We start from the raw sequence: 72,089 nt of genomic DNA, 5'->3' as shown, positions 1-72,089 counted from the left end.
AGTACTCACAGGTGAAATGAGGTGCCCAGAGTTTGTCTTGATTCCCAACAGACATGCCGAAATATGATTTGTACACCTCACACATCTTAAGAGATGCTTGGATTGTTTGCTCTTATCTTGAAAAATTGGCCCACACACAGTAAAATGCATCTGTAGAATGCTTGCAGCCTCTTGATGCCATCTCTGCAGTAACTGTATGTATCCACTGTATGCGTATTCTGAAGTAGTTTATAGAACAAGAAAGTTTTAAAAGTGACATCCAGTAATTTACTGTCTGCTCCCATTGGCTAGCTGACAGTGACAAATGATTCTGAGGGACGGGCAGATACAACAGGGATGCGGCTGTATGCTATGTCCCAGTGGTGGCTGTGATATATACCAGGCTGATTTCTGGTGAGTTTACCATTCCTGCAGACTCCCAGCAATATAAAGCAGCATTTGGAGGTACAGTCCTAGAAAATAAGAACATTTCAAATTTCCCCATCCAGGTCACAAAAGCATAGTTTGTAGGGATTATTTGTCATTTTCCATACTCTTGGAGCATAAACAATTTGGAAATAATACTTCAAATACAAGGACAAACAAAAAATGTCATTTGTTACATAGTGATATAATCACTCATATGTGACCTGTTATCCAATACCATCTTCTTTAACTTGCATCCACTTATCATTGATATAACTTTCTGATGAGCAGTATATATACAAACAGAATCTTTCCACTTCTATCTGCTAAACACAGTTCTTGTATCTGCAAAAAGAAAATTTGCACTTATGTACCCGGCACGTTTGCGTATCTTTACTGCAGACAATTACTATGACTTGAACAACCTAGAAGATGGGTTAAAGGGATAATATATAAGGGTGACAGAGCAACTTCCATGTCCCGTAATGTTTTATGCCCTTTCTTTAAACACTGCAATTATTGTTTATTTGTTTATTTTTATTATCTTTTTCTATGTGGAAGCGACATGCATTGCTGCATATTGGTTTATTGTTAGACATATGGTTCATGCCCATGAGATGTTTGATTTCTGTTTCTATGCTGTTGTCTTGTCTCCCCTTCCCTATTGTTTTATCCTTTTGTGTAGTTCCTTTCCCCGCAAGATCCTCTATGTCAGAGGTTCTCAAACTCGGTCCTCGGGGGCCCACACAGTGCATGTTTTGCAGGTCTCCTCACAGAATCGCAAGTGAAATAATTAGCTCCACCTGTGGACCTTTTAAAATGTGTCAGTGAGTAATTAATACACCTGTGCACCTGCTGGGTTACCTGCAAAACATGCACTGTGTGGGCTCCCGAGGACCGAGTTTGAGAACCTCTGCTCTATGTCTTAATTAAAGAAGTGTGTGTACCTGATGATGCCGCCTTTCCGCAATCTCATGTGACGACTGTAATGGTCGGTTCTATTAATGTAGGGGGTTTCAACTCTCCAGCCAAGCGACGCAAGGTATTAATATATTTGCATAGACAAAAACTAGACATTGTTTTCATCCAGGAATCCCATCTCACTGCTCTGGAAACTGTCAAACTACAGATGTTTAACTGGTGTGTACTTGCATCCTCACTCTTTAACTCAAAATCTAGAGGAGTTGTCATCCTAGTCTCAAAATATTTACCATTATAGGAAAGTGATCCAGAGGGCAGATATATTTTAGCCACTGTCAAATTATACTCTACCATTTATACACCATGCAATCTTTATGCCCCTAATTCCTACTCCAAACAATTCTTTCAAAATACAGGGTGATTCAAAAGTCACAGTACACCCTTTTGTTTCAAAAACTGTGCAGGAAATGAGAAAACTGAATACTCCAGTAAGGTATCGGTGAGGTGGGCTATCTTTTACGGTATGTACCAAACATGGTCGCCATCTTGAAATCAGCCAGCTTGAATCTGTCAGTTTTTTTCAAATGGAAAGGGGATTGTGTAACATGTCAAACAACATCCAAATTTGCTGAAAAGTTTATTGCTGCAAACAGATTTGAAATAGCAGTTATGGTTCAAAAGTTGCAACACTTTTGTTGCAGGCAACTGAAGATGGCTTTGACAAAAGAGCAGAGAATTGAGGTCATTTTGATGTCTGGAGAATGAATGTGTGCTGTGTTGTGGGCTCTTCACGAAGGATACCAAAACCATTGTTGAGGTTGTCTCGTCAGTAACACTTTTTGGATGACCACTCCGTGACTTGTCAGCCACAGTCCCAGTTTCTCAGAATTTGGAAATTAGGCACCTGACAGTGTTATGTGAAATTGGAGGTCTTTCTGGATGCTGGTTGTTAAAATCTAGAGCTATGACATGGAAACTTAATTCTCCAGACATCAAAATGACCTCAATTCTTTCCTTTTTTGTCAAAGCCATCTTCCATTTGAAAAAACTGACTTAGATTCAAGATGGCTGATATCAAGATGGCTGATATCAAGATGGCGCTCATGTTCATTAACTATCCTAAAAGATAGCTCACCTCACCCATACCTTACTGGAGTATTTAGTTTTCCCATTTCCTGCACAGTTTTTGAAACAAAATGGTGTACTGCTATTTTTTAATCATCCTGTATATTGCAAAAACTACTTCCCTGCACCTCTTCCAATTTAATCTGAGGCAGTGACTTCAACTTGATCTCTCACCCTCATCTAGATAGATCCCACCCCAGGAAAAATACCCCATCTATACCTAAATAAGGTATATCATCTATTTTGTCAATGCTTCAACTAGTTGATGTGTGGAGAACTTTTAATCCAACTGAGAGAGAATATACGTATATGTCTTCAGACCATCACACTCTGTCTCATATAGACTAGATCACTTTATCTAACCCTCTTTTCACCCAAATCATGGATTCAGGTGTAGAACCAATAATAATATCAGATCATGTACTAGTATGGTTGGCGCTAAAAACCAAAAATGAAAGATCTACACATAGAACATGGAGATTTCCAGCCCATTTATGTAATTCTCCCAAGTTTAAAACACATTTAGAAAAACCTGGGCCAAATTCCATAAAGCTAATAAACATATTCTGGCCTCAGACCCATCTCTATACCGGATGTCAGCTGTTTTGAGAGGTTCTATCCTATCATACGAATCTGATGAAAAGAAAAGATGTCGTCAGTCATACTGTACAGTATATCTCTCTTCAACAATCACTCTCTGATGCCTACTCAGCGTATACTCTAAACCCCTTTGCTATTAATAAATCCACTTATTTAACAGCTAAAGTGAAATTTTATGTAATTCTCCAGTCTCTAACTGATAAGTACCAATTTTCTAAATACCACTTCCATAGACACGGTAATAAGACTAGTAAGCTCTTAACTAATATCTTGAATGGCACTAGACCTTCAATGATAGTTCACACTTTACTTCTTTCTGATGGATCACATACCTCCTCTAACAAACAGGTTTCCCAAATAATGCGGGACTATTATACTGAAATATACTCCTTACCCCCCTTACTATGCCCTTCTGGTACATCTACTTCTTCTTCTCTCCCCTTAGCTTCATCTCAGGCTTTCTGGTCTAAGCTTACTTACTCTCAAGTTCCTAATGAACTAACTACTTCTTTAATCCAACCGATCACTATTGATGAAGTTAAACTAGCTATTAAATCATTAAAATCAGCTAAAGCCCCTGCTCCTGATGGATTCTGTGGGGACTTCTATAAATTGTTTGAGGAGTGACTCAATCCAATATTAGTGTACTTTTATGATTACATCTTTTTTAGTGATTCACCCGCTTTATAGTTCAACTAAGCAATCATAAAACTAATACCAAAATCAGGTAGGGATACTGCCCTTCCTGGTTCATATAGACCTAGTGTATATCCCTATTGAATTGTGATTATAAGTTACTCACCAAAATGTTAGCAACTCATGTAAATCCTTTCCTTCCTTTGGTAATCCATCAGTTCCAGACAAGCTTCATCAAAGGTAGACAATCTGTTATAAATATCCGTAAAGTTTTGACAACAATTCAGGCTTGTCATGTGGAAACAGAGGCGTCCATTGTAAAAATTGTTCTTTTAATTGACGCTGAAAAAGCTTTTGATGTAGTACATTGGACGCATCTGTTTATAACCATGGAACACTTTGGATTTCCCTCTACCTTTATCTCCTTCAGTAAAACGATTTACACATCACCATCTTCAGAAATCTCATGTAATGGCTTGTTATCTACTCCCTTTCCGATCCAGAGAGCAACACGTCAGGGATGCCCCTTTTCACCCTTATTGTTTGCATTGACAATTGAACCCCTTGCAATTGCTTTCCTGTCCACTCCTGAATTTCTAGGCATTAGTAACGCTTTGCGCGGATGATATGTTCCTCATCTCTGACCCAGCCAAATCCCTCCCAGTAATTATGGATATAATTTTTTCTTTCAGCCCTATCTTGGGTTATAAAATTAATGTATCTAAATCGGAAGTTCTTCCCATCCCTAATTTAACTTCTGATTTACGATCCCTTCCTGTTCTAGCTCAATTACACCCACAAACTTCTCATATTAAATATTTAGGAGTACAAATTAACAACAATCCTCACATTTTTTATAAAACTTACTTTGCTTCTCTCTTTACTAAAATTTTTACTCAACTTGATTCCTGGTGTAAACTCCCGTTATCCTTATTTGGCAGAGCAGCTGTCCTAAAGAGCATATTTTTTCCTAAAATCTATTATCTGTTACAAATGTTACCATGTCTCATTGCCAAACAGGACATATATAACCTTGAAAGAGCATTATCAGCCTTTTTATGGAAAGGTAAGAGATCAAGATTAGCTCTAAAAAAGCTGAACAGGCCTAAATCCTGTAAAGGTCTTAGTATTCCAAATTTCACTCTATATTCATATATTTCTCACTTCCGATATATTGCTGATTGGCTCATGGAAACATCAGTTTTTATAGATAAGAGTCTATAACACATACTTACCTGGGGCTCTGCTTCACACACTGATTAGTCTCATACCTCAACATATTTTAGATCACATTTTATTTAGAGATACTTACAACATTTGGATAAATCTTGGTAAGATCCTGAAATTCCGACGTACTAGCTCTTCTTTCATTCTACTATGGGGTAATCCTAATTTTGCTCCATAACTTTGTAACCCAATTTTTTACATATGTTGTAAAAAAAAAAGTCTTAATTTAGCCACAACATTTTTTGATCCTTGGGGACATATTTTATATTTCTCTTCTCTCAAAGATACTTACGATCTCCCTAACTCCCATTTCTATTTATGTCTTCAAGCGAGACCCTTTGCTCTGTCCCTACTATCACTAAATCCACCACATACTTTAGCTCGCCCTCTGGTTTACTGAAATCTCTTTATACACATAAATTTAAAACTAAATTGTTATACACTCTCCTAATAAATCCTCAAAATGACAATAAATTGGACTCACTTTCTCTTGCCTCACTTTCTCATGGAGTATTGATATACCTGAAGTTTCAGAGCTGACCTACTTATTAAACAGTTCCCTATGATTATGAGTATTCTCCATTCAGCCTATTTACAGGAAGTTCATTTTGAATGTATACACAGAATCTATACAGCACATGCACAGAGGAAGTATATAGTTCCCTCAGAATCTGGGGTTTGCTCTAAATGCACAATGGCAAACTCCAAATATTTCCACTGTTTCTGGTCCCGTACAAAAGTTTTGAGATTCTGGTGTAAAGTTATAGCTTTCATTAACTCCTCCATGCAATTAAAATTGAACTTAAACCCTTTAGCCTGCTTATGTTTGAACTTCAAGGATTGGAATCTTTTTACTGAAGATCGCTGTATCTCACCTTTCCTCTTTTCCTTATAATACATTTAACTATGGCAAAGAAGCTAATCTTAATACACTGGATTAAGAAATCCGCTCACAGTATTCAAGAACTAAAATGTAGACTTTTGTAGTTGATTTATTTTGACAAGAGAGCCCTTCCGCTTAATCCAGGCAAGCAATTTGACAAATTTATACTAAAATGGGGGAAGTATACTTCCTCTCTCAATGCTGAAACCAGCTCTGAAATATGGCATAATCTTATTGTTTGCACTGAAGTTATATGAATATATCTACCTCTACTTTTTTATGGTATCTCTTTAGTTCATGATGTAGCGTGTCCTCCATCTGATTATCTTTGATATGCCCAGGATATGCACAATTTAATTCTAAGTATTCTTAACTTGTAATTTATGAAAACTCACTATCAATTTTAAGATAGTTACCAGCCCAAGAAATCAACTTTAATAAAACTGATAACTGACTGCAATATCAGAAATTTGTTACTAAAAGCAAAAATGACAAAAAAAATATAGGCTTCCGCTGAGATGCCAAATTAAAATTTTGTGTGGACAATCTTAAAATCTCAAGGAATAATTTAAAAAGTGTTAGAAATGTTAAACCATGTCTATAGGATTGAAATATTGACTTCTTTAAACCAAGCCATGTGGTTTACTAAATTAAACACTATTATGTTCTGAACAAAACGTTATTTTTTATTTCAATATCTTTATCCTGGCCTGAAAAAATCAAGATTTTCTATATTCCCAAGTGCCAAAATGTGTGGATTTTAGACATTTTGACAGCACTTGTAACTCAAAAAGTGAGATAAAAAATATTTAATTCAAGATTTGTCGTAACTTTTGAGACACCACATGGTACACAATAAAAACTGTGAAACCTAAAAGGTAATTAAAAAAATGGATCAGTTGATGTGCAATGACCCACAGGTTGAAAAATATAGCAATAGATTTTCAAATCAATAAAATGGATTTATTGCAGAACACGGGATGCTTTCTAGCAATATGTTATGCCTTTGCACACAACTTAAAAAAAGTAAATCTGATTTAGTCATTATCTATTTATTTAAATATGTGTATATTATTTTGCATATAGCAAAGATATAAATATTAAGTTTGTTTTGTTTTGATTTTGTCTTAGACAGTGTTGTTGAACTCCTTCATAAGAAACTATGCAGAAAAACAGCTGAACTTAAATTTGGGAGATCTTGCCAAGAAGCTGCAAGTATATGGTAAGAAAATGTACCGCGAAACCAAACTCATCACGGTATTTTATATTGTATAATTAAATTGTAAATGTGGTCAGAGTGAGGATTTGATGCTCATTTTGTGATTATCTAGGTGCCCTGCAAATATATTTCTAACTGTTTGTACAGATAAAGTTAGAATAATATTTCTTTATTAGTTATTTACATACTTAAGTCTGCTTTACTATTTTATTAAGCCCTGTCAGGGTTAAAAAATGTTATGTGCATAATATAATTTTTACAAGCTTAATACCTTTCATTTAGGCGTATGTATGAAGAAAATAGTTATATTTTAAGTAATATGACTATTTTTGGCTTGATACAACTGCTGAAAAAAGATATATATATATATATATATATATATGTATGCTGAGTTTAAATGTGTGAATGATGAAGTGAGGCATGCATTAAGGCCCATACACACTAGATGATATTGTGAACTATCGGGCTAATTCAGACTTGATCGTTGCTGTGCGTTTTCGCACAGCGGGCAATCAGGTCTGAACTGTGCATGTGCATGCGCTGCAGTGCGCTTGTGCATGCCAGAGATGCGATCTGCATCTCAGCTCAGCGATCGCCTCTGCCTGATTGACAGGCAGTGGCGTTCGCTGGGCGGGAGGGGGCTGGCCGGCAGTGATCGGCTGTCATTTTGAGGGCATGGTCCGGGCAATGCAGGCATGCCTGGACCACGCAGGGGATGGGCCACGGTGACTGCGTGACGTCACACACAGTCGCTGCGGCCCAGGATGCGATAAGCAGCTCCCTGCCAGAGCGCAGGAGCTGCGCAGGTAGGGAGCTACTTGTCAAGTACAAAAGCATTGCTGCTGTGTGATGCTTTTGTACTTGTGCAGGGGGTAGGGCCTGACATGCAGTTCTGGGCGTCCCCCCGCATGTCAGAGTAAATGATCGTAGATGTGCTTAATTTACCACATTTAGGCTCAACTCTGAATTGCCCCCTATTTCGCTCATTTTGGGCTTTATGAGTGATATAGTTCCCAATATAGTCCAGTGTGTATGCAATGAACGATGAATAATGTGCGCCCCCACCCATCGTCAGGTATGGTTTCTGTCGTCTCAACTTGCAGCTCAATTTTGCCTATATCTTTCATGTAAAAGTGTATATCGTTCAGTATGTACACGGTGAACGACAATGACAAACGATATGAATGATATTTATCATAATAGCCACTCTGTAATGTCAGCTCATTATTTAATTTAGCCACCATTAGTGTCCCAGATGATGCTAGCAATATCGTTCATCATTCATATCGTTTGAAAAAACTTTCAGTGTGTATGCTCAATATCTTTCATCAAGTATGCCTGGAAGGTCAAGGGAAATCATTCACCAATATTGATCATCATTCATATTCTTTAGTGTGTATGGGCCTTTACATAACACCATTCTACACTGCATTTGTGGCCAGCACAAAATAGGTTTGATTGCATACTTACCTGGCAGGGGAGATACCATGATCACGAAGGTGGATCTCCCAGGGCGAGGCTCATCCATTGCACTCCGGGTGTGCTGACCCCTGCGATTTCCCCAAATGCGGGAAACTCGACTGCATAATTTGTGGTAGTGGGGGACTGCGTTCGCGCTTTCCCCTGATTTAAAAAAAAAAAAAAAAATAGGTTTGATTGCTTGCAGTGTTACTAATGACATTCCACCTACTGAAGTAACCAAATTGTAGACAATTTTCATCACTTATTTATTTATGTATAACTTAAAAAAATATATTTTTTATTATAATGTGCATTTGTAGTAATAAATAAATTAAATGTAGCTGCTGTCAGCTTGCATTGACTAAGTGCAATGGGAATGTTGTGCTTCTTTGGAATAATTGTTGCAAGGCTTACAAATAAGAAAAGTGAACAAACAAATATCATACTGCTGCAATGCATATACATTAAGCACATCCAGCTAGAGGCCATAATATGTAATCAACCAATTATAATTCAGCCAATAAGAAGTGTCTAGCAAATGCTGCTGATCATAATCGCAGCATATTTTGTACCAGACCTCAAGTACCTGCAACTGATATATATCTATGGGGGTCATTCCGAGTTGATCGTTGCTGTGCTAAATGTAGCAGAGCTACGATCATCTTCCCTGACATGCGGGGGGACGCCCAGCACAGGGCTAGTCCGCCCCGCATGTCAGTCCGCCCCCCCCCCACACAAATACAAAAGCATCGTACAGCGGCGATGCTTTTGTATTTGTGGAGTAACTCCCAGCCAGCGCAGCTCCTGCGGCTGGCCGGGAGTTGTTCATCACTGCCAATGGCCGCAGTGGCTGCGTGAGGTGTCAAGCAGCTGCCGCGGCCCGCCCCCCCAACAGTCTGGCCACACCTGCGTTGGCTGGACTGCGCCCCCTAAACATAGGCTTAACGCCACCATCCAGCCCCCTCCTGCCCTGCGACCGCCTCTGCCTGTCAATCAGGCAGAGGCAATCGATACTGAACGACGGATTTCGGCCATCCGGCATGTGCCGGCGCACTGTGGCGCATGCGCATTTCCTACCCGATCGATGTGCTGTGATAAACTGCAGCGAGCGATCGGGTAAGAATGACCCCTTTTGTCCAGTTCTGTGTCACTTGCATTTATGAGATCATGCCCTTACTATACAATTCTAGCATCACCCTTCCTTTCCTTGTCCTCCCAGTGGTGTAACTAGCGAGCGGTGGGCACAGGTGCAACAAAATGCTTTGGGCCCCCCCATCCCCCCATCCCATCCAAGTCCACACCCTCACCCCTGGAGAGGATCTGGTGAGGGGGCCTGCTCAGGGCCAGGGAAATGGATACCTAGCAACAGTGCCATAACTAGACATTTTAGCACTGTGTGCAAGAAACGGCATTGGAGCCCCACCTCTATGTAATACAGGGGTAGTGCACGCCATAGGTGCACACAAAAATATATAGGGGCGTGGCTTCATGGGGAAGGGGTGTGGCCACAAATAAATACCAATTTATATAACGGTGCACAGTAGTCTCCATTATTCAAATTACGCACAGTAGCATCACTACACCAGGTAGAGCCCCTTTTACACATTACGGCTGACCGATCCCCCTTTTTACACATTACGGCAGACAGCATCCCCTTTTTACACATTACGGCAGACAGCATCCCTTTTTTACACATTACGGCAGACAGCGTCCCCTTTTTACACATTACGGCAGACAGAGAACAGGCATGCCCAGAGCCAGACTGGAGGGGAGGGTGGTGTGAGGCAGCCTGGCAGCCCTCATTGTGACCACAGTGACGTGGAACGCATGACAGGTTGTATCACAGCATCTTCCACTCCATAACAAAGAGGTCTGGCATTCCCCGGCTCAGTATACAAGGGACAGCACCACACATAGGATGGGACATCACATTATATGTACTGTACACTGATGTACATACAGCACGTGGCAGTCACAGGCAACAGCTACCCTGTACCCTCACATCCCTGCTGGGAGTGTTAGTACATCGCAGTGCCGGCATATCGTAGCTGCAGCACAATCCAAGCCAGAAATTGTTACTAAAGTGACTGCTTAATGAGACAGAGACATATATGGACAATTAGTGACACTGGACAACATCTACAAGTCAGTGACTCTGAGCTGCTGAGTGGGATGAGAGGCAGGTACAGCCGCTAGCTATATATAGAACCAGGCTAGCCACCCAGGCAGTATACACAGAGGCTACTGTACCAGTGTGGGGGGGACAGCAGCAGGCTGCATAGATCCCATACCGTGGTGAGCAGAGGTCTAATTTGATCTCCAGCACGGTCCTTGTCCATGGCCTCCTGGTAATGAGTGGTGGCTGGAGATGGGTGATGTTGGCACACAGACTGCATGGCAGAGGTACACGTGTGCCCTTAGTATCCTGGGCGGCAGCGGCTGCAATGGTCACAGAGGGAGGTGGAGGAGGGAGCTGCAGCAGTGCAGTGTAATTGGTGGAGGTGCTGCTGCAGCTGTCCCTCTCCTTCCACATAGGCTGTCCTCTGCTGTTGTGATGAGGGAAGCACATCGCAGCATTCACAGTGGTGGAGGACAGCCTATGGTGAAGGAGAGGGACAGCTGCAGCAGCGCCTCCACCAATTACACTGCGCTGCTGCGGCTCCCTCCTTCACCTCCCTCCTCCTCCTTTTCCCCCTGTGGCCGCTGCGCTCCTCTCCTCGGTAAGGCGGCGGTGGCCTGCAGCACACAGCGGCATGTAATGAGTCAGTATGACTCATTACATGCCGCGCTGGCTTTGGGCCCCTTGACAGTGGCAGGCCCCAGTGCAAGGCACAGCTTGCACTGGCAGTAGTTCCGCCACTGTGTCCTCCTATCTACATTTAAGGAGTGGTAAGTCCAAGATATGACCAAATCTGCATATGAATGGAAGCAGTAGGCCTTTTTGTACGCATGCTCATCATAGAAATACTTCTTATATATATTTAAAGAAATAACATAAATTTATAAAGATAGATAGATAGATAGATAGATAGATAGATAGATAAATGCGAAAGCCCTCACTCACTCACTCACTCACTCATTCACTGACTGACTCATCACCAATTCTCTTACTTCCCTATATGTTAATAAGCTGATATTTAACATAGGTATTCTTCAGGTGGGAAAACTACATAATTAGAATTTTAATAAACCTCCTCTACGGGGATGAAAATGGGGTTGACATAATGCTGTCATCACCGATGCGTGGCTTGCGTTGAGTGAATGATAATGCCCAAATGGACAATCAGATCAAAATTTGGATTGCACCTCCAGTGTGCAGAATTTCATTAACTACAAAAGTGGTCCTTTCATTTTTTACCACATCTCTCACTCACTCACTGACTCATCACAAATTCTCTTCTCGATATGTTAGGAAGCTGAAATTGAACATAATTATTACTCAGGTGAATGATAACAGATAACCTGATTAAAATTTGGATTGTACCTCCAGTGGATAGAATTTAATACAGTAAAAAAATGGTACTCTATTTTTTTCCTGTATCTGCTACGGGTAATCCTCGGTTAACATCAAGATCCATGGATTAATATTTACTTACATTAAGATGTCTCAAATTTACATCTCATTTACATTTACAACAGTGAAAATCAGAAACTCCCATGCGAAGAATGGGTAGAAAAGCTAGTATATATATATATATATATATATATAATTCCAATTCAGCCGGCACTCCTTGCTATAATAACAACTGGTCCCGGTGCCCAGTGCAAAACAATCCAGATACCTTCACAACAAGCACGGCACTCCAGGGACTCATATGCAATCACCTTTAATGGCGGTGTTTTAAATCAACATGTTTCAGGGCCTCAGCCCCTTCGTCAGGATACACTGATACATAACAAACAGACACACATAAAACATTTAAATACCTGTTACCGAATCTTGTCTCCTGCCAGCGTCCGTGTCCACAGCTGCAGCCGCTGATCCACCGCCGGAGCCTCACTTCCGGATTCATGCAGGAAGCGGTTGCCAAGCAACCGTCGGCTTGCGTTCCAGCACAGCAAGCCCGGTGCCAGTGTTCTCAGTCAGCGCCATCCGTGGGGGAACTGCTGGGGGTAAACAAAACACACAAATTACATCAATAAAAAGCCTAAAAACATATATAAGCAGCAGCTGATGAACATTAGTGTATAATAGCTTGATGTTCCCTATACTGTATATCTATACAACAGGGAGACACTATACTAACCATACCTACCTAACCACAGCTACATTAGACTATCTAGGCCCTTTATGCACAGCAATTAATCCATACCCTCATCTATAATCCAATACACCCTGGAGCATCTGGAGCTAAGTCATCTTAAACTATTCCAATTAATTTTATCATTCAAACCGTCAGGTACCATCGTACCCAGACGGATAATCCATCTTGATTCCAACACGCACAAAGCTTTGATCCGATCACCCCCGCGGGGAGATTCCCGCACATGATCGATCATAAAGTATTTCAAATCAGATAATGTGTGACCCATCATCCTAAAGTGACGGGCCACCGGCTGATCCACAGCCTTACCCTCGGTAGACAAATGGATAGCCGACTTATGCAAGGCCATACGCTCCCTAAACTTACGGGAGGTCTGGACAACATAATACAGCCCACATGGGCATGTGATCACGTATACCACAAATGATGAGGTACACGTGAGCACATATATATTGTTAACACCAAATTTAAACCCTGTAATGTGCTGTACCTCAAGCTACACCACTGAGAAATACCTTCTGTCAGAAAAGATATTGAAATTGAAATAAAATGGTGTAGGGGATTCTCATGGGAGCTGCACCGCCTTAAAATTCACAATATATTATAAAAATAATTTTTATTCGCATAAAATGAACCATGGAATTCATAACATTGTCACATACGTCATTGACGCAAATATATAAAAGCCTTTTTTCAGGATTACATACAGCAATCATATTAACACATGTTGTTTTTATGTTGGTTTGAGGAATACAATCAGGTGGTCTCTACTTAATTTTAGAAAGGATGAATCCCCAACCAGATGATTCTGATGTGAGTTCTAATCAGCCAAATAGAATAAACCCCTAAAAAATGGCCTTTCTGATTTCTATCTGGAGTCGGTGACCTATCTGTGTTATATCTACTCCTATATGTATGATTGTCTTGATAGGACTTATAATAGGAGGACATATACCGGTTTCTTTGACGGCCCCGATAGGAGGGATATCTATTTCTAAATCCTCTCCGGTCTTCTCTTTGAATTTGGCCATTTTTAGGGGTTTCTTCGATTTGGCTCACATCCCCTACACCTTTATATATATATATATATATATATATATATATATATACTATGTATGTATATATATATATATATATATATATATAAAAAACCCATCTGAAGCGGCACTCCACGCACAGAATAATTCCAAGTCAGACTTCCGGGATCCCCGGGACTCACCCTGCAGCCACTGCCTCACGACCCCGGAGCTCCTCTCCGGCCAGGCGCAGCGGGACAGCAAGGACACCATTGCCGCAGTGCCGGACCCCTTCTTTCTGGCACATTGGTATCACTACAGTGTCCAGGGCCGCACCGCTGGTGTCCCTTGCTGGGAACAGATACAGCGGCACACTTTGGTCAGATAGATAAGGGCTTAGGATTTCGGTATCATATATACAAATGTGATATACTGTATTTGTGTCTCCATAATTTGTTTACACATACTGTTTTGCCGCAAGCAAAGAGTGCACATTGTGCAGCTGATTCTCCTTGCTGTGCTCAACACACCATTATGCAAATGGTGTTGCAGTCTCTGCAATAGGGAAAAGTATGCTTGCAAAGTGATATGTGATAGCCAATAGAATTGATTAAAGATCTATCTGCACACATATATACTTACTTTGAAGGAGAACATATCACAACTTAATTATATTACTAGATAACCTATCCTGCAATTGAAAGTGTTACTTTTAAAATGCACAATATTTCCAAAACCTGTATGTATTATACTTTTCAGAGCATGCCGTATGCTGTGTGATTTCACGCTATATGTGCCTTGCAACGCAGTAGTAACAAGGCCATTTACGTCTATCATCACATACTTGACAGCTCCACTATATCTTTTTTCAAACCTGTCGTGTTGGGTCTTATTCTCTCGTTCCCCATCCTATACCGATGGGCAAGATGGGAGAAAAGCAGTAGTAAGACACTATCAGTACACACAGGGACTATTAAAAGTTTTCAAGTGCATCAACACTTTCTCTGCTTACTATCGACACCGGCTGTATTATTGCATCTCCATCTGAGGAATGTATAAGGGGCTGTATATGAGTAATTTTTGGCACATGAATTGCTGTTTCTAGCATTGACTGGAAGATTGCATTAATTCCAGCTATAGCTGTATATGAGTAATATTTTGGCGTATGAATTGCTGTTTCTAGCATTGACTGGAAGATTGCATTAATTCCAGCTATAGCTGTATATGAGTTATTTTTTGGCATATGAATTGCTGTTTCTAGTATTGACCGGAAGATTGCATTAACTCCAGCTATATGGAAATTCTACATATGATTCATAATACTTTTGTGGTATTCAATATTGATGACTCCAAACTGATGGACTTATTCCATTGTGATTCTTCACCATCTGTGTAGGGTATATATTAATACCCCCTGCACTTTCAAATGTGATTATAAGTATATTTGTGAAGATGCCTTCCTGTTTGTAATTACTACACCAATTGTTTTTTCTCTTAAGTGGATCCCCTCCATTTCTCCCCTTTTTTGATTGTTAAAATCGAGTGACAACATATTTTCACCTTTTTACCAATTATCGGGGTGTTATCACTGCTTATTCAGACGAGAGGGCTAAGTGCAGTATTTTGTGGGCATATCCCACTGAAGATGCCCAATTTCATCTGACCTTGGAAGCCAAGCAGTGGAGGGCCGGGTCAGTACTCGGATGGGAAGACCACCTTGGAACACCCTGGTACTGCAACTTATTGCTGCATACTAGATCCACTTGTCATCAACAGGGAACACTATAGACCAATGAGATATTTTCCTTCGGATTTATGACCTATGAATCAACTTCCTGCAATAACCTTTTTGTAAAGTTTCTTATGCAGAGCAAATGATGGTCATACAAATATATTTTTTCCTATATAAAGATACCAGTTTATTGAGTATACTCTGGTATTACACCAATTACAGCACGAGGAATCCGGCAGAGTGTTTATCATAGCCTAGGCTTTTTACTATATATTTAATTTATCTTTTATTAATTTGCACACACTGGCAAAATTGGAACTCCATATTATTAATAATATTTCAATAAAAATTCTTATGATCTGAACAGATTTTTATGATACACATTTGTGCGTCTGATACAGAGTGCTCCCCAACAAGAGTCTACTGTCTTTCTGTTCTTTTTGTGTTTACACTAATACATCTTTGACTCAGGGGAGTACCACTGCTGGTTAACCTATATACACCATATAGACAATAAAAAGTCTCCAGGTGCATGGTTACCTAATTATGAAGTAATTTTATTGATTTCTATCAGTTATTTCAGATGACGATTATCACTTATTCACTACAATTTTCTAATCTGTGCAGTTTCCCCCACAACCATTTTCTAACTTTTCGGACGTAAGGGGTAAAACAGAAACATATACTGTATTGTAATAAAATATTTATTAATTGTAATAAAAAGTCCCCTGTATCACGAATATAACTATTGCTCTTGGAAACATATGGTTGCAAAATATAATCAATGTTTTGGGCCACAGGTTGTAAGAGTGAGCCCTCAGCGGCTATTATTGGTCAACCAGGTGGTTTAAATAAGGACTTATGAATCTTGGGGAGCATATACATAACCGGGCATCTAGGGTCCTCAAATTTCAGGAATTCAAAGGTGTCCTCATCAATCCAACTGCTTTCAAGACCTCTCTTTATGTTACGATCCTGATGCTCAGGACAGGGGAGATCTTATGTAGTGAGTCCTGAGCACCAAGACGGAATGCTGGGATTGGGAAATGGGAAGGAAATAGCCCCTAGCACCCTACCTCCATTGTCTTAACCGTGTTATCAATTCACGCCTGAACGACTATGGTTTCTTGGGCCCATGGCAGCCGCGTTTGAAGGGCGGATTAGGTCTGCCCAACTCCGATGCCCCCTCAGGTCTTAAAGAGAGACAAGGCGTGAACTGAGACAGGGTAATAACAAGGGGACCTCTAACTGAAACAACCACGCTAGGGGCTATAAACTACCTAAAAACTAAACGTATGTGCGGCACACCGCCAAAGTAAAAGAACTACAAAGAAACCACTGTCCACTCCCCTACATGGCACCGCCGAGTTCCGGGGAGGACAGTGAAAGCGGAAACCTCCGCAAATGCACCAATTCACAGTAAAGTAAACACTAAGCGGCATAGGCCGCAACACGCGGCAGAAGCCGCTACTCACGAAACCGGGCGAGAACCCCAGATGACAAACAGGTTCGCAAGGACTAGAAGGATTCCCAGGACCGGCTTCGGACCTCAAAAGTACCAAAGGGCAGGGAGCAAGATCCACCAAACACGGCTGACAGGAACAGAGTTCTGCAAGGCAGGAACAGCATACAAGAAGCTATCACTGGCGGGGCTGCAGTGTGCTGGCTCACATAAAAAGGCCCTGCTGGCCAATAACAGGAGGGCCAGCAGGACCAGCCCCCAGACCCTAATTACTAGTTGCCGTGCAGCTGCCCTGCTGCACGAGCAACCTAATTAACTATTCTTAGCAACGGGGAACGCGGTCCACCTGTGGCGTCCCCGTTGCTATGCACCCGGCGGCCCTGCACGCACGGCGTCCTGCGTTGCCAGGGACCCGGCGGCTATCGTGCGCACGGCGTCCTGGCGTTGCTAGGCGCCGTGCGGGGAACAGGGAAGGAGAGAGGCGCGGCGGCCGTGACCGCTGCTCAGTCAGGGCACGGCCGAAGACCGCCGCGCCTAACACTTTAGGCATTTATCAATATTGTTCTTAATCGATGGAATGGGATTCCTATCAACCTTCTGAAAAGTATTGGAAACAGCTAACTGTCGATTAATTTCCGCATTGTAGTCAGTCCAATCCTGGATGACAATGGCTCCGCCCTTGTCTGCCGGCCATATAACAGGGGAGGTATTAGCTCGTAATCGGATCAAGGCTGCTCTCTCATCCACTGTTAAATTATCAAACAGACGGGGAGGAGAAAATGTACGTATATCTTTATTTACAAGCCTAAGAAAGGTCTTCAAACAGGGATTGTTAGAACTGGGGTCGAATTAAATGCTCTTTTAAAAGGTTTCTTACTCTCCATGTTACCTTTATCAGTAAAATATTCCTTCAAACAGAGATTCCTCCCAAATTTATATTGCTCGACGGTGCCCTGAAAAGACTGGTGATGGAACGTGGGAACAAATGAAAGGCCTTTATCCAGAAGGCTCAATTCAGATTGGTCAAGGGTCATACTGGAGATGTTGAAGATGGTGTTAAAATTTGTTTCCTGCACCCCCTTCTTTTTGAAACCACCTCACCTCGTATGTGGTCAATGTTTCTTAGGTTTCCACTCGAAGGTGGAATACCTACCGGATCCGAACTGGGATCTAAAAAATGTGTACCCCTATGGTGAGTGTCAGATTGGTCAGTGTCTGACGTGGATATCAATGATACAAATTCACGTGGGAATGGGGCCTGTCTGCATCTCCTAGAGAAACGACCACTACAGTCACCTTGCAGGGGATTGCTGTTCCCCAGCAACCACCGGTAGACAGTATGATTTTGGTAATCAGTAGAAACAGTAGCCAATTTCTTTCTCTTGAAGGAGGTTAATTCCCTACGATATACATCAATCTGGGATTGAAGCCTATCCAGCCAGTTAGTACTCTTGTTCTCTCATAATAAAGGAACAGAGGTGGTCTCTAATAGTTCTATTTCACTTTTCACTTTCTTCAACTCAGTCCCTGCCTCTTCAATAACAAGAATTAACAGATCTAGCGAGCACTTATTAAGGACCCCACACCACCTACTACACAAAACAGGGTTGTTTCTCCCTAGTGTTCGAATATTATTGACCCGAAACCCCCTAGGTATTAATTTGCATTGGTGGTACTCGCAGAGGCATTGTCCATGAAGTTGTAAATCCACCTCATGGCGCTTGAGTTTCAATATTCTGTAAAAGACATCAGCCGATGTCTCGGCGGGTATAGTATCAAAATCTAATTTGTCAAATAAAACTTTTTCTATTTCCTCATCCATAAAGGAAATAGGGGCAGATGTATTAACCTGGAGAAGGCATAAGGAAGTGATAAACCAGTGATATGTGCAAGGTGATAAAGGCACCAGCCAATCAGCTCCAATATGTAAATTAACAGTTAGGATCTGATTGGCTGGTGCCTTTATCACCTTGCACATATCACTGGTTTATCACTTCCTTATGCTTTCTCCAGGTTAATACATCTGCCCCATTGTTCCCTGTTCAGCTTGAGATAGTAGAGCTTCATCAAAAAGGCAAGAGCCACTTTGTGCCATTCCCAACCACACAAAAATGCAAATAAATAATAAAAAATAAAGACAAAAACAATTACAAATATAAACATAGACAAGTTCTGTTATATCAACATAGATGGATTGTGCAATTGGTGTCCCTTACAAGTTCCTCAAATTGATATATAACATTTGTAGGATGGGTGTCAGAAAATATGGAGTATAGAACAACACCATACAATATATCCGCGAGAATCCTGCACTCACATCGGAAAAATAACAATGGGGGTATGCTCCTAGTGGGTGATCACCTGTCCATGGTGATGCCACATAAATATAAGCAGTATCCAGTCAGATTGGGGTGCACTCTCCAATAACACAGTCTTCAACGTAAATAGGATAAAAGTTTAATTCAGTCAAATTTCAGGCATATAGTAGTCGACGTTTTGATCCAATTCCCTGGATCTTTATCTAGACCAGCCAATAAGACGACAAGTTCAAAGTACATCCAAAGAAGGGCTACAGAGAAACATACATGAAAGGGACACATTCAGTCTCCCAGGCCCCTGAGCACTACAGATAAATATCATCATATAGAAATAACAAAAATATAAATAAATAATAATATCCAAAAGACCAACAGAGTCAAAAAGTCACTGTTTAGGACCATATACCTCAGGTGCGAAGAACCAGATATTCAGGAAACCCTGAGACACATGTGAAAAGATAGTAGAGAAACACATCACCTACATTGACACCAGTGTACTACACCAAGTGACAATATCACTACTTACACATATCACAGGCAGGCTCACACTTCAATAGAGAGGATTAAAGGGCTTCACTCCATCATCTCGTTTTAATCAATCAATCACTGTAACACAAGGCCAGGTGTAAAACACTAAATTGACCTCACAAAAACAGTGCAAATCTCTGTAGAAAGGGAATCCTCACAAGAGCATTATCAGCACGTGTCTCACTGCAGATCAATGTTCAAGCTGCAATCTCAATATGCACTGGCTAAGACAATAAAGCATAAAGAAAATTAAAACCAATATAACAACAATTACAGTGCCAGTGTATACTCACTATACTCAAATGTGTGAACCTCTGGTACCGAATGGAGCCACGCTAGGGACCCAAAGTCATCACAGCCTTATGTACCCGACCACCAGAAGTGCAGGGTGCGACCAGAAAAAATTACCTCCAATCACACCACAGCCTACACATAAAATGGCATTCAACAAAAGCCGGCCAGGACAGAACCATTCATCCCATAGATGGCTCCCCAATCCACAGAGAGAAAAATACCATCTATATATACAGTTGAACGCTGCTTGCCTCCATGACTGGAAGCAGCATGCCTTCCAACTATCGGAAGTGGGATGCAGTGTGCATTCCAGGCGCCGCTCGAGGTGTGCCAGGGGAACCATGTGATGTAAACATACATCATAGAGAGGGGTAACTTGGCAACCCAGCGCTGATGATGGACATAAGGGGTAACACAGAAACATATACTGGATACTCAATAAATGTAACCACCACTAATCAGGTGTAACGTCAGTGGGTAAAATAAACCCATCAATTCTACCAAGTGGCTCAATACAGGAAACATCACAAGGGGTATATACAATGCATAAAAATTAAATAAACTGCAAAAAAAGCAGTATAAGTGCAGAGACCTGGGAGACCATATACAAAACATCTGTCAAGTAACAGTACACATAACAAGATACATATATGTATGTATACACATACTTGGAGTGCTTATTACAGCTAAATAAATCTCCAATCTAGATAAACAATACAACTTTAAATATCATATGAGACATGCTTATTCAATACAGATAAAAATATACAAGGCATGTGTCATAAAGCATACATGTAAATAACAAAAAAGTACAGAAATATACATGACAAAGAATACACAAAAATCCGTTACTCAGAAGGCTCAATACATTCAAATATATTTATGTAGCATCACCACGGACAGGTGATCACCCACTGGGAGCACCCCCCTGTTGTTATGTTTTTGATGTGAGTGCAGGATTCTCGTGGATATATATATATATATATATATATAATGTTAAAAATCTGAGATTGGCAATATTCTATCATATTCCCAAAATTCACAAAGATAAACAATGCCCTTCAGGTAGACCCATTATCTCAGGGATTGATTCCCTTACACCTAATCTATCCCATTATGTGGATTTGAATTTACAAAACTATGCAAGGGGTTTAAAATCATGCCTAAAAAATTAAATGTTCCTGTTAATGGATCTGCAAGGGTCCAACTGGGACCCCACTGTCTGGTTGTTTATAGATGTCCAAGCATTATATTCTTCATTTCCCCATAACAAAGGTTTAAAAGCAGTTGAAAAGGTGCTAAATGAAGATAAAAAAAATCTCCCATGACATGAGAACTTTCTTATTAGAAAGTATTGAGTTTATATTAACTCATAACATTATTAAATTTGAAAACAAGTTTTCTCCAAAAACAAGGGACTGCGATGGGAATGAAATTCACCCCAGCCTATGCAAATATCTTAATGGGAAACTGGGAAGATGAATTTATTTATAGTTCCATGTTTGAGAATCTCAACATTAAGTATTATCGATGTTACATCGATGATTTAATACTGATATGGAAAGGTAACAGCAATAGTATCGAGCAGTTCTTGAGTCATATTAACACTAATGACTATAACCTAAAATTTACCTATAAAAATCATAGGAACAATATCGATTATCTAGATCTGAAACTGGAGGGCTACAATAATGGCAAAATTGTTCCATCAATTTTCTTTAAGGAAACAGATGCAATTAGCTTTATCCCAGCTGACAGTTGCCACCTATTGAGCTGGAAGAATAACGTTCCATTTGCACAGTTTTTAAGAATTCACAAAAATTGTAACAGTACTGAAAAGGTTTGGGACCAGTCCGAAAAAGTTTTTAACAGATTCATAGAAAGAGGATATAATCATAATGAATTAAAGAAAGCCCTAGTACGAGCCTTTAACAAAAAAGATCAAATTTACTACTGGCAAAACCAAAAAAGGAGACAGATATCAAAAAGGGCAATCCATTTATCACCCAATTTAATAAAGAGAATAATAAGATCAAAAAGACACTTGGGAAAAAAATGGGGAGTTTTATTGAAAGATCCCATTTTGGGACTACAACTTCCGGTGAAGCCAACAATAACGTATAGAAAAGCAAAGAACCTTATGAGCATATTAGCCCCCAGTGAACTGCGTTTCCGAGGATATTAATTGAAATTCAGCAACGGCAAGTGTGAACAATTTTCTAGCTAGGAGATCGGGCTGTTACATCTGTAATAAGTGTATTTGTTATAAGCATTTTAATACACGTCCCTCAATAAATATAAACAAAATCTCTGAAAAATTGGAATACAAGGAATTTTTTATTTGTAATTCTCAATATGTAATATATATGATTACATGTAGCTGTGACCTCCAGTATGTGGGAAAAACAAAATGGAATTTAAAACTTCAAATACAAGAACATCTTCGAAACATAAACAATAAAGGTTTGGTTCATAGTTTGCCCAGACATTTCAAAGAGTTCCATAATGGATATATAGGCTTAACACCTTGACCCCTAATGGGTTAAATGAGGGTATTGATATTGTGTCATTTATCTGATATCAGTATGCATTTTGGTAAAACAGTGGTTGATAACTTTATTATAAGTTAAACACCAGTTAACGTGTTACTGTGTATATCAGTGCCCATCTTATTTTGTAAAGCATTGGTCAACTGTATAAATTATTAATGTAAGGATATTCTGATAGTTCCATGAGAGAGAGTTTGTGGAAGAGAGACTAATTGGAGCAGTTTAAGTAAAGTATTTTATACCTATTCCTGCCAGTAAAAAAGACAGTGAAAATAATGGGAATACCCCTTTATTTTAAATAATCCCCTGAGAGCACTATGCAAAAAAACATCTAGTGGGTGTAGGGGCTGTTTTAATATTCTTTATAGAAGTTGGGGTGCCAAAAGAATATTAAGCATGAATTAAATAAGACTATATAATTAAGCACCTTTGTCCAGATATTAATTCATCTTGGGAATCTTTCTTCCAGGATAGATTCATATCTTAAGATACATTTTTTTTTAGCCAATCTAATATGGTAGTATAGAGAAACCAAACTAAAGATTGGTGTTAAATAAGGTAATTGTCCCATGTAGAACCTCTGGTGTTCACCAAGAATAATACAGATAAGATCAATTACATACTTATATAAAACCCGGAAGACTGTGGATTAAAAGCCGAGATCAGTGGAGGCTTTTAGAAACGTGATTAAACACGTATAACATCACGGTAGGGAAGGACACTGATGGTTGATGTTTGCTAACCATCGATGTTTTTATTTAGATGTTAGTGTTTTTACCTTTTGATGGTGGCATTCCGATGTTTGTCACCATCAAATGGTAATGATTTGATGGTGTTCCGATGGTTTACTGTTTCTTAAATTCCTGAGAGCTGCACTATCCCTGGGTTCTTCCTGGCTGCTGTGTGTCTGCATCAGGAGCATCTTGAGTTCGTTGGAGGCTGTCTCTGTTACCCTGTCTGCCTCAGACATACCTGCTCTGATCCCTCCCCTCTCTAGGATGCTGCTAGGCAACAGGGCACAAATCAAGCTATGATTGGCTATCTGTAACGATTTCTAGAGTTCTCTGTGTGTGCGTGCTTGGAAAGATGTCAGCTGAAGCCAGGTGAAAATTAAGTAAAGTTTATTGTGGAAAAAGTGGTGGTAAAAATAAATATAAACTGGATGCTTGATTACATGGAACAAAACACGATAAATGGAATATTTCAGGTTAAACATAGATGCAAAATAAACATGAAGAAATCCGGGTTTTAAATCAAGCAGGGGAAAAATAACATACCAAAAATGAAGTGATCAGGCAGGAATGGAAACAAACTGCAAATAATAGTCCAGAAATGTAGATGTTGAACTGGCAGGGTAAGAAGTCCAGAAGCAAGGCACATGCGTTTTAGCAAACTGCAGGGAAGTCTCCAAGAAGCAAATAAGGCAGAATCTGGACAGGGTTACTGGAGAGAGCCCAGTCTCACTCCATACGGAACCGCAATGATCTGCAACTAAGTGCCTGTGAGCTGGAGTTAAATAGCAGCAGGGTGTTGGGCTCCAGGTGCACACAATCAGGTAATTACCCTGCAGAGGCAGTGTGCAACTGCCATTCAGACCTGAGGCAACAAGTGAGACCCCTAGAGGCAGGAATGAGGTAATGCAAGGCAAAACAAAACACAAATATTCCTAACACTATCTGAGGTAGTGAGAACCAATCAGAGTGCATCCCTCATTCCTGCAGCAGCAGGCTAGCTACACAGCTCATGAGGCTATCATTGTTGTGAAAAGTTAACCAACTAGTAAGCACCTTGTGCTGGGAGTAAGGATCTGAAGACACTGTCCTCCAGACTCCAACTACTCCCAGCATGTCACACATGTCTGTGTGTGCTGTTGTGGTCCAGTCCGACTCTGGCAACGGTGAGTGAGTGAAATGGCACTCACTTCTGTGACATCCTGCAGTGAGCTGCTCCACCTCTGACTCCTCCCACTGCTGACAGACGCTCTGTCCAAATCCGCCCCCTCTCCGGCCGCGCTGCAGGAGATCTGTGCGATTCCATATAACAGCATTAGTTACTATTCCAGGCAATGCCCCCAATCCTGCCCCCTGCCAGTCTCGCAGAATTGGTACTGCGCATGCGCAAATGGTTTTTTGCACATGCGTATATAATATGAATAGTTTTTTCCAACGGATACTTTGGATTTGATGGTTAGTTACCATTGCATTGAAAGTCATTTGATGGTTGGCTTCCGATGTCCATCGCTACATCACGGACTTAGACCGGCGCATGCGCAAATGGTATGCAGCGCCGTCAGATAGATCGCTCTGCTGCTGGTGAGTTGGAAACCAGCGATGCACATTAAATGTCATGTGACACACGTGGAGCGCAATGCATTCCACAACCTCAGTGCATGCGCTAAGTACATGCAGCGGCGCTGAAGCCTCATTTTACCGTGGACTACATTACAGCTCTAACAAGCGGCGATCAATTGGAGGGTTGAAAAAGAAGCTTGGCCCACATTCAGGAAGCGACGGCTGTCGCTCCTGATAGCTAATTGACTCATTAGTAGTTATTATCACTAAGCCTTAATCTAGTAAAAAGAAAAAGGCTATGTCCAGAGATTTATTTCAAACTACCTTAATAGAGGATTTTATTTAGTATTAGGAATATATGGATGAATTAGGTGTTTGTAGTTAATCATCCATCAGGAAATGATGTAATAGTGAAGGGGAATAAAAGAGCAGTCTGTGTTCCAAAGCTCATTTACAACCAGTACAGCATTTGGATCACTTGTAGGAGTTCACAGCACATTAAGTAAGTGCATTGAAGCTTTTAAACATATTGAGTGTCACTAAAATAATGCACCTACAGTATTCTCACCTTAATTTTAATTTTATTTGAAACATTTAATGTTAATTTGATTTAGGTAATAGTAATAACACTAATACATTATGTTATATAGTAGTTACATTGTCTTTAAGGATCCCCCGGAGTTCTTGAAGGGGCCACATTGTTAAGATCCCTTGATTGTCACGTTTAAATTAATGTAAGTACATACTGTAAATATAATTTATTGTTCGAATGAACAATATAATAATTGGAAGTTTAAACTATATGCATTATCCTGTGTCTACAGATTTTTATTCACGAGAACCCTCCCCTAAATTATTCACTAGGATGGTGTTTTTCTCTTACATATAGAAAGTAAGTAATTGGATAATTATACAATTGACCAATGCTGAGTTGTAATCATTGGATTCTGATTGTAGGAAACATATAATGTTGTAATCATCATGTTAACCAGTACGTTAATTGTTAATCTTTAATTTTTGAACATCCTCCTGTAAGATCTATTTATACAGTCATCTTTTTCTATGAAAAAAAATCCTATTTGAGCCTTAAAAGGATATTAATTTTGAGTATCTACATTGTGCCAATAAGCTTTGTTTTAGTCACCATGTTACCACTCCAAACTTTGAAATAGTTTTTTTCATATTTTTAAAACTATTTCACTGATCATAGATATTGCTGATTATGGATATTGTGTGAATGTAGTACGTTTTTATGTTTATGTTTAAAGACATCCCTGAGGAAGTCTTTCTGACAAAACACATTGGGTAATAATCTTGAACATAGTGGGTGGACAAGCTGCCATAAGAGCTACTCCCCAGCTGGGGTGGACAGCGTGTCCCGTGTGAGTGGGTGGACAAGCTGCCATAGGAGCTCCTCCCTAGCTGGGGTGGACAGCGAGTCCCGTGTGTTATCAATTGACCCATGAATGTCAAGATTAATGTAAGAGTCATATTCCTTTTTAACAAACAAAAAAAACCTTTTAATAAACCATTTGGAATAATATGAATTAATGAGTGGTATTGTTGGGTGATTTGGTGTTAGGGTCTATTCTAGAGCCACCTAGCTCTGTCTCCATTTGATCTTCGGTTTGAAAGAAATTCCTAAAAAGGACACTTAAGAACTGTCAAATCTTTTTTTCCCGCTCCCTTGACAAGCACAATACTATATATATATATATATATATATATATATATATATATATATACAGTATATATATATATATATATACATACATAAAGAATGGGGGGATATGGGTATCGGCGACTGGTGTTGTTTAAGACAAAACAATAATAAAAGACTAAGATTTATGAGCCAAAAAATATATAAAATCAACAAACAAGTTTTTTAATATATAAGTGGAATAAAATACAGAAAATTTCACAAGTAAGGATAAAAGCATAAAAAACTTTGTAAAAGGTAAGGAATTCGGACTTAGCTTTTAAAATAGGCAAGTGGGGTCACTACAGGGAACCCAACGCGTTTCGTCTCAATCAGACTTCTTCAGAGGGTAGGGACCTAATGAAATGGCAAGCCTATTTATAGCCCTGATATGCTAGATCAGGGGTTGTGATGTCACACTTGGTCATGTGACCTGATTAAAAACAATTAGTCTGGAGCACAGTCAAGGACACAGTTTATAACATTGCAGTGGCAGTAGGAATCACTATAGGTTCATATAAATGGACAAACGAGTGTTTTTCAGGCTTAGAAACCGTATTTAGATGTTTAATCCGTGAATATACACCAAAGTGCGGCACTTCCGCCACACTTCCGGTGACGGGGATCGCGGGTCACGTGTCTTTGGATACTTCCGCCCCACTTCCGGTTTTTCAGTGCGCATGCGTCGACGGCGGCCCGCGCGTACTGCGCATGCGTCCACGGCATCTCTTGTAACAGGAGACAGTTCTTTGTGTGCTTAGAGCTTTGAGGTCCTTCACCTTCAGTATTGTGGCGGCCATACTGTTGTTGGGAATTTCAATATAGTCCATATAAATGCGGTGGCCATCTTGGTGGAGTTTCTGAAGACATGGTGTGCCGGTATCCATAGAAACCGTTCCATATAAACATAAGAATCAGAAAAAAAATGGTAAAACACATGCCTGTCAGTTTTATATAGGCAAATAAGAACACTGTTATACAGGGGTTAGGGAGATGAGGATCTAATGGTTGAAATAAATAAAACAAATTGGATATAGAATATAAATGTGGTTCATATCCAATAATTCTTCATAAACTAATTTACAGGTGTTTATCAATATTACATTATTATAGGTTGGTGATTGCTCGTAATGTGCAAAAATATCGATAGTGGTGCTGCAGATGCCATTGCAATTAAGGTTGTATAAGTGAAGGGGTGGATAAGGAAGGGGGGGGGGAGGGGAGGGGGGGAGGGATATTATGTGATATCATCTGGTGGTACAAAATTATAAGTGGAATAAAAGGTATTAGGAACGGGTGAATAGTACGGGATTGCATAGAGAATGTGGGTCGAACCACACACCAGGGGTGCATGTATAGAAGTGATTTGAATAATAGAAAAGTGATGATGGGTAACATATAGTGAAAAGGACCTCCGTATTAAATGTTTATACGGTGGGTCGTACAGAGCGTGAGCCTATTTGGTACTCAGTGGTATCAGGTCGGTCTCTAATTAGCTTGATGTCATTATGACATTCCTTACAGTACCTGATCTTCCCAGGCAGTCCCCCTCCCTGGTACTGGTCAGGCCCAAACACTGCTTAGCTTCCAAGATCGGACGAGATTGGGCGTGCCAGTGTGGTTTGACTGTACATGAAAGTAGACATCGTAACATCAGAAATCCGATCGCCTAGGACAGCACTCGAGTCAAATAGATTAAGTATTATATATTATTTATTAACAGGTACAGAAAGAGAAATGTTGTAGGGATGTGCACAAGCAGGTAGTGGTGGAAAAGGGGAGGACCCAGGACTACATAAACGATATAGCACCTCATAGAAAAGGTGCAATCTCATAACCTTCGTTTAGACCCATGGGTTGTAGGGTCTGCAGCTGGAATATCCAGTACATCTCCCTTCTCAAGAGTTTGTTCGCCAGGTCACCACCTCTTTCTCCCAGACACACGTGTTCGATCGCTTTGAACGTGAGGTCCTCAGGATTGGAGTTGTGTTGTGCTGTAAAGTGTCTGGAAACAGTATGGCTCTCCACTTTATTTTTAATGTTCCTTATGTGCTCCTGGATCCTCATTTTTAACGGTCTCTTGGTCTTACCCACGTACTTCTTCTTACATGTGCACTCCAGTAGGTATATTACGGACGTCGTGTTACAGTTCATGAATTCTTTAATGATATATTCTTTCTTGTCTGCCGTATCACTGTAGGTTTTTCTATTCCGATGTAAGTATTTGCATACGTTGCATTTCCCACATTTATAAGAACCCACACATTTCGGCATTGGAGTGTTCCTGTTGGACTTCTCCTTAAGTAGACTCGGTGCAAGGTGGTCTTTCAGGTTCCTGGATTTCTTGAAGATGAGTAAGGGTTCGGGCGGTAGGACTTCCTTAAGAACCGGATCCATGAGAAGAACGTTCCAGTGGTTTTTGAGCGAATTCCTGATGATCCTTTCGTGTTGACTGTAGGTGGTAACGAACGCAACAGTGTCTTTTTTAACTTCTCTTGGTTTGTACCTCAGGAGTTCCTCTCTATTCACATTTCCCGTTTTTTCCAGTGCTTCCTTCAGAACGGGACCCGGGTATTCCTTGTCTTCGAATCTTTTACTGTAGATCCCCAACTGATCCTCACAGTCTTTAGGATTCGTGCAATTCCTCTTGATTCTAGAGAATTATGACGCCGGGATGTTATTTTTCCACTTTTGGAGGTGGTTGCTTCGATAGTGCAAATAACTGTTCATATCCACCTCTTTGATAAAATTCTTAGTGGTGACGCCTCCATTCTCCCCCGTTAAAATCAGGTCCAAATATTCGACATATTTGGCATTAATATTTGAGGTAAAAGTCAGATTCATGTCATTATTTCCCAGCGTGCTTAAAAATTCATTAAAAGACTCGACCGTACCGTTCCAGATGATTAAAATATCATCAATATAACGTCTGTAGAGCACCACATTCTCCTTAAAAGCCATAGAGCCGTAGACATGTGTTTTTTCCCAACATCCCATGAACAAGTTGGCAAAACTTGGGGCGAAAATCGTCCCCATAGCTGTGCCGCAGCATTGTAGGTAAAACTGGTTAAGAAATTTAAAATAATTATGGCTGAGGATAAAAAACATAAGATCACAAATAAAATCACGATGGGTGGACGTCAGTGCTGGATCGATGTTCAAATATTCCCTACATGCAGCTATGCCTTTGGAATGTTCAATGCATGTGTACAAGGACTGAACGTCCACTGTCGCCCATATATAAGAATTCTTCCACTCCACTGTTCTGAGTATATTGAGAATCGATGTTGTATCCTTCAAATATGATGGCAGTGCTGTCACATAGTTCTTCAAAAAGATGTCCACATACCACCTACAGTCAACACGAAAGGATCATCAGGAATTCGCTCAAAAACCACTGGAACGTTCTTCTCATGGATCCGGTTCTTAAGGAAGTCCTACCGCCCGAACCCTTACTCATCTTCAAGAAATCCAGGAACCTGAAAGACCACCTTGCACCGAGTCTACTTAAGGAGAAGTCCAACAGGAACACTCCAATGCCGAAATGTGTGGGTTCTTATAAATGTGGGAAATGCAACGTATGCAAATACTTACATCGGAACAGAAAAACCTACAGTGATACGGCAGACAAGAAAGAATATATCATTAAAGAATTCATGAACTGTAACACGACGTCCGTAATATACCTACTGGAGTGCACATGTAAGAAGAAGTACGTGGGTAAGACCAAGAGACCGTTAAAAATGAGGATCCAGGAGCACATAAGGAACATTAAAAATAAAGTGGAGAGCCATACTGTTTCCAGACACTTTACAGCACAACACAACTCCAATCCTGAGGACCTCACGTTCAAAGCGATCGAACACGTGTGTCTGGGAGAAAGAGGTGATGACCTGGCGAACAAACTCTCGAGAAGGGAGATGTACTGGATATTCCAGCTGCAGACCCTACAACCCATGGGTCTAAACGAAGGTTATGAGATTGCACCTTTTCTATGAGGTGCTATGTCGTTTATGTAGTCCTGGGTCCTCCCCTTTTCCACCACTACCTGCTTGTGCACATCCCTACAACATTTCTCTTTCTGTACCTGTTAATAAATAATATATAATACTTAATCTATTTGACTCGAGTGCTGTCCTAGGCGATCGGATTTCTGATGTTACGATGTCTACTTTCATGTACAGTCAAACCACACTGGCACGCCCAATCTCGTCCGATCTTGGAAGCTAAGCAGTGTTTGGGCCTGACCAGTACCAGGGAGGGGGACTGCCTGGGAAGATCAGGTACTGTAAGGAATGTCATAATGACATCAAGCTAATTAGAGACCGACCTGATACCACTGAGTACCAAATAGGCTCACGCTCTGTACGACCCACCGTATAAACATTTAATACGGAGGTCCTTTTCACTATATGTTACCCATCATCACTTTTCTATTATTCAAATCACTTCTATACATGCACCCCTGGTGTGTGGTTCGACCCACATTCTCTATGCAATCCCGTACTATTCACCCGTTCCTAATACCTTTTATTCCACTTATAATTTTGTACCACCAGATGATATCACATAATATCCCCCCCCTCCCCTCCCCCCCCCCCCTTCCTTATCCACCCCTTCACTTACACAACCTTAATTGCAATGGCATCTGCAGCACCACTATCGATATTTTTGCACATTACGAGCAATCACCAACCTATAATAATGTAATATTGATAAACACCTGTAAATTAGTTTATGAAGAATTATTGGATATGAACCACATTTATATTCTATATCCAATTTGTTTTATTTATTTCAACCATTAGATCCTCATCTCCCTAACCCCTGTATAACAGTGTTCTTATTTGCCTATATAAAACTGACAGGCATGTGTTTTACCATTTTTTTTCTGATTCTTATGTTTATATGGAACGGTTTCTATGGATACCGGCACACCATGTCTTCAGAAACTCCACCAAGATGGCCACCGCATTTATATGGACTATATTGAAATTCCCAAAAACAGTATGGCCGCCACAATACTGAAGGTGAAGGACCTCAAAGCTCTAAGCACACAAAGAACTGTCTCCTGTTACAAGAGATGCCGTGGACGCATGCGCAGTACGCACGGGACACCGTCGACGCATGCGCACTGAAAAACCGGAAGTGGGGCGGAAGTATCCAAAGACACGTGACCCGCGATCCCCGTCACCGGAAGTGTGGCGGAAGTGCCGCACTTTGGTGTATATTCACGGATTAAACATCTAAATACGGTTTCTAAGCCTGAAAAACACTCGTTTGTCCATTTATATGAACCTATAGTGATTCCTACTGCCACTGCAATGTTATAAACTGTGTCCTTGACTGTGCTCCAGACTAATTGTTTTTAATCAGGTCACATGACCAAGTGTGACATCACAACCCCTGATCTAGCATATCAGGGCTATAAATAGGCTTGCCATTTCATTAGGTCCCTACCCTCTGAAGAAGTCTGATTGAGACGAAACGCGTTGGGTTCCCTGTAGTGACCCCACTTGCCTATTTTAAAAGCTAAGTCCGAATTCCTTACCTTTTACAAAGTTTTTTATGCTTTTATCCTTACTTGTGAAATTTTCTGTATTTTATTCCACTTATATATTAAAAAACTTGTTTGTTGATTTTATATATTTTTTGGCTCATAAATCTTAGTCTTTTATTATTGTTTTGTCTTAAACAACACCAGTCGCCGATACCCATATACCCCCCATTCTTTATCCTTTTAGCAGTATTGTGCCGGTACTGCATTTTTAAGGGTTGGCAGACACCTTTAAGCTAGGGAAGTGTGTGTTTTTACTCAATTTCAATACCAATGCTCTTTTAACTCACTTTTTTACTGAGATTTTGCCCCACAAGTGGCGCAATATCATCTTCTGTTACACATATATACATACATAGTTGAAAAGAGGGCACTCACCATATCCCAAAATAAGATTTTAGCAGATCATTTTAATAGAATACAGCATATAAATCTGTCAACATTTCGATCATCCATGTGATCTTTGTCAAGAAATCAAAGAAAGTAAGTCAAAGGACCCAGGACCTGCTAAAATCTTCTTTTTGGATATGGTGAGTGCCTTCTTTTCAACTACATATATATTTGGAATGTTGTCCATGGAGATGTGCACCGCCTAGTTGACTTGTAATCTGCAGATCTGTGCGGATCTCTCGATACCTATATATATATATATATATATATATATAGTAGCAGTATTACCCGGCACTCCTGGTCCTAAAACTTCACCATGCCTGGGTGCCCTCCATAACGATATATGCAGATGTTCAGAAATAAATGGCATCACTCCAGGTCTTGTAAACATCAAATTGTGCATTTAGAAAATTAACACAGTGCCAACGTTTCGGGGCCCGTAGCCCCTTTGTCAAGGGGCTACTTGACAAAGGGGCTACGGGCCCCGAAACATTGGCACTGTGTTAATTTTATAAATACACAATTTGATGTTTACAAGACCTGGAGTGACGCCATTTATTTCTGAACGTCTATATATATATATATATATATATATATATATATAAAAGAACTGGTAAAGCGATAAACGGGAGATATGTTTATCCCAGGTTTCTGGCTTATGCATTTTTAAACCCCAGGGGGTGTTTGTTGTTGCTCTGCCAAGAGCTTTTGGGCTTTTTGTAAAAGCAGGATAATGGTTCCTGGAGTGTTGATGTGAGAGAGAAGAAAGGGCTCCATCCAAGAGGCCTATTTTGGATCTCTTGGTCATCAGTATAAAAGCAGGCTAATTAGTATCTGCACCTGTAAGAAGCTGATAAAAAGTTGTGTCAGGGTTTGAGTCAGGTTCTCACTCCCTGGGCAAACAGGCATCGGGATTCTTATGAGACATTGTGTTTTACTGACTGTGTAATAAGTGCTTTGCATATGTATTTGTGGTAGGGGCATTAGGTCCTACCACTCTGAGAGAGGTAATCTATTATGTTAGTGCCCAGATGGGGTAGGATTTATTCTTTAACTTTTTTTTGTATCACAGTATCACATCCAATTGCAAATTTAGGTTTGCTTTTTATATGAGCTACAGATGTGTCCACATACACTGTTGCTGGGGTCCGTGTAAACATCTTTTTCTTTGAAACATCCATCTTAACCACAATGCTATGAGACACAACTGCTTCACACTGCACTCATTAATTTGACATGTGTGTGCAAATGAGTCTGTATCTATATATATGAAATGCTATAATGCTATTAGAGATGAGCGCCTGAAATTTTTCGGGTTTTGTGTTTTGGTTTTGGGTTCGGTTCCGCGGCCGTGTTTTGGGTTCGAACGCGTTTTGGCAAAACCTCACCGAATTTTTTTTGTCGGATTCGGGTGTGTTTTGGATTCGGGTGTTTTTTTCAAAAAACACTAAAAAACAGCTTAAATCATAGAATTTGGGGGTCATTTTGATCCCAAAGTATTATTAACCTCAAAAACCATAATTTACACTCATTTTCAGTCTATTCTGAATACCTCACACCTCACAATATTATTTTTAGTCCTAAAATTTGCACCGAGGTCGCTGTGTGAGTAAGATAAGCGACCCTAGTGGCCGACACAAACACCGGGCCCATCTAGGAGTGGCACTGCAGTGTCACGCAGGATGTCCCTTCCAAAAAACCCTCCCCAAACAGCACATGACGCAAAGAAAAAAAGAGGCGCAATGAGGTAGCTGTGTGAGTAAGATTAGCGACCCTAGTGGCCGACACAAACACCGGGCCCATCTAGGAGTGGCACTGCAGTGTCACGCAGGATGGCCCTTCCAAAAAACCCTCCCCAAACAGCACATGACGCAAAGAAAAAAAGAGGCGCAATGAGGTAGCTGTGTGAGTAAGATTAGCGACCCTAGTGGCCGACACAAACACCGGGCCCATCTAGGAGTGGCACTGCAGTGTCACGCAGGATGTCCCTTCCAAAAAACCCTCCCCAAACAGCACATGACGCAAAGAAAAAAAGAGGCGCAATGAGGTAGCTGTGTGAGTAAGATTAGCGACCCTAGTGGCCGACACAAACACCGGGCCCATCTAGGAGTGGCACTGCAGTGTCACGCAGGATGTCCCTTCCAAAAAACCCTCCCCAAACAGCACATGACGCAAAGAAAAAAAGAGGCGCAATGAGGTAGCTGACTGTGTGAGTAAGATTAGCGACCCTAGTGGCCGACACAAACACCGGGCCCATCTAGGAGTGGCACTGCAGTGTCACGCAGGATGTCCCTTCCAAAAAACCCTCCCCAATCAGCACATGATGCAAAGAAAAAGAAAAGAAAAAAGAGGTGCAAGATGGAATTGTCCTTGGGCCCTCCCACCCACCCTTATGTTGTATAAACAAAACAGGACATGCACACTTTAACCAACCCATCATTTCAGTGACAGGGTCTGCCACACGACTGTGACTGATATGACGGGTTGGTTTGGACCCCCCCCAAAAAAGAAGCAATTAATCTCTCCTTGCACAAACTGGCTCTACAGAGGCAAGATGTCCACCTCATCTTCACCCTCCGATATATCACCGTGTACATCCCCCTCCTCACAGATTATCAATTCGTCCCCACTGGAATCCACCATCTCAGCTCCCTGTGTACTTTGTGGAGGCAATTGCTGCTGGTCAATGTCTCCGCGGAGGAATTGATTATAATTCATTTTAATGAACATCATCTTCTCCACATTTTCTGGATGTAACCTCGTACGCCGATTGCTGACAAGGTGAGCGGCGGCACTAAACACTCTTTCGGAGTACACACTTGTGGGAGGGCAACTTAGGTAGAATAAAGCCAGTTTGTGCAAGGGCCTCCAAATTGCCTCTTTTTCCTGCCAGTATAAGTACGGACTGTGTGACGTGCCTACTTGGATGCGGTCACTCATATAATCCTCCACCATTCTATCAATGTTGAGAGAATCATATGCAGTGACAGTAGACGACATGTCCGTAATCGTTGTCAGGTCCTTCAGTCCGGACCAGATGTCAGCATCAGCAGTCGCTCCAGACTGCCCTGCATCACCGCCAGCGGGTGGGCTCGGAATTCTGAGCCTTTTCCTCGCACCCCCAGTTGCGGGAGAATGTGAAGGAGGAGATGTTGACAGGTCGCGTTCCGCTTGACTTGACAATTTTGTCACCAGCAGGTCTTTCAACCCCAGCAGACTTGTGTCTGCCGGAAAGAGAGATCCAAGGTAGGCTTTAAATCTAGGATCGAGCACGGTGGCCAAAATGTAGTGCTCTGATTTCAACAGATTGACCACCCGTGAATCCTTGTTAAGCGAATTAAGGGCTGCATCCACAAGTCCCACATGCCTAGCGGAATCGCTCCCTTTTAGCTCCTTCTTCAATGCCTCCAGCTTCTTCTGCAAAAGCCTGATGAGGGGAATGACCTGACTCAGGCTGGCAGTGTCTGAACTGACTTCACGTGTGGCAAGTTCAAAGGGCATCAGAACCTTGCACAACGTTGAAATCATTCTCCACTGCACTTGAGACAGGTGCATTCCACCTCCTATATCGTGCTCAATTGTATAGGCTTGAATGGCCTTTTGCTGCTCCTCCAACCTCTGAAGCATATAGAGGGTTGAATTCCACCTCGTTACCACTTCTTGCTTCAGATGATGGCAGGGCAGGTTCAGTAGTTTTTGGTGGTGCTCCAGTCTTCTGTACGTGGTGCCTGTACGCCGAAAGTGTCCCGCAATTTTTCTGGCCACCGACAGCATCTCTTGCACGCCCCTGTCGTTTTTTAAAAAATTCTGCACCACCAAATTCAAGGTATGTGCAAAACATGGGACGTGCTGGAATTTGCCCATATTTAATGCACACACAATATTGCTGGCGTTGTCCGATGCCACAAATCCACAGGAGAGTCCAATTGGGGTAAGCCATTCCGCGATGATCTTCTTCAGTTGCCGTAAGAGGTTTTCAGCTGTGTGCGTATTCTGGAAAGCGGTGATACAAAGCGTAGCCTGCCTAGGAAAGAGTTGGCGTTTGCGAGATGCTGCTACTGGTGCCGCCGCTGCTGTTCTTGCGGCGGGAGTCCATACATCTACCCAGTGGGCTGTCACAGTCATATAGTCCTGACCCTGCCCTGCTCCACTTGTCCACATGTCCGTGGTTAAGTGGACATTGGGTACAACTGCATTTTTTAGGACACTGGTGAGTCTTTTTCTGACGTCCGTGTACATTCTCGGTATCGCCTGCCTAGAGAAGTGGAACCTAGATGGTATTTGGTAACGGGGGCACACTGCCTCAATAAATTGTCTAGTTCCCTGTGAACTAACGGCGGATACCGGACGCACGTCTAACACCAACATAGTTGTCAAGGCCTCAGTTGTCCGCTTTGCAGTAGGATGACTGCTGTGATATTTCATCTTCCTCGCAAAGGACTGTTGAACAGTCAATTGCTTACTGGAAGTAGTACAAGTGGGCTTACGACTTCCCCTCTGGGATGACCATCGACTCCCAGCGGCAACAACAGCAGCGCCAGCAGCAGTAGGCGTTACACGCAAGGATGCATCGGAGGAATCCCAGGCAGGAGAGGACTCGTCAGAATTGCCAGTGACATGGCCTGCAGGACTATTGGCATTCCTGGGGAAGGAGGAAATTGACACTGAGGGAGTTGGTGGGGTGGTTTGCGTGAGCTTGGTTACAAGAGGAAGGGATTTACTGGTCAGTGGACTGCTTCCGCTGTCACCCAAAGTTTTTGAACTTGTCACTGACTTATTATGAATGCGCTGCAGGTGACGTATAAGGGAGGATGTTCCGAGGTGGTTAACATCCTTACCCCTACTTATTACAGCTTGACAAAGGGAACACACGGCTTGACACCTGTTGTCCGCATTTCTGGTGAAATACCTCCACACCGAAGAGCTGATTTTTTTGGTATTTTCACCTGGCATGTCAACGGCCATATTCCTCCCACGGACAACAGGTGTCTCCCCGGGTGCCTGACTTAAACAAACCACCTCACCATCAGAATCCTCCTGGTCAATTTCCTCCCCAGCGCCAGCAACACCCATATCCTCCTCATCCTGGTGTACTTCAACACTGACATCTTCAATCTGACTATCAGGAACTGGACTGCGGGTGCTCCTTCCAGCACTTGCAGGGGGCGTGCAAATGGTGGAAGGCGCATGCTCTTCACGTCCAGTGTTGGGAAGGTCAGGCATCGCAACCGACACAATTGGACTCTCCTTGTGGATTTGGGATTTCGAAGAATGCACAGTTCTTTGCTGTGCTGCATTTGCCAGCTTGAGTCTTTTCATTTTTCTAGCGAGAGGCTGAGTGCTTCCATCCTCATGTGAAGCTGAACCACTAGCCATGAACATAGGCCAGGGCCTCAGCCGTTCCTTGCCACTCCGTGTGGTAAATGGCATATTGGCAAGTTTACGCTTCTCCTCCGACAATTTTATTTTAGGTTTTGGAGTCCTTTTTTTACTGATATTTGGTGTTTTGGATTTGACATGCTCTGTACTATGACATTGGGCATCGGCCTTGGCAGACGACGTTGCTGGCATTTCATCGTCTCGGCCATGACTAGTGGCAGCAGCTTCAGCACGAGGTGGAAGTGGATCTTGATCTTTCCCTAATTTTGGAACCTCAACATTTTTGTTCTCCATATTTTAATAGGCACAACTAAAAGGCACCTCAGGTAAACAATGGAGATGGATGGATTGGATACTAGTATACAATTATGGACGGGCTGCCGAGTGCCGACACAGAGGTAGCCACAGCCGTGAACTACCGCACTGTACTGTGTCTGCTGCTAATATATAGACTGGTTGATAAAGAGATAGTATACTCGTAACTAGTATGTATGTATAAAGAAAGAAAAAAAAACCACGGTTAGGTGGTATATACAATTATGGACGGGCTGCCGAGTGCCGACACAGAGGTAGCCACAGCCGTGAACTACCGCACTGTACTGTGTCTGCTGCTAATATATAGACTGGTTGATAAAGAGATAGTATACTCGTAACTAGTATGTATGTATAAAGAAAGAAAAAAAAACCACGGTTAGGTGGTATATACAATTATGGACGGGCTGCCGAGTGCCGACACAGAGGTAGCCACAGCCGTGAACTACCGCACTGTACTGTGTCTGCTGCTAATGTAGACTGGTTGATAAAGAGATAGTATACTCGTAACTAGTATGTATGTATAAAGAAAGAAAGAAAAAACCACGGTTAGGTGGTATATACAATTATGGACGGGCTGCCGAGTGCCGACACAGAGGTAGCCACAGCCGTGAACTACCGCACTGTACTGTGTCTGCTGCTAATATAGACTGGTTGATAAAGAGATAGTATACTCGTAACTAGTATGTATGTATAAAGAAAGAAAAAAAAACCACGGTTAGGTGGTATATACAATTATGGACGGGCTGCCGAGTGCCGACACAGAGGTAGCCACAGCCGTGAACTACCGCACTGTACTGTGTCTGCTGCTAATATAGACTGGTTGATAAAGAGATAGTATACTCGTAACTAGTATGTATGTATAAAGAAAGAAAAAAAAACCACGGTTAGGTGGTATATACAATTATGGACGGGCTGCCGAGTGCCGACACAGAGGTAGCCACAGCCGTGAACTACCGCACTGTACTGTGTCTGCTGCTAATATATAGACTGGTTGATAAAGAGATAGTATACTCGTAACTAGTATGTATGTATAAAGAAAGAAAAAAAAACCACGGTTAGGTGGTATATACAATTATGGACGGGCTGCCGAGTGCCGACACAGAGGTAGCCACAGCCGTGAACTACCGCACTGTACTGTGTCTGCTGCTAATATAGACTGGTTGATAAAGAGATAGTATACTCGTAACTAGTATGTATGTATAAAGAAAGAAAAAAAAACCACGGTTAGGTGGTATATACAATTATGGACGGGCTGCCGAGTGCCGACACAGAGGTAGCCACAGCCGTGAACTACCGCACTGTACTGTGTCTGCTGCTAATATAGACTGGTTGATAAAGAGATAGTATACTCGTAACTAGTATGACTATAAAGAAAGAAAAAAAAACCACGGTTAGGTGGTATATACAATTATGGACGGGCTGCCGAGTGCCGACACAGAGGTAGCCACAGCCGTGAACTACCGCACTGTACTGTGTCTGCTGCTAATATATAGACTGGTTGATAAAGAGATAGTATACTCGTAACTAGTATGTATGTATAAAGAAAGAAAAAAAAACCACGGTTAGGTGGTATATACAATTATGGACGGGCTGCCGAGTGCCGACACAGAGGTAGCCACAGCCGTGAACTACCGCACTGTACTGTGTCTGCTGCTAATATATAGACTGGTTGATAAAGAGATAGTATACTCGTAACTAGTATGTATGTATAAAGAAAGAAAAAAAAACCACGGTTAGGTGGTATATACAATTATGGACGGGCTGCCGAGTGCCGACACAGAGGTAGCCACAGCCGTGAACTACCGCACTGTACTGTGTCTGCTGCTAATATAGACTGGTTGATAAAGAGATAGTATACTCGTAACTAGTATGTATGTATAAAGAAAGAAAAAAAAACCACGGTTAGGTGGTATATACAATTATGGACGGGCTGCCGAGTGCCGACACAGAGGTAGCCACAGCCGTGAACTACCGCACTGTACTGTGTCTGCTGCTAATATAGACTGGTTGATAAAGAGATAGTATACTCGTAACTAGTATGTATGTATAAAGAAAGAAAAAAAAACCACGGTTAGGTGGTATATACAATTATGGACGGGCTGCCGAGTGCCGACACAGAGGTAGCCACAGCCGTGAACTACCGCACTGTACTGTGTCTGCTGCTAATATATAGACTGGTTGATAAAGAGATAGTATACTCGTAACTAGTATGTATGTATAAAGAAAGAAAAAAAAACCACGGTTAGGTGGTATATACAATTATGGACGGGCTGCCGAGTGCCGACACAGAGGTAGCCACAGCCGTGAACTACCGCACTGTACTGTGTCTGCTGCTAATATATAGACTGGTTGATAAAGAGATAGTATACTCGTAACTAGTATGTATGTATAAAGAAAGAAAAAAAAACCACGGTTAGGTGGTATATACAATTATGGACGGGCTGCCGAGTGCCGACACAGAGGTAGCCACAGCCGTGAACTACCGCACTGTACTGTGTCTGCTGCTAATATAGACTGGTTGATAAAGAGATAGTATACTACTAATATTATATATACTGGTGGTCAGGTCACTGGTCACTAGTCACACTGGCAGTGGCACTCCTGCAGCAAAAGTGTGCACTGTTTAATTTTAATATAATATTATGTACTCCTGGCTCCTGCTATAACCTATAACTGGCACTGCAGTAGTGCTCCCCAGTCTCCCCCACAATTATAAGCTGTGTGAGCTGAGCAGTCAGACAGATATATAATATATATAGATGATGCAGCACACTGGCCTGAGCCTGAGCAGTGCACACAGATATGGTATGTGACTGACTGAGTCACTGTGTGTATCGCTTTTTTCAAGCAGAGAACGGATATATTAAATAAACTGCACTGTGTGTCTGGTGGTCACTCACTATATAATATATTATGTACTCCTGGCTCCTGCTATAACCTATAACTGGCACTGCAGTAGTGCTCCCCAGTCTCCCCCACAATTATAAGCTGTGTGAGCTGAGCAGTCAGACAGATATATATATAATATTATATATAGATAATAGATGATGCAGCACACTGGCCTGAGCCTGAGCAGTGCACACAGATATGGTATGTGACTGAGTCACTGTGTGCTGTGTATCGCTTTTTTCAGGCAGAGAACGGATTATAAAGTAAACTGCACTGTCCTCACTAGTAAACTCTCTCCACTCAGTCTCTACACTTCTACAGTAACAGTACTCCTCCTAGTCAGCTCCAGTAAATCTCTCTCAGTCTCTTATAATCTAAATGGAGAGGACGCCAGCCACGTCCTCTCCCTATCAATCTCAATGCACGTGTGAAAATGGCGGCGACGCGCGGCTCCTTATATAGAATCCGAGTCTCGCGATAGAATCCGAGCCTCGCGAGAATCCGACAGCGTCATGATGACGTTCGGGCGCGCTCGGGTTAACCGAGCAAGGCGGGAAGATCCGAGTCGCTCGGACCCGTGAAAAAAAACATGAAGTTCTGGCGGGTTCGGATTCAGAGAAACCGAACCCGCTCATCTCTAAATGCTATGTGGCTTTTCTTATGCCAAGTTCCGATGTGCTTTATCTGCAACATTGTACATATTTAAAACGAATTAATGTGCAGTTAAAGTCGCAGCCCAGTGTTTCTGGAACAGATTGAGTGGTGTTTTGCTGTGTCGGTGGTGCCAATATGATGCAAATGTAAAGAAAAAGTCTCTATGCTACCCCACTTGGCATGGCTCACTTGTGCTAGTTGTCCCGTGCCTGATGTCATATTGAGGCTAGGTGTATATAGATATTTTCTATGCATACAAAGACAAAACCTACAAAATGGTAGCATGCCAAAAGTACATACAGTATTGCAATGTACTGAATAATAATTTCTTATTTTATATACTTAGACAGCAGTGTGTCACCATGTCACCATTTCTGGACCTTAGTTGTTAGTAACAGTCTGGGGGTAGAGTCTTGACTAGTTTGGTTATATGTCAGGATTGTTGCATAAAATGTTTAAACATAATGATATTGAGCTATACTCAGGTTCTCAAGTTCGAACTAAGAGTAAATCCAACTAGTAGGTACACATTGAAAATGTGCCTCGTTGTACAGGGAGTGCTGACATCTTTAGAAAGTGAACTGTAAACATCACATCCAATTCCAAACTCATTTGTCTTCAGAGTCGACCTTTTTTTTTTTAAATTATTATTCCACTATACTGCTTTGTTTATCCTTATGTATGGTATACATGCACCATAAGGTGAGAAAACATCAGAAATGTTTTTATTACATCTGTCATTATTTTGTGCATGAATCTTTTTATTGCTTTACTCTATATGGTCATCTCAGTTGAAGGCCTATCTATTTAATGTTAAGCTGGGAACACACTGGGCTACCTCAGCTAGTTAGCAATCAGCACTATATCGCTGATGGCTAATCAGGGGAGATTGCCATTGAATACACACTGAATGACATCATTGTATGATATAGTTTAGTGACGTCATCCCACTCACTCCCCAAACATGCAGCTCAAAGATATTGTTAACATTGAGCTGCATGTTCGGCAGGGCTTAAAGTGGTCGTGGAGAGGTGGTGGAACTCATTTTCCCTGCCACCTCCCTCCCTCCCTCTGACGTTAAATGGAGTCAGGGCTAGTGCTAGCGTTTTCGGCACCTCCCTGCAAACTATAAATTTGTGCCCTACTTCCCATACTTTATAAAGGGACATTGATCTCACAAAGAAGCAGCGTGATCACATGAAAGTACCCCCAGTTCAAATTACACCACACAGTAGCACAATCTTATTCACATTACACCACACGTAGTGCCCCTGATTTATATTACACCACATAGTAATGCACTACATAATGGTACCCTTTATGCACGTTATGTCATACAGTAGTGCCCCTTATATATAATGCGCACAGTAGTGCCCCTTATACACAATTCCAACAGTAGTAGTATACCTTACACATAATGTCCTCAATAGTAGTGCTGCTTATACACATCTCTGCCTCTGTCATTCCAGCAGCTCACTGCTTGTGTCCCTCCAATAGCTCCATGCCCTGTATCCCTTTAGCAGCTTCCCCACCTCACATGTCCCTCCAGCTCCCTCTCATCTTGTCTTCAAGATGCACAGAGCCTTCTCCTCTTCATGGCTCCTATTCACTTCAGCAGCGGTGACAGCATGACATCACAAACACTGTGTCAGAAAAGGAAGCCACTGGGACCAGAGGAGGGTATGAATGCTGTCCAACAAACACAGAAAGTGTGATTACCAGGAGGGATGGGCTATAAATGGAGGAGGACCGTGGAGCCACCAGGACCTAAGGAAGGGGGAAGTGGCTGCATCTCATCAGCAACACGAGTGCCACCTGCATCATTTGTTGATGTAGGTGATGGGGCAGGTTTTCTGTTTGAATTACTGTGCAGGGCAATGGAGGTGGTAGAACTAGTTCCCCCTACCATTACAGGTGGTGGAACTCAGTTCCACCTTGTTCCCCCTCACTTTAACCCCTGATGTTCGGTAGATGATGGATGACCAAGAACTACTTGCGGGTGCATGCATCGTTCATCCATACACAATGGCCGATATGAACGGTATATCAATCACATTGTATCGTTATCGTTCATATAGGTAGTTCATATCTACCAGTGTGTACACGGCTTTAGTCCATTCAGATTAGGAATTAATGTAAAGTACCCTGTTTCAGAATAAAATAAATAAAAATGTGCAATGTCCTCCACTTACATTTGTTAAAAGACTCCCCAATTGTTTAGCAGTTTATTGAAAGAAAATATATATATCTTTTCTTCCTATTTTAAATCTGTCATAGTCCATAGTACACTAGGAAGTTTTCATTGATAGATGTAAAAGGTAGGAATTTTATACTTAAAAAGAGGACATACTGTATCATACTTAGCAAACGTTAAGATTTTTAATGTACCACTATTTTTCTAGTTCTAGCAAGAGAGACCTGTAGCTTTCAATGTTTAGTTTTAGGAACTTACAAAGATCTTATAAAGTCAGTCCTGTTTGGTGATACTCAATATAGAGGCACAAAATATAACATGGTGCAGATATTCATTATGGATCCCAGAAATGAGATATGTACTTCATGATGACACCATTCAGGTCCCAGCTCACTGTGTGCGTATGAGACATAATTGGTAGGAAGAGACAGATGGAAGAGAGAGTCACGATGCCCGAAGATAGACTGATATGAATGAGACAAGAGGCACTGAGAATATCTCCAGCAGGTATAGAATGAAGTGAGATAATACAAAAGGATACTAGGGCAAGGGAATTAGATAGACAATCCCAGGCACATGCAAAACCATGGAGCCAAAAAGTTCCAAGTTGCAGGGTTGATAGCCTGCTGACTGATAACAGGTAGACTCTTGCCTGGATTTGGCCACGTGATTATTTTATATTATTTTTAACATGTACTGTAGTTTGAAATTATGTAGCAAATTCCACATTGCCAAAGTTAGTTTCCTGTTTGGAAGGTATGGAATTGCTGCATAGAACATAACCAGTTATCCTTTTGCCACTAAAATATTTTATTCTAGCTGCTTATTTTGCCAGGAATAAAACTACTAATTGTTACAAGTTACCAGAGTAATTACAAATAATAAATCATTGTTTTATGAAACAGGTTACATTTGTATGTCTCAAAAGATATGTGAGCTAGGAAAGAATGGGTAGAGGTTCCAGGTAAAAAAATATTCTTTTGGAGGTTCAGAATTGCAGCTTAATGTGTCCTAATTTTACATTCATGAATATTTAGCCTCCAAATAAAAGCAAGAGAGGTTCCATGGGTGTTCACTCAGAAATACTAGAAAATGAAAGTTGAACAATTATCAGTAGGGTTACCACACCTCATTCCTCTAATTCTGGACACATATTAATTACACAGGTTCTGTGGCTGATTAAATCCAGGTGAAATGGAGACTTGAAGTCAACCAGCCACAGAACCTATTTAATTTATATGTGTTAACCCTAATTATCAGACATGTTACATAAATGTATATATATATATATATATATATATTTTTTTTTTTAAATGCAGCTGTCGGTGACACACGTTAAAATTGATTATTATACACTGCACCAGCCAGATTGTCCTCCGCTTGAAAGGATACTAAACCTATAACATGAGTGGACTCTGGAAATGACTGCACTATGGTAATAGCACCTGCAGTCGGGAGACACATATGTCTATGGGGGGGTTATTCTGAGTTGATCGCTCGCTAGCAACTGTTTGCAGCACTGCGATCAGATAGTCGCCACCTACGGGGGAGTGCATTTTTGCTTTGCAAGTGTGCGAACGCTGTTGCAGCCGACGGCACAAAAACGCTTGTTACGGTTTCTGAGTAGCTCTGGACTTACTCAGCTGCTGCAATCACTTCAGTCTTTTTGGTCCCGGAATTGACGTCAGACACCCGCCCTGCAAACGCTTGGACACGCCTGTGTTTTTGCAAACACTCCCAGAAAACTTTCAGTTGGCACCCACAAATGCCCTCTTTCTGTCAATCACCTTGCGATCGGCTGTGCGAATGGATTCTTTGTTAAATCCATCGCCCCCCAGCATCAATGCTATTTGTACCTGTACGACGCGCTTGCGTATTGCTGTGCATACGCATGCACAGTTTTGCTGAGATTTAACCTGATCGCAGCGCTGCAAAAAGTTGCTAGCGAGCAATCAACTCAGAATGACACCCATGGTTGGATCCTATGGTGATGAGACCCTGCATGGGGAATAGAGACTTTTGCAAATAAAAAATAAAGTGTCTGGTCAGACAAAAACATTGTAATAATAACTGTGCTAATAAGGAAATATGCTGGCTTTTTAAACTGATTTTCTGAATTGCTGCTTTTGTGTAAAAAAAGTTATTGGGAATGCCACATTCTAACATTGGCCCTCATTCCGAGTCGTTCGCTCTGTATTTTTCATCGCATCGCAGTGAAATTCCGCTTAGTGCGCATGCGCAATAATCGCACTGCGACTGCGCCAAGTATCTTTACTATGAAGATAGTATTTTTACTCACGGCTTTTTCATCGCTCCGGCGATCGTAATGTGATTGACAGGAAATGGGTGTTACTGGGCGGAAACACGGCGTTTTATGGGCGTGTGGCTGAAAACGCTACCGTTTCCGGGAAAAACGCAGGAGTGGCCGGAGAAACGGGGGAGTGGTTGGGCGAACGCTGGGTGTGTTTGTGACGTCAAACCAGGAACGACAAGCACTGAACTGATCGCACAGGCAGAGTAAGTGTGGAGCTACTCTAAAACTGCTAAGTAGTTTGTGATCGCAATATTGCGAATACATCGGTCGCAATTTTAAGATGCTAAGATACACTCCCAGTAGGCGGCGGCTTAGCGTGTGTAACTCTGCAAAATTCGCCTTGCGACCGATCAACTCGGAATGAGGGCCATTGTTATGTTGATAAAGCTTCTTGCTGGCTATACAAGCTGATCTACTAATTTGCTGAATTATTGCTTCTGTGTGGAAAGGATACTGCGATTGCCACATTCTAACTTTATTCTGTTGATAAAGCTTCCTGTGGGCTATGAAAGCACTGTGGTATTACCTGTGCACTGAGGTTATGTGGCTAGTGGATTGGACAGGCTGCTGATAGTGCCAAATTAAATTCTACATGGGCCTGGAGCTGAATTTTATGAAGGGCCTATTGTGTGCCTCAGCCTGAGGTGTGACAAGCACTGCGGTGGTGTGACTAGTGGTGTCGGGGTATGTCCAGTGTGGTGTGGGTGTGGTCTGAATAGGGTGTGTGGCTATCTTTATGGAGGTCATAGCTAGTGCCTACCATCAACTACTTAATAGTGGCGTTATAACAGGAAATGACCACCAGACGCACTGTCCAAAAAATATTCAAGGAAAAAATAAAAACATTTATGGAATACATAAAGATTCTAAAAATGAACAGACATTTATATACAAACTGGCTGCTGTGCACAGCAATTATTTGTTTAAGAGTGATTATAAAAACGTAATAATTTAATATCACTTTAAAAAAACTGTTTAACAAAAGGCATCCAAGGTATAATCAGGTGTGATACATTATCCCAGCATTCGGGCTGCCAGCGGTCACATGACCGACCCTGGCATTCCGAAATCAAGAATCCCGTCAGTTTTTGGTTATAAGTAAGCTATCCCTCCCCCCCACCCTAAATCTCCTTTGGTGGCAGCTAGGGCTAGATTGTGAGGGTTGGAGGCTATGGCTAACCACCCCCTAGTGCCTAACCCTAAACCTCTAATTCCTAACCATAAGGTTACACCCCCGGGCCTTAACCCTAATACCCACCAAGATACTTACCTTCGGGATCCGACTGCCGGGATGCAAAACACATTCCGTATAATCTTGTTACTCAAAATCCACTGCATTGATACTAAATATCAGTAAAGTGACCAGTGCTAATGTGTCACTTCCTAGATACATTGTGTTGACATTGTACAGTACCGTGTTAAGCTCCGTGGAGCAAATTTCGATAGGGTTTTTTGAGCTGTATAGGGGCTCTACATAACGCTATTTCTGTGTCTTAAAGCAGAGGTTTGCAAACGCTGACCTCAAGGCACCCGTGTTTTAAGTATATCCACAGGCCATATTTTAAGCATATCCACAGGCCACTTAATCAGTACAGTACCTCAGTCAACATGATTTAACCATTTGCGTTGAGTCATGGATATCTTTAAAACTTGGACAATTAGGGTACCTTTAGGACCACATTTGGGAACCTCTGTCTTAAAGTCTCTATATGGGGTGCACCTTTACCCCCCTAATCATAGGTGCTGAACACAGTCTTTCTGCAGCATGTAGTGCAGATTTGTATTGCTTCATTTGCAAACTGTATGGTATCTTAGGATGTGATGTGCTGTTCCGCTTGTGGTTGAAGACCTCCCTCTGGGCAGCTGTAGCCTTTCTTCCTCAGCTCTGTGAGTCTCGTTGCTGTTCCTGGGTCTTTCTTCCTGGTATGACTATGGGAGCAGGTGAAGGCTCAGTGGCTCTTTGCTGCTAACTTGCTGGAGGTATGTCTGGACAGGGGGGAGGGGGCGTGCAGGTAACTGGCCTACATGTTTCACCCAATACTGACCTTCCTCAGGGTCATGACTATGGGGTCTATCCTATTATCCATGAAGGGCGTGTTTTAACACTGGCAATGGCACCCTATCTCGCAACCTTTGTGAGATGACCTCAGGCTGGATTCGTGCCAAATTGCTCTGAGCTCTGTGGGGCAGTGAGTACTTTTGTATGAATTCCTAAAGTGCGGCTACTGCCGCGATGATTCGCACCCACGAAGTCATTGCGACTAATAGGATTGCCCACAATGTATCTACAAAGTGACACATATTAGCACTTAACATATATATTGGTAGATGCTCAATTAGCTTAGTGATATCATTCAGGTGCTCAAAAGGGAGGGGTATTCCTAAGCAAGAAAAAAAGGCATTTGTTTCCCCCAGCACCCTGAATGATAACCGTAACCAGATATAAATTCCACATGATAATAGAATTCAGAGATCTTCGCTACACATATTTGCGCAAATGTGTGAATAAGCCCCAAAGCCACATCAAGGCGTCTCTGTATATTTGGGGTCCCTAGCGCTATATCTAGGTGCAGGGTGTGGCACCCCAAAACACCAGCATAAACCAGAAAGCCCAGCGTAGCATACCAGTGAAAAAACTATAGTGTTAATAAATTAGTATTTAGGAAGCCGAAGCTATAGAGAAAGTGATTCAAAAAGGAAATGCAATTAAATTAGAGAAATAGTGTTAAAAAATGAATAAGTGAAAAGTGTTAATAGAATGTAAAGTTATGCCACACTAAGGCCATCCAGCTCAGCCAGTCCAGAGGCACCACACCTCACACCTCCATTACCCCAATCTGGGTCTAAGATTAACCAGCAAGGAGCCACATGATAATGGCTCCTTACTACAATATGTCTAAGCTAAGAGCCACCTACCTTGGAGCAACCCCATAATGCTCCATGTGGCATGTCAGGGCCTGCACCTCCTCCTAATGCAGGAACCTCTCTGCCTCTAACTTGCTGGAGGTATGTCTGCACACGGGGGAGGGGAGGGTGCAGGTAACTGGCCTACATGTTTCACCCAATACTGACCTTCCTCAGGGTCATGACTATGGGGTCGATCCTATTATCCATGAAGGGTGTGTTTTAACACTGGCAATGGCACCCTATCTCGCAACCTTTGTGAGATGACCTCAGGAGGATTCGTGCCAAATTGCTCTGAGCTCTGTGGAGCAGTGAGTACTTTTGTGTGAATTCCTAAAGTGCGGCTACAGCCGCGATGATTCGCACCCACGAAGTCATTGCGACTAATAGGATTGCCCACAATGTATCTACAAAGTGACACATATTAGCACTGGTCACATATTTTTAGTTTTAATGCGGTAGATATTGAGTATCAAGATAATTCCTCTAATGTATCTTGTTAAACAAAGTGATATTTTTAAAGGTGATATTAAACTATTATTTTTCTCTTTAATAGTTGCTTGCACAGCCAGTTTGTACGTAAACGTAAGGCGCAATGGAATATATAAGAAACTGTTAATAAATAAACGCCTGTTAATAAGAAGAATCGTTGTGCACTCAATAAATGTATTTATTTTATATTTTTGGGCAGTATGTATTCCATACAGAAAGTAATCTATTTGTCAGGGATGCGGTTATGTGACCGACAGTCACAATACTGATACTGGGATCCCGAACCCCGAATATCCCACCAGTCGGCATGCCGACCAACAGAGACTATTTCCACTCATGGGTGTCAGTCGGGATCCCAGCGTTGGTATTGTGACCGGCAGTCTCCTGACTGCTGGTCACGCATACCCAACCCATTTGATACTGTGCTTTAACCACTTGCCTGGCATGGTCGCATCACCCACCAGGCTGGGCTTTCCCTGACATGGTCGCATCTGATGCGACCAGTCAGAAACGCCCACTAGGCAGCTGCTGAAAGTTAATCTTGCAGTAGCCACCTATAACGGAGGGACCTCCAGGTCAACTGCACCCCGGCCCTGCACCGTGTGTGTCCAGATCACTGCTGGCTACACTGATCTGGCTCATTTGTAGCACCCCGCCACAGCCTGCTCTGCAGTGCAGCTCATTTGTAGGCTAGCTACGGCTCTCCATCACTTCATAGAGAAGCATGGGCTCCGCCCCCGTGTGTCCCGATCACTCTGCTCAGCAGTGATCGGGAAGCCTGCAGTGCCTTCCCCATGTCCACCTGGCAGCTATGGTTTGTGTTTGGCTGTGTCCTGATCACTGTGGCCAGCAGTGATCAGGCAGATCGCAGCACATCTTCAGACCCCCGCACCCTGCTCCGGTGGCTCAGCATGGTTTATAAATAGGATTTATTTATTTTTTTACTACTAAGGGTGGGGGGATACTATTATTAGGATTTAAGACAATTCGGAGGTCTATCGCCAATGGGGGGTGGGGAATTTATTTTATAATGGGGCCCTATGGACACTGGGGAATGGGGGAGGTGCAAAATACCCCATAGAAATATGTTTTTTTAAATAAAATATTTGAATATACTATTAAAAATACTTTTTAAACGTTATTAAGTAATAAAAAAATCTGACAATTTCTGAGCTTTTTTGGGGGGCAAAAATCGTCGGTTAAGTGGTTAAAGCAGCAGGGACACAAAAACCTATATTATTTACCATGTATCAAGATACTGGGGAACACTTGGCCAATTATCCCTAAAGACAGCTATATATGCACATATAACACCTGCAGGAGAAGCACCAATATACATTTATACTACATTTAACTTACTTTTATTTGTGCTGAATGTGACTGGAGGCAGCTGAGTTGCTCCAGGGCCGCAGGTTCCTTCTTCATATGGCTCGTCTGCATGCTGCTGAGCTCTCTCTTCTTTCATGTTGAATGGGGGGGAGGCAGGTCTATACTTTCTGCATGGAGCAGCTTGGGGCTGGGCACCAGCTGCTGGGCCTGCTGGCTGCATGGCGAGAATGGAAAGAGTGCCCTTCAGGCACAGAAGACTGAAGCCTGCTGCTATTACTGACTGTGCACCAAGGCTCCACCGCGGCGCAGCATAAACAGAGACATCATGACATGATGACGTCTCTCCACACGCAGGGTACAGAAAAAAAGAACTAGAAGGGAGATCCGGGGACAGCAGGGGCCGGATGCCGCTAGCGTATACACACTGCAGTGGGTACCCTGCAACTGACCTTTAGCGGCGGCGGCAGCTAGTAGACAGAGGTAAGCCGGGGCGCACTGCGTATATGTATGTGATTTGTTGTGGCAGGCATCTGGCACTTCAGACTCGCATGCAGTCCAGAGTATGCAGGACTGTTGGCCTATTTTCAATGGGGGGGCCTGGAGCTGCAGCTCCATCCGCCCCATTGTTAATCTGGCATTGGCTGCTGGTGTCAGTATGTGATCTCTCCTACTTATAAACTCTACAAAAACAATATGACACTGCGCTCAGCTCTTGGTGCATGTAGTGTTAATTACTCTGTAATCTTACATGTATTTATATATTTTATTAATGTTTACTGTATAATCGAAAACCTCTTGTTCAGTGTTTGTTCAAGCTTTTATCCGTTGAAGAACTTGAAGAATTTGAAGAACAGTCTGAGGAACTTATCAGTTCCTTTAGAGAACAGGAGTACCCTACCAAAATATTGGATCAAGCAATTTCTTATTCCATAAAATTAGACAGGGAAACCATGTTGAACAGTCATCTAAGAATGGCTGACTCGGTAGCTCCCACTGCAACCTTAGGTGAAGATCAAGTATTAGTAACCCCACAAACACAAGACTTTCCCCCTACAGGAAATAGACGAGGTAAGACATTTAACAGTAAACAGAAGAACAAAAATAAGGATTATAATCTGGCCTTTAACTCTAAATTCAATGTAAAAGCTAATAACATTTCATGTATCATCAAACAAAACTATAAATTGCTCTTTACTGATCCAGTATTGGGTACCATTCTACCTAGGATCCCTACCATTGTTTTTAAAAAGGCTAGGAACTTGAAGAATATATTGGCACCTAGTCTCTTTAAGAGACCACGTGACATTAACCTAAGAGGTCAACAAACACTGATAGGCCCCAAAGTTCTGGGTTTCTTCAGGTGTAACCACACTAGGTGCACTACTTGCACCTATGTAGCTAATAAAGCTAAACAAGTTATCTCTTCTTGTTCTAAAATAGTGTATGAGATTGAATCTCTCATAAATTGTAGTACACATTTTGTAATTTATCTGTTATGCTGTTCATGCCAGCTGTATTATGTAGGGTGTACTACTAGGCATTGAAGTTATGCTTCATGGAACATAAGAGAAATATTGTCAATGGCTATATGAACCATAGTGTTTCACGCCATTTTGCTGAAGTCCATGCTGGTAATCCATCTTGCCTTCAAATGGTGGGGTTGGAACATATAGCCATTACTCCTAGAGGAGGAGATCACATTCAGAACCCTATGTCGACAAGAAGCATCATGGATTCTAAAGTTACAATCTTTGAATCCACAAGGCTGAATGAGACGAAAGATTTGGAATTTATCTAGGATTACTTTATGCTTGTATATTGCTTATGTCCATCTGCTGCAGATTTTCCCCTCCCTCTTTCTCTCCTCTAGTATTATATATTTTATATACTGTATAGGGGCCTTTGTTTGATCACCTAAAAGAAACCCTTTCTCCCTTATAGTAATATATTTTTCATTTTACTTTGCTCTCTTTGTGTGCATAATGAAAGTGTCTGCATTTGATCACATTGTGCTTTGAGTACTAGACCAGCTCTGGATCCACAAATGTGATTGAATACGGTATGATCCCTATATAGTTAAGGGTATGCCATTCAAGTGTTCTGGTCACACGAGTGAATTCCAGATTGCTTGGCTGAAACTACTGGTATAGGTGTGATTATCAAACAGGTGAAATGACTGGGTTGATGAGATTTTTTCTTCTTTGTAACATTCTGAGTATCAGCTGAAAAAGTTGTATTAACTGATTAGAACATGAAACACTACTGCTCTTGTCATAGATATGATTTGCAGCTTGCAGAATGTTATATTTCCTTACCCTGAATCTAACTTGTTCTATTAATTTTTTGTTTTATATTATTATATGAGAGATACCTATCTCTCCCTCTATTAAATAATAACAAAAAATAAAAAAATTAAATAAAAAATAAATTAATAAGTAAAGGTATAAATATATCCCATAATTAATCTATGTTCCATTTAAAAGTGACATATCATGAAAGGTTTTTCTATGTATTGAACCAACATGTCCATTGATGTGAAGAGAGAATTATCTGCTCCACAAACAGTTTCATTGTGCTTATAAAACCTGTCCCTATGTTTTGAGAATGGTTATATTACTAGCATTTAGAATAATGTTAGCATTTATACCGATTTGGGTTTTTTCTGTCCGCATTCCATGTCTAATTCTATTTCTATTTTTATTTAAAGTTTATATATATTATTTTTTTTATATATCCATACCTCCCAACATGACCCTCTCCAGGAGTGACAGAATGCTCTGTTCCTGGACTTTCCTCTTAATTTATGATTGCCCTCACCTTTGCTGAAACACCTTTCTTATACATTAACCTGTTCAAAACAGGTGCTGACAATTATGAATTAAGAGAAAAGTCCATGAGCAGAGCATTTTGTCTTTCCTGGAGAGGGTCATGTTGGGAGGTATGTATATCTACGGAAAGTGTATTTCATATTGTCCTTAAAAGAGTTAATATAATGGTAATGATCCCAACACACCTGAGCCCTCACCCTAGCATACACACCTGTCTGTGATGATTGCTGAAAGACAGGATAAAAGGACTATGGGAGAGGCTCAGAATCAACATTCTGCCTCTTTACAAAGCCGCCCTGAGTGTGGAGAAACGCGTTGAAGAAACAGAACAGTACCCCTGGAATTACCACTGTGCACAGGAGAAACCTATTGCATGGTGCCAACTGGGCATACACTTGGCTCCTTATATCATCATCACACTGTGGGTAACACCAGATCCAGACTGACAGTGCTGCACAGTGGCTCTCTGCACTGACGTATCCGCCACGTAGCAACCAGCATGTTCAGCTACCATCTGTACCACTCCATTTATGGCCGGCCAAGCGAACGGACAAACCATACAGCTCCTGCACTTGCAGCTTGCATTGCTGACAGTATAGCAACAAAGTCTGATGAGCCGCTTGAAATTGCTTTTGGTGTTTAACAGTTTATCCACTACAGTGAGCCACATTTAACAACATTGGCACCCTGCTACTGTGATTATATAGCTGGAGGACACACATTTATCCCTTCATTACAGGCTACACAATATGGATTAAGGTGTCAGAGACTGACTGAACTATTCTTAAAGTATCCACCTAATACCAGCAATAGTGGTAACTATATAATAAATATATGTACTTATTGCTTAGCCCTTTGGGACGTCCAGGGAAACCCTAATTTTATACAATCTGTTTATTTATAGAGCTATCATACACTTCTGTTATTCAGCTCATATCAGATTCGTTTTAACCTTTTTTCATTGTTGTACTATATTATATGATATTATATGCTATTAAAAATCTGTGTATTTATTAAGGTTGTCTCTGTGGTTCTTAGCACCTACCTGATATTTATTAATTCACTAGAAGCTTTTACAGTATCTGTACCTTACTGCAAAATATTCACAGGATATTTGCAAAATAAATACCTCAATGAATGCATCTTAAAACTGGATAAAACATATAATTTATTCATACATAGAGACACAGTGCTCTTGAATAAATGATACAATCAAACATGCTGAAACATAGTAACACTTTGCAGAATGCTGGTGATGGAGCTGTAAGTTGTTTTTAAATTATAGAGTAACACTATGACAGGTGTTTAAAATCACTGTAATACTGTTCCAAACTGATGACAAAAAGCCAGTGGAAAGATAAATGGATACTTGTACGGATGTCACCTGCAATGGTGCACTAACACAGTCAAATGAATCAATGTTCTCCTGCTGCAAAAATAACTTTAGCTTAAAAAACCAATGGCGGATCTATGTTCTGGAGGTGCAGTGTCCTGTCACCTTCAGGTGCATAAAGTTACCCTTTCCTTCTCCTCGGTGGTATTTGGATCTGAAGCTGCCAACTGTGTCCTCATGTGTCCCTGTCCCAGTCTCCACAGGAAGACGCTGATGTGTGCAGCAACCTGCACACCAACGGCTCTGTGGACCAGCACCACCAGTGGCTGTGAAGTTTCTGAGTGCTGGTGTGCTCGTATGAGTGCACGGTTCCCAGAGCTTCAGAGTGCTTCCCGGTCATTCGACTCTGCTGCCTGTAGAGGAGACTGGGGGAAATAGGTGCAGGGAAGCTGAAGCCATTTCTCTGTGTATGCACCGCATCTATCTGTTGTCTGCTGTAGTCCCCAACGTGTTTCAGTCCTATTTTGGCCTTCTTCTGGGAATGAATGTGTGGAGGCTATGTCCCCTCCTTCTGTTTAAATAGTTCCTGCTGTATTCCTATTGGGTAAAGGATAATTGCCTTGATCAAACAGTATAAGTCAGAATTTGAGCAATGCACGACCCATCGTCCAATATACTGAACTTATGCTCAGTACATATCCTAAATGATTACCTCACATATCAAGTGTTCAACAATGCATGAATAAATGGATAATAGAAGATTTAGATGTAGATAATAGTATAAATAAACTGAATGGGAGGTTGAAAAATACATGGTGGTCTGTTCTTATAGTATATGATGGTAGCTCTATGCTTATTCTTTCACCTTATCCTATCTTGATGAAAAATTATAGTTGTCCTATATTCAGTATCTATATTATATTCAGATTTTGGTTTCCAGTATCTATGCTGAATACAGATTTTTACATCCGGTGTCCATCACTAATAATCTATGTCACAGATCATCAAATCCTAGTCTTGGATGTTTTACTGTTCAGTAATGAACTATGGTAGTTCTTAGTGGTGTCTGATGTCACCTCATTAATGTTCAGTAGCAAACTAAGGTGGTTATATGGTTACATAATGGTGTCTGATGTCACCTCCTTAATCTCTATGTGTCCCCCATATTGACCCTGTATTCTATCTTTTAGCAGTAATATCTTTTATGTTAATTATTCACCTTCTAGTCCTATCTTTCTATTTGTGTTCCATATTGGAATAGTTAGTAACAATCCATATTGGATTATGATGTACAGTATGTTAACTTGTGTTTGTGATAAAATATTACTTTTGGGGACTAACCCCATAGGAAATTCCTTTTTGGAGCAATCTTTTAATGAAATAATTGTAAAGTTAATGAAAAAAGATATGATTTTTGAAGTTAAAACGTAACTTTTATTTCTTACCAAGATAATATAAATGGGGAAAAGGAAATAATGAATATCTATTATACGTGATTGTATCCCCTATCATAAAGAAAATCATACACAGATCAATTCCGTTCCTAACATGGAGCGATTAAGATCACAGCTATCCACCCGAGTTAAATTACTGGATGCGTACCCCGATGTGACCTAAATGGCATAAGTTCTGATTCACATTAGCTAGACTATTACAAAGTCTTAGAACTTACTACAAAGTAGTGCGTAATGACATGAATGCAATATTACAAGCTTACATTCCTTGTGAACTCTCAGTCACATAAAATGAACAGTTACAGAATGTTAGAACTTACTACACAGCAGTGTATAACAATATGTATACAATATTGCAGGCTTGCTTTCTTCGTGAGTATAATACACATAAATACTTAAATTAACCTATGTAAGCTACTAAGCAAGCAAAAGATCATCTATGTTGCTCCGCTATTATTCTGAAAAAGGAGAATGATCATGAATAAGTTTATATACGGCGAAACATAACGTGTTGGTAAATACAATCAAAAGGGCAGACACCACTACATGATCCTATAACTTTGAGCTCGTAGCAGGATGTATCATATACATAGGTTTAACAGCCTTTTAAACTTGTCCACCTTCAACTATTATGTACATGGGGACAGGCAATAATGCATACTTCCATCATTTTTCAACCCACAGCGGGGTGTCTTATACGCACACAAGAAACAGTTTTTTCTTTGTTTGTGGTATATTTCTTAATTGTTGTGCTGATAAAGACAGACAGTAATACACTGTCGAGGTAAGTACACCTCAATACACATGAAAGAGTTAAGAGAATTAGTACAGCATATTTTGCAGATATTCCCATCTGCTGCCCTCCCTCATCATAAGAGCGGAGGATGGGTGAGAGTGGGGATACTGCTATGCTGATAGAAATAAAGCCCCAGTGTCCCTCCGTATCACCGTATCTGGTGTTAGGGAAGCCTTGTTACAGAGTGCATTGCACGGCTTCGATGCGCCACGGGATCGAGGAAACACCTGTGAAAATAGGAAGGGAATATGCTCCCAGGTCCACGGGTACCCTACATTTTTTTGTCGTATGTAGTCATCTGAAAATAAACAGATTTATTGTAGTTGGAATGTTTCTGTTATGAATCTATATGGTGACAATCTCTCTTGATACCTTCTGATGGATATCAGGAGTGGTGTAACCCAGTGATGCAGGTCAAATAATGCCAGCTAAGTGCTGGTAATAATGGAAAAATTGTTTATCTTTGTGTTGTTCTATAGTTTGTTCTGTCTACTGATGCAGGTCAAGTAATACCGGCTAAGTAATATTAATAATGTAAAATGTTGTTATTTTTATCGATCTATGGTTTATTCTGTCTACTGGAACTGTATGTGGGATCTGATAGTTGTTCCAATCCAGATATGTTTATTCTAATTTTCTGCATACAATGGATTTTATTTCATTGTCCAAATTGAGTCCTCGTGGGATAAACATTTGTAATTCATACATCCATCTAAGTTCTGCCTTGTTTGTCTTGTGTGTAAAGTCACCACCTCTCCAATTCGGTGTGATTTCTTCTATGCCCATAAATTTAACTTGGGTCGCCGTCATGACATTTTTTGAAGTGTTTCGACAAATTGTGATCTTCGAATCCTTTTTTAATATTCCTTATATGCTCGCTGACATGGGTTTTGAGCTGCCTGATGGTTCTTCCTACATATTGTTTCTGACAACCACATTCTAGAAGGTATATATTACCTTTAGTATTGCATGTCAATCAGTTTCTGATTTTGTACTCCCTATCCGTGATTTTGGATGTAAAACTGGGTATTGGTTTTGTGCTTCTAACTTTTGCATTTGTGCATCCTAGGCATGTCCCACAGTGGAAGAAACCACCTCTTGATGCTCCTGTTATTGTGGTTTGTGTCTACTTCTTTGGCGGGATATGGTTGTGTACCAATTTGTGTCTGAAGTCTGGTGCTTTTCTAAAAACTAATTTTGGTTTGTCTGGTAGTATGTCCGCCAGATTCTCGTCCTCCTTCAATAATGGCCAATGTTTTTTAAGAATGCGTTTTAGTTGTAACGCTTGTTTTGAATATTCTGTGATGAATATTTCTTCTTCTTATCCATTGTATCTTCGGTCTTGTACTGTAAAATTTCTTTCCTGACACGTAATGTTAACTCTTCAAATGCCTTCTTCACAGTCCTTTCATCATATTTTTTCTCTAGGAATTGTGTTGTAAGTACTTCTCCCTGCGCTTTGAAGTCCTCTATTCTTGAGCAATTCCTCCTCAGTTGTGTAAATTATCCTTTAGGGACTGTACTCAACCAATTAGGATGATGTCCACTAGTTGACAGAATGAAGCTGTTCTCATCGACTGGTTTTCTATAAGTTTTAGTATGGATGTCCTTCCCATCTACAAATATATCCAGATCCAGGAATTCAACTCTAGTTTTGCTGTGATTTGCAGTGAAGATGAGGTTGTTATTGTTGTTATTCAGGAAAGCAAGGAAATCAATCAATCCATTCTCTTCTGCACGCCAGATAAAGAATATGTCATTTTTCCTGTGGGCTATGTAGGCTGATTGAATGGTTGCTACTAGGAAATAGTTTTGTGGATAATAACATAATTCCCAACATGACCCTCTCTAGGAGGACAGAATGCTCTGCTCCTGGACTTTTCTCTTTCTTTATGTTTGCATTACTTGTGCTGAAACACCTTTCTTATCCATTAACCTGTTCAAAACAGGTGGCGGCAATCATAAATTACGAGAAAAGTACAGAAGCAGAGCATTGTGTCCCTCCTGGAGAGGGTCATGTTGAGAGCCGAGGTATGAAATAAGGACATTCTTTTTCTAATTGCTATTAACAACTGAAGCAAAATACAATAACTTCTGCAATAACATTTGATATTACTAATATATCTATAAAGCTTTTTTTTCAGCAATAAATATAATGATTAGTGCTGTAGCAGCTTTGTGAATATTTTAATGTGTTTTTGTCTATAGTGTGCCACCGACCAGTGCATTTAACACACACACACACACAGACACACACACACACACACACACACACACACACACACACACACACACACACACACACACACACACATATATATATGTATATATATTTACATTATTAAATTATATGTTACTATATAATGCTGTATCTATTTTTTTGTGTCACATGATTTTTTTTTACGGGCTTAATATCCCTTGGGAAACAGCAGCAGGGTAAAATGGATATTTTATATTCCCTGATCAAGCCCCAAGTCATTTTTTTTTTCAGACATAGTTGCCACCTATCTTGAAACGTATAGTACTCAGAGTCAGTATTTAATTAGATATGTTATAGCCCATCAGTAAAATGTAATTAGTAGACGACTTGGACATTCATTTATTAATGTCCTTACTTTTTGTTATATAATTTACAAATCACTCCTGATGTTACCAATGCACTTAATTTCATTTGTAGTTTCTTGATACAGTATTTATATGCAGTCGTATGCAATTATAGTATCTGTGATTTTGCATTGAATTATGTGCAAAACACATTCTGCTTAACAAAATGAGTGATTCTAAACATGTTTCACAACCATACTGTATCAATGTCATGTGAAAGCTATTATATAAATATGATTAAAGACATTTATGGTTAAACTTGCAGTAAATTATATAATGATATGAAGGAAAGATGTTGAGAGAGTAAAAGAAAGACATGAAGCAGACAGAAAAATTGATGTACTTGTATTATAATTACATATTTGGAATATACTTGAATGCCTAGCATTCTGAACATCTCAAGTCATTTCAATGAGCTCATTAGGTTACATTTTCTGCAGCAATTCACGTAACTGGTTTTAAGGTCTTTTCTTTGTCCTAATTTTCAATTGAATTAATGAAGGTACTGTAGTGCTCTTTTCCTGACATTAGAAGTACCTGATATTCTGAGATCTGATTAACTTTAATTATAGGTTTTAGTAGTTTGGAGAAAATAATCAGAACAATCACATTATCAATTAAAATAACGTCTCCAGTTTTAGTAGTAAAGTAATTAGTTTGTATATTTTGATATAGTTCATAAATGCCAGCATTTGTGTTTTGTTATCAAGCTAATTCCGCCCTTAAAACAAGTGTATACTTCTGCTTCCACATGTTTAAGCTCAGAATTAAGTATCTTACTTGAATGCACCAAGTTAGAGAAAATTAGTTATTTAATGCTTTACAATCAGAAGTCCTATAGGGGATGCAATGTATCTATCTCTGAAAACGTTCAAGGCTTGCTTACATTGGCTTGCATGCCATCCTCAAATGAGGCAGCACTTCTGAAGAGGTGTCTTGTGATCCCTCTAAGGTGGGCTGGGACTGTTTACGATGCTCATTGCAAATTTTTTGCAATGTGCCAATAATGTAAATCCCAGAGGCAATGGAGAAGCCTGCCTCTGAGGTTCAAGCCTTGAAGGGGCACTTGCATGTACAGCAGCACTTGTGTGGTTCACAGCAGGATCCAAGTGTGACCGCTGATCTTCCAGGACTTCCAGGAGCCCTGATAACACCTGCAATAGGTTACAGGAAGGCTTCCATCTGGTACCTCTTAGCCTGCCCAGCAGCAAGCAATAGTGCACCTGCCGCTGATGCTGGACTGTGAGATGGGACCCACCAGTGAACGCTGATTCTGCATGGTGCAGACAGTTGAATCTCCTGACCCATCGACCACTGTCACACAGCCTAGCTACAGGGACCGGAGTCACTGAGCACTATTCCATGGCACATACCTATTCCTAGATTTGGGGTCCAACAAGGTTTATGACCACATTGTTTAAACAGAAATCACAGTGGCTCTCCACAAGTATAAACATTGGAGTTTTAGTTTATGTATTGATCAATGTATTTAAGCCTGCAGCTTCCAGCAAGGGACCCCATTATACTGCAGTTCCAACTCTATTGCTCAAAATATCATGAAAATAGCTATCACATTAGTGTTAAAATTTTGGTATGCTACCTGGTCTAAAGCTCACAACAACTTTGCTTTTATAGGCGAGACATCTACCAACACACCTTTTGTAAAGCACCTAGGAGAACAGCTGACACAAGCTATAATTAAGTTAAAATAGGATGTATGAGAAAATGTGATCAGAAAAAGATTAATTAAAAAGTAATCTAATAAACAAAAAGCACTATTCCACAGCACTCATGTATTCCTAGATTTGGGGTACAACACGGCTTGTGACCACATTGTTTAAATAGAAATCACATAAGCTCTGCACTCGCTATAATTTGTAATTAATCTTTTTGCGCCTTGCAACCAACACTTCTGCCCATCCTGCTACCTGTTCCAGCCTGCTCTCCTTAAGATGCACAGTTCAGTAGGAAGCATTTGGTGACAGGACATTGAAAGACCAAAACAACACCTGCTGTCTCTTACAGTTTATGATGAGCTTTGTGGAAGGTTAATGTCAGCAACAAATTACATTTTGATCTGAGGGGCTGATTCAGATATGGTTGCACTCCCAATTCAGTCACAACTGACCAATGGTTTTGGGACTGTGTATGTATCGCATGCAGGGGCAGGCCTGGGGGGCATGTACTGTGCTAAGCATTGGCTCATGAGTAGCGGCTAATCTTTAAAGCAACCCCATTGATAGTATCTATTTTACATCCATAAAGGTAGCCTTCCCTGTTCTAGTAACACCATACCCACATGTGTTACCAGAACAAAAAGAAAGCCTGGGCTGTTGCAAGTTTTCTAGGTGCTACTCAACACTAACCCTCCTCCCCCTTCATTGGAAGGGAGGTTCCAGGGATACTGCATGGTATCATGACATTTTTATATTAAAATATGTTGTTTTTTCTAGTTTTCTACCCTGGATTTGTGAACTGAAAGCTGAGATTTATTCATGTTAATGTAATGTGATTTTCTAATTGAATAGCAAAAAGGCCAATTTGAAACTGTAAGTTACATTCCAGCAATGGCAATTGTATTCTCCTCAATATTCCTATTGTTTTACAGATTAAATATTACCTATTGCAGTTGAAGGGGAGTTGTCAATTTAAATGTCATAACCCTTGGTATAATGAGAAAGGTAATAAGTGGTAGTCCTATCTACAGATTATCACGTTTACCTTTAATCCACATGCTTGCATGCATAAATCAGGTCTGGTTTATTTGTTCTTCTGTGGGCAAGTTGGAAGTAAGTTACAGCCCTGGTTACAATGAGGTGGGGGAGGAAGGCACCTGCCTTTTGAATGCTGGAAACATAGATATTAAGCTCTGTTGCATTATGGCTGATTGGCTGCAGTGATCTCAGCCTGTGTGGCCTCATTGGCTGCACCTCACAAATAAATTGCCACAGCACACTGTAGCACTCCTGAAATAATTCACCAATACAGGGCTCCTGTAGGCTACACTGTTAGTAATGCACCCAGGCATGCTGCTGCTACATTATGTAGCCCTGCTAAAAAGCCTAGTTATCACCAGCTGCTGTCCCAAAAGTCATCAAAGAGGACCAGTGGGAGACACCTGGTGCAGAGTTGCAGTGTGGACTTGCAGATTTGCATGGCTGCGGCTATGTCAATCATTGACACAGTGATGCCTGTTTAGAAGGAGAACTGGGTGAGAGAAAGCAGGTATGTTAGGAAAGAGGCATATACAGGGGGCAGGGCCACAGGTGTGCCAGGGCCGTAACTACATGTGTACCAGGTATGCCTGGCACAGCGCACTCGCCCTCAAGGCGCAACTGACAGCCTTTCCTAAAGTCAGCGGCATTGTAATGAGTCAAATTGACTCATTACAAGCCACCTGTGTGTACCGGATTGAGGAGAAGAGCAGCTCCGGGGGGAGGTAAGAAGGAAGAGGAAAAGGGTGAGGAGGGAGCCGCAGCAATGCACTGTAATTGGTGGTGGTGCTGCAGCAGCTGTCCCTTTCCTTCCACATAGGCTGGACGCCGCTGCTGTGAATGCTTGGATGTGCTTCCCTCATCCCAGCATTCACAGCGGCGGTGGCCAGCCAATGTAGAAGGAGAGGGACAGCTGCAGCAGCGCTGCCACCAATTACAGTGCGCTGCTGCTGCTCCCTCCTCCCCCTCCCTCCTCCTCCTACCCTGCCTGCCCGGGATCTGCCAGCAGCTGCTGCACCGAAGAGCCTGACTGCCTGAGCCAGCGAAGAGACAGTAAGTATCATCTATTCTGTCTGTCTGTTTGTCTGTCTGTCTGTCTATCTATCTATTCTGTCTGTCTGCCGTAATGTGTAAAAAGGGGGACTTTTTGCTGTAATGTGTAAAAAGGAGAACGCTGTCTGCCATAATGTGCAATAAGGGGACGCTGTGCCATAATGTGTAATAAGGGGATGCTGTCTGCCATAATGTGCAATAAGGGGACACTGTCTGCCATAATGTGAAAAAAGGGGACGCTGACTGCTGTAATGTGTAAAGAGGGAATGCTGTCTGCCATAATGTCTAAAAAGGGGATGCTGTCTGCCGTAATGTGTAAAAAGGGGACGTTGTCTCCTGTAATGTGTAAAAGGTGGACTCTGTTGTAATGTGTAAAAAGGGGATGATGTCTGCGGTAATGTGTAAATGGGGAATCTGTCTGCCGTAAAGTGTAAAAAGGGGAATCTGTCCACCGTAATATGTAAAAGGGGCTCTACCTGGTGTAGTGGCTCTACTGTAATTTGAATAATGGATACTACTGTGCATCATAATATGAATTGATATTATTTTTTGGCCACATCCCTTCCCCATGAAGCCAAACCCCTATATTTTTTGCACGCATCTACGACGTGCACTGCCCCTATTTTACATAAATGGGGGGCGCCATTGCCATTCCTTGCACACAGTGCTAAAAGTCTATTTATGGCACTGAGGTGTGCAGTGGTTACTGTAAAAGGTATGGGGAAATGATGCGTGTGTGCTGCCTTCGACCCTCTGCAAGCTATCTACACCACAGTAGAGCCCCTTATACACATTATGCCAGGTAGATTCCCTTATACACATTATGACAGGTGAGGCGCCCAACACCTCATTCCTCCTCCTCATTCCTCCATCTCATCATTCCTCTCCCCTCCTTTCCCCTTCAGGGTCTAGAGTTAGTGAGTACAGTGTGTGTGTGTGTGTGTGTGTGTGTGTGTGTGTGTGTGTGTGTTTGCGTGTGTGTGTGTGTGTGTGTGTGTGAGCTGGCTGAAGTGTAAGTGAGCAGAGAAAGACTGTGAGAGTGAGTGAGAAAGCTCCAGAAAGAGAGATTGTGAGAGAGAGAGAGAGAGAGAGAAAGAGAGTGAGCTGCCGGAGAGTGTTAGAGAGTAGGAGATAGTGAGTGTGTGTCAGCACCTCTCCTTCCCCAGCAGCTTTGCTGTGGCTTACAGCTCTTTACTGGTGCTAAGCCTGGCAGGTAACAGCAGCTGGCTTCAGTGCTCCAATACGTGGAACTCCCTCCTAACTGCATGAGAAGAGGGGAGGGGGCAGGGCTCATGGCAAGGGACACTCTTATACTGACCAGCACTTACTTACATGACTTGGCCTGGCAGGCAGCAGCAGCTCTTATGCTCCAATACCCAGAAGTCCCTCCTCCTCAGACAATGCAGGAAAAGAGAAGGGGTCAAATATAAGGGGCCAAGAGTGTTGCGGTGTCGGATAGGGATGTTTGTCCACACAACGGCACTTAACCAGTATGATTGGTTTATTCATATAACAGAGATAACAGCTTGTAGTATACAGAAGTTCTGCAGCAGCAGGAACGCACAGTATACATGTGAAGCAGTACAACAGTAACACAGCATCTTAGTACACACAATATGCGGCTGCATACACACAGGGTGCGGCTGCGGGGTAGACAAGGTCACACACCGAGGAGAGCAGAAGCTGCACATTAGTACAGTTTGTCTCTACAGGAAGAACAATCTCAGACTGTGAGGAAGCACCAAAAAAACAATAGGGAGCAGTGTAAAAACACTAATAAATGTGTTAATATAATCAATACATATTTAATAGATAAAAGTCACATACAATGTAAGCAAATGTTTAAAACCATTATCAATTGATAAATATTCTAAATAGGAAAGAATCTCACCCACTGAGGTATATCAATGTATTAAAGTCCAGCAAGTTGTGCCTGTTCACAGTGTTCCACTGGTATCAGGAAAAGCTTAGTCCTGAGTTTTTATAGGATGCTTATGATATGTCTTGGGGTGATCACCCTTTTACTGGTGCCTTGTAGTGTAAGATGGAATACCATAAATGGAGGGACTTCTCAGATGCTTGTTTGCACCTTCTCCTGCACTAAGCTAACACTAGGAGGGAAAACACCAGAACAATGAAGCTGCCTCTAGTGCTGGGAACAGAGATAAACAGCATAGTGATCCGCTGTCTAACTCCCTCCCTCACTCAAGGCTGTCTCCGGTTACATACTTTTGCATAACACTTTATCAAAATCATTTCTCAATAAAGTTTTCATGTAACCAAAAACACATTAATAAAGCATGGTAAGCAAACAGTTAAACAAATCAACATTTTTCAAAAGTATTTCAGTCCAGATTTTGTCATGAACTTATTTAGCAAGTGTGATGACAGTCCTTTTGTCAACATATCAGCAGCATTGCTCTCGCTTGCTATGTAATCCACATTGACAGACTTGTTTTCAACTAACTCACGGATAAAGTAATGTCTAATGTGTTTGGACCATCTATAATGCTTGGCCCTGGAAGAAAAATCAACTGCTCCCTTGTTATCACATGTAATGTTGATAGTCTCACTGTGGTAAAGAAGGCACACATAAAGTCTCCTTTAGCCATAAAGAGTCTTTTGCAGTTTCCGTAAGTGCCATGTACTCTGCCTCAATGGTGGATAGGGCAACAGTGGGTTGCTTTCTGCTCGCCCAGCTGATGGCTGTGCCTGCCAAATCGAATAAGTATTGCATATAGGAAAGACGGTCATCCTCATCTGATCCCCGATTGACATTACAGAAAACTTCCAAAGACGTACCTTTTGACTTTGTAAACATAAACTTTAATGAACTTGTACCTTTTTAGTACCTTAAGATTCTTTTGACTGCAATACAGTGTTGCCTCTCAGAGTTAATTGCAAACTGACTTGCCCAGCTCACAGCATATGTGATGTCGGGGCGAGTTCCAATACTTGCGTACATTAAGCTGTAAACAGCATTTTGATAAGGAATATCTCTCATTTCCTCTATCTCCTCCTGGCTGGTTGGTGACATGGCCTTTACCATCTTTATGCTTTTGTCAATAGGAGCGTTCACTGGTTTGCGTCAGACATTCTATACTTGCGAAGTATTGCTTCAATATATGTCTGTTGATCAATTGTAACAGTCCCATCTTTCAGGTTTTGTACAATTCTCATGTCTAACAAATGATTTCCAGGGTCTAAATCCTTTAGCTTGAATCTTTGTTTCAGCTGCTGTTTTACATCAGTAATGTGCTACTCTTGACCTGCTAGCAATAGATCATCCACATACACAAATATGATGAACAGTTTTTCTTCTATAGTTTTGTGATATAAGCAGTGTTCAGTCTCTAACGTAATAAAGTTCATCTCTAGCAGCACAGCATCCAGCTTTACATACCAACAATGACCACTTTGCTTTAGGCTGTACAAAGATTTCTTTAAGAGACAAACTTTTCCCTCTTGGATCATATTCTCGTCATAATGCTCAGGTGGTTCCATATAAATCTCCTCAATTAACTCTCCACTTAGGAATGCAGAATCAAAGTTTAACTGGTATAACAATAAATTATGAAGTGTAGCAATAGCAATGACTAACCTCAAAGTGCTGTACCTTTTCGACAGGCGAAAAGATCTCTCCGTAGTCGATCCTGGATTTTTGTGTGTATCCTTTAGCAACAAGGCGGGCTTTATAAAAAGCAATAGTCCCATCCGCATTCAGCTCTCGGCAAAAGACCCACTTGTTCCTGATTGTGTTATGGTTATTCAGCCTGTAAATTAAAGTCCATGTACTGTTATCATCCAGAGGTGACAGCTCTGTATCTATTGCTGACTTCCATTCTTTACAGTCACTACTTGATTTTGCTTCCTGTATATTTTGGGGTTCACAGTAAGCTATATTTGCATATTCCTGACTGTATCTTTTGGATGGAACACCTTTATTTCTTCTCACTGAACTTCTGTTTCCTGATTAGGTATCCGCATTTTAACTTTCAGGTTCAGACATGCTTTCAGCTGCCTTTACAGCCAGCGATACATATTGTTGCGGTGATTCTTGTTCCACTGTTCCAGTGATTGGTGCTGTCTCATGGAACACCACATCTCTAGACTTTAGAAGATATTTGTTTGTAATGTCCCAAATCCTGTATCCTTTGCTTTCTTCGCAGTATCCTAGCATAATACATTCCACTGACTTTGGATCTAATTACCATCTTTTCTCACTTGGTATATGTGCATAAGCTTAACAGCCGAAAACACGGAGATGATTGACAGCTGGCTTCTTTTTTTTTGGACCACGGCTCCAGTGGCGTTTTACCTTTTACAGTTACTGTGGGTGCATGTTTTTTAAGATGTACTGCAGTAGACACTGCTTCCGCCCAAAAGCTTTTCTCCAGACCTGCATCACTCAACATAGTCCGTGCTCTCCTAACAATTGCACAATTTGCATGTTCACTCACACCATTTTGTTCTGGCGTGTAAGCAATTGTTAGTTGATGCCATATTTTTTAAGGAACTATGCTGAATCTCTGTTGCAATACTCTCCCCCATTGTAGGATCTCAAGACTTTTAATTTCAGAGCAAACTGAGTCTCCACCAGATTCTTGTATTCCACAATTTTTTGGACAATTTCACTTTTAGCTTTCATGAAATACACATGTGTCATCCTTGTTGCATCATCAATAAATGTTCTAAAATACCTGTAGCCACTCATTGATTTCATGTCCAACAGACCACATACGTCAGTATGCACTATGGCAAGTAGTATTTCCACTTTACTAGTAGACTTAGTAAATGGGATGCGAGTCTGCTTTCCATTTATACAACTTTCACACACAGGTCTCTCAGTACTCACAGTGATTCCAGTTGCCATTCCATCGAGTAGTTTCTGGACATTGTCATATCCCAGATGACCTAGGCACCTGTGCCACAGCTCCATTGACTGGTTTGAATCAGAGGCCGCCATTGCAGAACAGTGATTAGTGTCCAGGACATACAATTAGTTGCACAGGGTTGCTGAAGCAATTACAGTCCCTTTCTCATTTTGCATCATGCACTTGCTCTTTGCAAACTGGACTTTGTAACCCTTTTTTTGGGGATGCTTATAGAGATTGCTTCCCAATTCTGGCATGAACAAGACATCTTGGATGTCCGTAATACCTGTTTCACCTTTAATTCTCAGACGCACTGTGATTGTCCCAAATTTTTAAGCAGTAAGTACTTTGGGGCTGTCTTCAATAGTTGTCAGGTCCTTTCCGACAGGTTTGGCCTGGTCCCGACAGTGTCAATCTGACTTTTTTTAACGTCAGATTGACATTGTCGGAAATTGGGCTAAAAGCTGTCGGGTTTGGCCCCGCTTCTGACAATACACGCGGCTCGAAGGCTGAAGCCGCCGATCCGCGTGTATTCTGTCATTCTTCTGACAAGTCAGGTTTCCCGATTTGTCAGAAAAAAAGGACCGACATTGAATAGGTCGGAACCCTTTCCGACCTCAATCATTTGGAAACTGCCATCTTTCCAACAAGACGACAGTTTCCGACTCCTATTGAATATGGCCCTTTGTCTCCAATACCTTTTACTGTAATGAGTTCACATGCTATCAGTGAATTAAACCATTTATGATTACAACTGAAATGCCTAGTGGCCCCTAAGTCTATGTACCAGCAATCCTTCTTGTGACTATCTGCTACATTCTTACGCGTACCACTGCAATTTCTCAGTCTGCAATCTGAGGCCTTGTGCCCCACCTTGTGACATATAAAGCACTTGATCTAGAGCTTTCTGGACTTAGTACCTTCTGTGAATAAGGCAGAACCCTCAGCATGTGTCTCGACAGTAATACGTTCTTGGAACTGCAGCAGCTTGGCTTTTACAATTTCTGTCATCAGCTTGGTATAGTTAGACATCATAGCTACTACCAGGAGAAATCGAATTCTGGTGTCAGATTTTGTAACATTGCCACTGCCACTTCCTCTTCATCCACCTCTGCCTCCATAGATGCCAACTGCAGAGCTATTAACAGTATTTTATCAATATAATCATTCATGTCTTTACAGGCACTTAACTTTGTCCCGTACAGTTTGTTCTCAAGTTTATTCTGCTCATCAGATTTTTGTCCTCATACGCCATTTGCAGAGCTGCCCACATGTCTTTGGCTGACACATTTCCGCTGACAATGGAGTATATGTGCTGTTCCACAGCCAAGCCTATCATCCCGTTGGCTCTATCTACTTCATCTGGGTTTGGATTTGCTCCTGGCTCAATTGTGACTTTCCACAACTTATCCCGCTTATGCTGCATCTCCATGGCGAATTTCCACATTGTGTAATTCTCTGAGCCTTTTAGCTTTGTAAAGTTTACGTTGTTCCCTGTACTGTACATTCTTCTCTATATTTAATAAAAGTACTCCTTCTTTAATCAGCTGTACTTTTATTTCTTATGTACCTCTGTTTTAGAATGCCTTTCTGACTTGGAGTCCTGGGCCCATAACCTGTTGGCAGAGTGTTGCGTTGTCAGATAGATCCCTACTCCATTTTTAAATTTGCTACCAAACAAATTATTATATAGTTTTCTACAGAAATCACAATACATGTGCCGGACATTTTTTTACTGCCTATGACTTTATGATTTTGGATGTTGACAGTCAGAGGAGTATACAGTAATTAATGCTACTGTGAATCTCCTATCCATCTGTGTCAGCATGTGTTTGTGTTTGTTCTGTTGTTTATTGCACCATCTATACCACCCAAGTAACGGCCCTTCATTAGGTGCAATATTCAAATAAAATAGGTGTGTTTAAATACAGCAGACTCTAATTATGTCATATACTAAAATTATTGCAGCAGAGCTAAATAATGTAACAATGCAGTAGATGTGCATAAGGATAGATTTATATAGTTTATTACTTTATCAACATCATTTTGTTTTATTTTTTTATGTCTTTTTATATGTGCCTGTTTACAGATTAGTGGCTTTTGCTCAATATACATACTGTACGTGCTTCAAATTAACCCTCATATGTGTTTTATTAGTCTTACAGTTTTTTTATGCATGACCAAATTTGTATATAGAAATATAATAGCAATACAGAGCTAATACAAAGCAGTGGCAATAGCGAACTTGTCTGTATTTCTCCTGCATATTTTATATCATATTTGTTGTAGTTAAAGTTGACACCAGAAGAATACACAGTGGGGTGTAATAGCAGATCTTTATTTCAGAATTAGATAAACATGTTTTAATGTTTGTTGCAATGAGAAAAACATCTTTTATTATTATGTGCTTAGAACATTCTCTCAGCTGTACCCTGTCAGCAGCATTACTTTCCGTGAGCATGTACAAGACAGCTAGCTTAAATATGGATTAATACTTATTTGGAACTAAATGTTATTGCTTATTATTATTTATAACTTATTAATTTACAATCTCTATTACGTTAGAACAGTGGTTCTTAAACTCGGTCCTCAGGACCCCACACGGTTCAAGGTTCATGTTTTTTCACCCAGCAGCTGCACTGTGTATCACCAACTGTCACATTTTAAAAATCTACAGTTGACCTGCAAAACATGTACCGTGTTGGGTTCTGAGGACCGAGTTTCAGAATCTGTGCCTTAGAACAATTAACAATTATGTACATTTATCAAAGTATTACTACAATAGGCATGCAACATGCAACAATTAATTGTGCATAGGGGATCTGGACAGCATACCAGCATTCGGGATGCTGTCAGAAAACTGTTGATAGGCTGCAGTGGTGGGGAAGGTAAGGGTTAAGCTGCAGAGAGAGTTAGGGTTAGCCATTCAGCGGAGAGGGTTAGGCTGCTAGGGGGACAAGGGTTAGGCAGCGACAAGGACAAGGGAGAGGGTGGCAAGGGTTAGGCAGCGAATAGGGGGGTTAGATTTAGGCACCACCGGGGAGGGTTAGACTGCGGGAGGGATATGGGGTTGGAGGTGGAGAGTTAAAATATCACCTACCAGTTGTTAGGATTCTGCACATCGGGATGCTGCTGTTGGTATTCTGACCGCCACCATCCCAATACCATCCCGTACATAGAGTACAATGCAAATGTAAAATGTAAAAGTATGCTTCTATGACACTGTAAATCATTGTCCTCTGGCTCGTATCCCTTCCTTTTTCTTAATTTTAGGTAGAGATGTTGCGCCAGACCATTTTTGCTGGTTTTGGTTCTAATTCGTCGTCTGATTTTATTTTTTTTACACAAAATTTCAAAACAGCTAAAATCACATAATTTAGGCCTC

At 41.2% G+C, this 72,089-nt stretch overlaps 1 non-coding gene and 2 pseudogenes across 1 annotated transcript; 2 read left to right on the top strand and 1 right to left on the bottom strand.

Moving 5' to 3' along the window:
* The first annotated feature begins 8,478 nt into the window (after positions 1-8,478).
* Positions 8,479-8,642, top strand: LOC134930798 (U1 spliceosomal RNA). The gene has a single exon (XR_010178712.1). It is a non-coding gene; the product is annotated as a U1 spliceosomal RNA (small nuclear RNA).
* A 19,504-nt stretch (positions 8,643-28,146) lies between these two features.
* LOC134930223 (5S ribosomal RNA) lies at positions 28,147-28,265 on the bottom strand (annotated as a pseudogene).
* A 2,542-nt stretch (positions 28,266-30,807) lies between these two features.
* Positions 30,808-30,926, top strand: LOC134930222 (5S ribosomal RNA; annotated as a pseudogene).
* Positions 30,927-72,089: the final 41,163 nt, after the last annotated feature.

This window comes from Pseudophryne corroboree, chromosome 5, assembly GCF_028390025.1.
Source record: "Pseudophryne corroboree isolate aPseCor3 chromosome 5, aPseCor3.hap2, whole genome shotgun sequence".
NCBI classification, from domain to species: Eukaryota; Metazoa; Chordata; class Amphibia; order Anura; family Myobatrachidae; genus Pseudophryne; species Pseudophryne corroboree.
Note: the sequence above shows the minus strand (reverse complement) of the source record. Positions and strands in the feature narration are given on the sequence as shown.